We start from the raw sequence: 66,664 nt of genomic DNA, 5'->3' as shown, positions 1-66,664 counted from the left end.
ACTTATGTGAAAGTGATCGTGCTTCCTCACACTAAAGCGACAAATGCTTAAGGGATGCAAGGCAATTGTCAAATATAGACGTTAAATTCAGATGGTGGGTACGTAAAGTTTATTGTATGGATTATTTGAATATTGTTTTAGGCAACACACATGCGTGGAAACTGATTTTGTTTTAGAAATGGATCCTATGAACCCACATTGCCACAAAAGCTTAAATAGAACATAGGGGGTAAAATGCAATAAAATTGCTTTTATCTGGTAAAACCGTATGGATAGATAAAATCTGTCAGAACAGACATGCTGAGGTTGCAAAGATCTCCCTCATTGTTACTAGACAAAAATTTCAGATGACTTCTTATAGGAGTTATTGGTCCTTATTACGATGTATACAATTTTCGCGGTATTGGCTATTTCTTTTGAAAACTAGAATAGTTAAAGGAAAACCATAAAGGACATAAATAATCGTAAGGAAAACATTAACCTAAAAGTTGACGTAACTAGACTTGTGACCCTTTGGAAGATATTGGCCTTGAATGACGATTTTTTACGAATTTTTGTTGTTTCTTAATCTACTAGTATATATTTAGAGAGAATATGTAAATAGTACAAAATTATCAGCAGATAAAAATCTACTGGAAGGTCATAGTCAGTCGTGATTTTTACCCATTTCTATGTTGTTTTTTTGGTATTGTTGTGCTAACAAGTAGAAAACATAAAAACATAAGACACTATGAGAAGAAAATATTCTATTAATTATAGAAGTTGTTGTCCTTGTATGACAATTTTGTATAATTTCTATGTTGTTTTGAAACTTTAGAATATATGGAGAAAACATATTAGTGCATAGCAAATATGATCAGAAAGATTTGATTTGATTTGATTTTTGGTGTTTTAACGCCACTTTTAAGCACCGCTTTTAGGCTATTTCGTGGCGGCCAGTTTTTATTGGTGGAGGAAGCCGGAGTGCCCGGAGAAAACCACCGACCTTCGATAGGAAAACTGACAATCCTAGTCAATTAAGATTGGAGTCGAGTGCACCCGCACGAACGGGGTTCGAACTCACAACCTCATTGTTGACTGGCTAGTGATTACAGTAGTAACTACTTAGACCACTCGGCCACCGAGGCCCCTGATCAGAAAGGCAAACATATTATAGGTCAACGTTGTTGAAATCGTCAGTTGACTTCTTATCGGAATTATTGCCCTTGAATTACATTTTTATCCATTTTTTGTTGTTGTGAAAACTATAATAAACAGAGAGTATTCGTAAACAACAAAAATGATTAGCAAAATAAGATCGACAAATCAGCTGACGTGACAGGAATCATCAGTCGACTCCTTATAAGAGTAATTGCCCTCAAATGCTGATTGTTTACCTCTAACTGTCGGAAATAATTTTTTTGATTGAACGTTTTTTATCCATTAAAGCTTAAGTGAGCGATTCAGGCTAGTTTCTAGTTTAATCTTCTATTTGTAATTGTAGTGTGTACAGCAACAATGGAGTGTATGCATTTGCGAGGTATTTATTGTGATGAAAACAAAAGGCACTGTGTAGGCGGACAATGTTTTTGTAGAAGTGATTAGAAATGCGAAAGGAAATGAATACACACATATATAAATTATACATGTTAAACAGATTAATGTCATATGAAATTGGGGCATATCATTATAATAAACACATGTATCATATAACGTTATACTGACCGAAGATTTTCTAAGCTTTTACGTATTTCTTATTTCATTGCATACATGAAAAAGTCAACTATAGGTCCTTTAAACAACCCAAACCATGACCAATTGTTAAGTCAATAAACAAGCATTACAAGATTTCCAGAATGTTTTATTTCTATAGTTGCATATCTGCAAGAAGGTAGTGCGGTACATAGATTAAAACACGTACATTATGAATAACCGCACAAATATAAATATTGTATTCCGTTGTATATGCTCATCGACGAAGTCTAACAGTATCAATCGTTCATTTATAATGTTTATTTAAAGAATGCTATATATAATAAGCTTTCAAGTAGAATTAGTTTGATTAGATATTTTCACACGAGATGAATATGTTTACCCTTCTTTTCTGTTTGAAAAGAACTTTTAAACTCATAGAATTGGTTGATTGTTGTTTCCTAGCGTTAAGCGGCAAACATAGCGGGCATGTTCAGGACAGGAACACATTACATAATACATTAATAGTCTTTGACAATATTTTGGATTGGAATGAATAGCGGGTAATTGGAGAGTCACTCCAATAGTTGAGAATGTTACGTAGGACAGAAATCAAGCCTTCAAACAGGTAACAAGTGGACACTTCAAACAGTTGTTGAAGGAGTTCCTGAAGGTGCCGAGGGGCATGTTCTCTCCTTACACAATGACAAGTTTGAAGTCCCTATTCGGTATGTGTCGGTGTCATTGATAACCAGCAAAGGCAAATGATCGCCCAATTCAGCATCAATTTCACAGCAGACGAGAAATGCTTAGGTAGCTATAACCATATACCCCTGTTAACATTCGAAATAAGCTCAAAAGAGTGACCTCAGTTTTATCTAAAGGTTTTGCATGAAAAAGACTTTTATACTCAAAAGGATATAACGTTTCCGTAGAAAGCATTCTGTCGGTACCCGCAGAGTGTAAACTAACGCATAGCAAAATTTAATTTCAAAATCATGACGAAAAAACATTTAAAACAAAATATTCATTTTAGATAACCATTCCAGAGGGGCAATGTTAGCTATTTTTCTCACTTGGCATTCGAAATCTGTCTTCCATCATCTCGTGTTAACTTTTACAAAAGTCTTCTTCAATGAAACTTCTCAGGCATTTGGACCTCAATCATCCTTTGAATAATTATTTTAAAAATGACTCCGATGATCCAACCTGCCTTTCAACATTGCCAAGAATGGCTTAATTTATAAGATCACGCTTTTCGCTGACTCTCCCTTTTTTGTCTTTATCCATTTAATATGTACTTATTGAACCTTTAGTCTGGGAGAACATGATTTATTTAGTAGTAGTTATTGTCTTGTAACTAACTTTCAGTAGCTGCGAGATTCTTAGATAGGTACTTTTTGTCTTTTGTCTTCAGTTTTATTTTGGGTTTCTGTTGCTTCGTGCTGATGTGATGAGTCAAGCTATTTTGTACAGGTAGTTCTTATGTTTTACGGGTAGTTCTTATGTTTTACGGGTAGTTCTTATGTTTTACGGGTAGTTCTAATGTTTTACGGGAAGTTCTTATGTTTTACGGGTAGTTCTTATGTTTTACAGTTAGTTCTTATGTTTTACGGGTAGTTCTTATGTTTTACGGGTAGTTCTTATGTTTTACGGGTAGTTCTTATGTTTTACAGTTAGTTCTTATGTTTTACGGGTAGTTCTTATGTTTTACGGGTAGTTCTTATGTTTTACGAGTAGTTTTTATGTTTTACGGGTAGTTCTTAAGTTTTACGAGTAGTTCTTATGTTTTACATGCAGGTTGTTCTTATGTTTTACAGGTAGTTCTTATGTTTTACGGGTAGTTCTAATGTTTTACGGGTAGTTCTTATTTTTTACGGGTAGTTCTTATGTTTTACAGTTAGTTCTTATGTTTTACGGGTAGTTCTTATGTTTTACGGGTAGTTCTTATGTTTTACGAGTAGTTCTTATGTTTTACATGCAGGTTGTTCTTATGTTTTACAGGTAGTTCTTATGTTTTGCTGGTACACCATTGTCCCAAGTATTAATGGATCTTAATGGTGTATCAATGAAATAAGCTTTTCTAAAAGGCTCGAAGCATCGCCAAAGCATGCCTGGAGGAAGCTCGTAAGAATAAATATATGTTCCCTAAGTAGAGGGTTGAGCGCTCTCAAATATGTTTAACCCCGCCATATACATGTATCTTGTTATATCTGTTTTACGTCAATTGTTTAGTCATAAATCAGACCGTTGGATTTTGTTTGAATTGTTTTGCTTTTTTCATGTCGGGTCCTTTCATAGCTGATTGTATACGTTATGGGTTTGGCTCGTTGTTGAAGGTCGTTCGTTGACCTATAATTGTTTAAATTCTTGTCATTTTGGACTCCTTTGGGTAGTTGTTTCATTTGGAATCACACGCCATCTCCCCATTTTATATCATGTACGAAACATCAGTGTCAGCGATCATAGTTTGCCTATTCCATCTAACCTGTGGTGAATAAATGCCGATGTTTCTCGTTTGTTTGAAATGAATATTACGATATTGTCGTGATTGTTTTCATATGAAAAAAATATCGCAGTTCTATGAGTAAAGTATAGCATTGAATAGTTTTTCATATCAAACACATATCGCTATTCTATTAGAAAAATATCGCACTCATATAAGAAAATATAGCATTATCAATCTATCACGGCTTAAAATGCAATCTCACACATTTAAAGTGCATTCGACTGTCTTTGCTACATAATTATTTTAGTATTTGTACACCTCAAAATTATAGATTGTACAAATAGGTTTCATTTATTCTTATTTGTCTATTTTCTGGTATAAATTCAAAACACTAGGAATTTTATGTACACATTGCATACGAGTTTATACAGACGTTGTCCTGATAAATACACTGTATGTTTTTTTAATTTTAGTTCATTTATATGTTTTGGAGACTAGTATGATGTCCATTTTCAATGAACTAGTACACTTTTTTATTTAGGGGCCAGCTGAAGTCCGCCTCCGGGTGCGGGATTTTCTCGCTGTGTTTGTATAGAATTCGTTGTTTAGTACTGTCTTTAAGATCTAGTCGGCGTCAAGAGGAAAAACGAATTGGTCTACCGTTAAAAATTGGTGTTTGTAATTTGTTTTGCAAATTCTACTATGATATCACTATTGTCAAAAAACGCCGCAAAGCTTCCATTGAAAGGTATTGTGACATTTTAGCATTATTCAATAATAGGCTTATTCCGTAATACTTCCACAGTGATGAGATTCAGGGTATGCGCAGAATCAGGATTTATTTTTCAAGTACTTCATTATGATTTATAACAAACCTTTCTAAAATTGTCCGTTTATAAATTTTGAAATTATAAAGAAACTAAGGTTTCAACTCCCTCAGGCAAAGTTGACCTTAGATGGATTTGGCTATTTTTAGGTCCTTTTTGATCATATAGCTCTTCAGCTGTTTCGGTTCTTATGAATCTTTAGCTTTCAATTATTCGGCTTTGGGCGTCCCTGATGAAGTTAAATCCAGAAAAGCGATTCGGACGAATGAAATTTATAATAAGTTGTTTTCATTTTTTTTTCGTCAGGGGAGATAACGCTTTCGTTTATTTGTTATCCTGGAAAACCTTTGTACAATGTAGCAGTTGCAGATAATATTTTCCAGTAATATTATATATCATAGTCTTCAATATATTGTGACGTCACAGTGCATCTAATGACGTATTTACTTTTAAGTGATGCAGGAACCGTATGAAATTTACCTGCACTTTGAGATAGGGAAACTGTACATTAAAGTAAAACACTAAACTTTTTTTGGGGAAAGTACACATATAATCAGATATATATGATCATATTTACTTTGGTACAAAACGTTTTGAAATACAGCCTCCTTCTTTTTTTTTGGGGAGCTTAAGTGTCATAACAGTAACAGTGTTAGTAACAGCTTATCATCGTATTTTTATCGTTAAAATGGGAATTACGTATAGTTATATACAAAACAAGATTTTCCTGTATGTCTTTTTCACCTAGGGTTTTTTTTACAAATGCGTCTTACAAATGTAGGCAACATCCTAAACATGCATAATATATACGTTGTTCCTTCTTTACGTCTCTTATAAACATATAGTAACAGATATGAATACCAAGGTTGCAATATGCGTTCTTGTTTGTCTATTTGGTAAGTGAAAGTTTTATACACATTTTAATGATTTATTATTCATTTTAAGCAGAATAACATTATTCCTAATATCTTTCAAAATCTTTACGACATAATATTTTCATACATTGATAAATGCACCAAATCTTTGGAATTTCTAAGCATGAGTTTCGTAACTCGATTTTGTTTAAAAATACTAACCTGTTACGGCTTGAAATTATTTAGTCAAAGGTTCCTAGTCACTTTGAGGGTCACTATGATGACCTCGTTGGTTATAATAAAAAAACATATATCGGGACTATAAGCTGTAATCTGTTAAAATCTTAAGAACTGAAAAACATTGATTGATTGATTTTTGATGTTAAAACCCCGCTTTCATCACTATTTTCTATTTCGCGGCTGGCAGGTTTTATCGTTGGAGGAAATTGAGTGCCCGTGGAGAACCGCCGACTTCCGGCAGAAAAACCCTCGATATCAATCAACTATGATTGTAGTCGAACGCACCTGCCATTTTTGGGATTCGAACACACAACCATAATGTTGATAGGCTAGTGATACAGTAGATGAACTACTTAGACCCATCTTTCATCGAAATACATTGAGATATAATCTTAAACGAAATTAAAAACTCTTGCAGTAATTTGCTCTATACGTGATACCAATTTATTATCCGTTTCTGATTCTAATACATTCTTGATAGTTCTAAAGCGTACACCAAAACGGTGAGATTAAAAAAAATGTTTCTAACAATGGACATTCAACCAATGGAGTACTGTTCGGACTTGAAATGAAAACAGACATTCAACGATTCTTTTTACATAACGGTATTAATTTTAAAACGTTCTAATATTTGCATATAGTAATACGCAAAACGGTATTCATAATAAATGCGAGCTTTGTTCTGAACAAATTCAATTTCTGCTTAAATCACAGTTGTAACGTTAAAATTCAAGAATATTCTAGATTCTATGTTTCCTTCCAATCACTTTTATCAACGAAACTAGTGTACAAAGAATTGGAAGCTTATATCTGTACAAAATGTTAAGTTATGCTACTGCATAATATAAAGTAAACATAAACTTAACTTGTAGTATGTGTATTTTCAAAAAAATCATTTAATTTCAGTATCTACCATTTGTGAACCCTGTAGATACGTGCATAATTGTCGCAACACAAAATGTATAAACCGGACAGTGATTAATTGTATTACCAACTTGTGTACCTGTGTATATTTGACTACCACTAGTAAGTATTAAGAGATCGTATAACTTTCAACTGAAGCAAGAAATAGGGAAACACAGCCTTAAAAATAATAACTATCAAACAAATCGGAATTGCCAAATAACACGAGGGCGGAAGGGGGTGGGGGTGTTTTTTTCCTGTATAAAGGTATTCACAGACGTGCCACCGGTATTTGTCACTTTCTTTGGAATGTCAAATATATCAATGGGGTGCAATTTCACGGAGTTAGTATAACAATGGGTAGAAATTCATATCTCAAAGGTTCATAAATTTTCGTGTTTTGTAAAAACTGTGTACTGATATTTTTATCTAATAATATGAATGATCCCACGTGGTTAACGTCTAAAAAAGCTATAATGATAGCTGGGGAAATATATATAAGTGGGTATCTAAAAAAGTTCATCGGAAGGTACCAAGAACTTGTTGCTAAATATTCCGTATCAACTTCACAAATAATACACGATGGTCTTAAAAGTATAGATTTTGTGTACTGACGTTGTTTATCATCTTAATAACGTGTTATAGTATTCTTTTATTTATCTTTATTAATATTACTTTTACTGTTAAGTCTGTTTTTTTGAGATATCCATTTGGCGTAACTCTGTACTTATGTATATCGTCATACTTTGTACCACACAATTATTTTATTTTATTTATTAATATTACTTTTACTGTTAAGTCTGTTTTTTGTTATATCCAATTTACGTGACTCTGTATTTATGTATCCCCTCGTACTTTGAACGACAAAATTATTTTATGTCTACCTGTGCGAATTTCAAACGCGCGATTTTACGCCAGTACTTAAAACCTTCCATCCTTTATGGGTGGATTTTCCATAGATAAATAAAATCGTATAATATAAGCAAAATGAGGATGTTAAATTTGATGTATGCCTTTTTGTGCTTCTTCGTTACATTTGTTTGTTTTTATAGTGATTAAGATGAAAACATAATGTTGACTGCTGTACCCCTATTTTTGACATTTTTACCTATTGTGTCTGTTTGTTTTGTTCACGCATCGTTGTCAATATAATGGAATTTGATGCGACTGTCATACAAGTGAGAGGTTTAGCTAGCTATAAAACCAGGTTCAATCCACCATGTTCTACATAAGAAAATGCCTGTACCAAGTCAGGAATATGACAGTTGTTATCCATTCGTTTGATGTGTTTGAGCTTTTGATTTTGCCATTTGATTATGACTTATATCTAGAAATTGACTATGAGGGTCGGTTGAAAACAGAACTTTGCGACAAAATTGTGAATTTTCATTTTTAAACCAAGAGTTCCAAATGGTGAAGTTGAAATCATCACTTTTTAAATTTTACGGACGCCATCACGAGTTGGTTGACCGTTATGGAATATCCGTTTCACAGATGATATCGGATATGTTCCTTATGTCGTAACTATAATCCCGTTCCCTTTTCACGAATGTGACCTACCGAATTAGACTATTTACCCCAATTTGTGACATTTTTACCAATTGTTTTTGTTTGTATTGTTCACACATCGTTGTCAATATAATGGAATTTGATGCGACTGTCATACAAGTGAGAGGTTTAGCTAGCTTTAAAACCAGGTCTAATCCCCCATTTTGTAAATAAGAAAATGCCTATATCAAGTCAGGAATATGACAGTTGTTATCCATTCGTTTGATGTGTTTGTTTTTTTGATTTTGCCATTTGATTGGGGACTTTCCTTTTTGAATTTTCCTCGGAGTTCAGTATTTTTGTGATTTTACTTTTTTTGTGATTTTCCTACAAAATATATGAATGTGTAGGGTTTTTTGCATAAATCAATTTATGAATGGGGAGTGGTTTTCCAACCTCTAACGGACGTCTGTACCCAAATTTGCATGCTGAGACCCCCATCTCCCCCGTGCCAAATTATAATTAATCTATTAACTTAGTTTTTTCATAATCTCAATGCGTTTTTTTCGAAATTATTTTTAATGTAACAAAGCAATGATTCCAAATCATTATTAGTTTAAAGTCAACATCAATGCTACCATTTGAAATGGCGATTGTTCGAAATTTAGGTCCTCAATGTTTTTCTACTTCATACGTTATTTGGCCTTAAACTTTTCTTATTCGAGCGTAACTGACGAGTCCTTTGTAGACAAAACGTGACGGTCTAGCGCACACAGTTATAAGTCTAGTATTTTTTCTGAGTTTCACATCAAAATTGATAACTAAAGATTAAATATAAATAAGAAGATGTGGTATGAGTGCCAATGAGACAACTCTCCATCCACGTCACAATGTATAAAAAGTTAACAATTATAGGTCAAAGTACGGCCTTCAACACGGAGCCTTGGCTCACACCGAACAGCAAGCTATAAAGGGCCCAAAAATGCCTAGTGTAAAACCATTCAAACAGGAAAACCAACGGTCTAATCTATATAAAAAAAACGATAAACGAGAAACACTTATGAACCAAAGCCTTACTATTTCAAATACTTAATATAAGTTTTGGCTTGAGTACAATTTGACAGTGACGTCATTAAAGTCACAACATAACGATATGTTAGAAAAAAATAGAATAACAAAAATACCGAACTCCAAGGAAAATTCAAAACGGAAAGTCCCTTAACAAATGGCAAAATCAAAAGCTCAAACACAGCAAACGAATGGAAAACAAATGAATGTCAGAAATATTTCAGATTCTTTGAAATGAAAAAATGGTTCCCTTCCAAATCTCAATGTAACTACAAGATCAAGTCAAAATTGTGTACGAAAATGTGTTTTGCGAGTCTTGTGGTCTATGCTTTATCTCAGAATGTGTATTTTTTACTAATTAACAATCTTTTAATTGGAGTTACGTAAATACGGAAAAACTGTTTGTCAAAGTACATAAACTCAACATTTAGTACCGCACCTTAAAGAAAATGATTCACAACATTGAATTTTAGATATAATATGTTAAAATAATTGCTAGTCTTACTAAGGATTTGACAAGTATTTTATCCGATATAAATATAAAAGTGGATAGTTTTTAATTTATTGGTTTCTGTTACGTCCGTTTAATATCTACAGCGAAGAAGTCGGTAAGAGGGTCTGAATGGGGTTTACCGAATAAAAAATAAACAAATAGAGAAAAATTTGCAAATTAAAAGAAAGAATAGAGAATAATAGGCTGCAAAAGTATAAGAATAACTGAAAAAAAAGAATTAGGCAATACTGATTACAATTTTTACAGAACATCCAATAATCGTTATGATATATATATTTTTAAAGAGAAAGAAAACGTACCTACAATTTTAAGAAATACAGATATTATAGACGTCCCTTATAGATCCACTTGTAAGGACAAAGTCTAACCTGTAAACGTATATATCAGGGTATGGATGGGGTTAACAGAATAAAGAATAATGGGCAAAAAATATAAAGAGGCGAAAAAATGAACCAAAAAAAATAAAGAATAGAGAATTTTGTGCTAAAATATAAAGAATAGAGAATAATGGGCAAAAAATTATAAAAATAGAGAAAAAAGGCCTAAAAAATTAATGAATACAGAAATGAAGTGCATTCAAAGATGATTTGAAAAATCGCAGTTTTTTGTCGACATTTCACAAATAAAAGACAAAACAAAAACAACAATGAAGTACAGTCAAACGATTAAAACAAATATAACATTGTTCAACTTAGAGTAATATAAATAAATGTTGGTTTTAAAAAGAAAATGTTTCTTAGCCAGTGTTCACCATTTCACCCTAAGAAATCGTTTGATTATTTTAAATTTTCCGAAAAAAAAAAACATTTTGGGGGCTTGTTTACGAGTCGAACCATACAAATTCACACCTTTGATGAATACATATTGAAAGGGTAACAATAGTTTGAACTAGCCAGTCATATCATTGGATTTGCTCTAAAACCCTGTTTTAGGGGTTTGTTGTAATATCAACAGTTTTTAATTAGACCATTTCTGATCCCAAATAAATCCAGGACAGCATTCGGATGCAAAACATTTATAAAGTGTTACTTTTATCGTACAATAGCTATAGTAAGAAGTATTCGAAGTTCATATTGGAACTTAAAGTTTGTGTATGTGCACGCAGTACACACAAACAAGGTTTAGCTGCACCAATTGTTTTTTATTTATTAAAACTTTGTTTTATACATCATTTGATATATGCTGTACTGATCTTGTGATAAACACTGTATATCACTACGACATCGGTTCACAAACACGTTACAAATCTGGTGTTGATCATTATTTATTAAAACAGCAAATTAGAAAGAAATGTCAGGTTGAGGACACATGTGATCATTGTGTTGTCGTTTTTAAGATGAGTCATGAATATTATAGCAAGTTTTGTTACGTATTCAAATAATCGTATCTTGCGGCATATTGCATGTATATAAACTATCACAAAATCTTTGAACATTCTTGATACTGGTAAACGTATGGTTCTGTGGAGGTAAATGAATAAAAAAAACAGTGTCGTAATGCAGGTTTGTGCAGTATATTTTTGTGTTGTTTATTTAAATAAGAGTGTGTTTGTTGTGTAATAGGCTGACATGCAATTTTCCTCTTAATATTTTAATGTTTACCTTTCAAACAATTTAAAAACAAATGACATCAGAATTATTAAAATAATACATAGCACAATACGAATCGAAAACGAGAAGATAAACGAAGACCTAAGTAAGATAAAAAAAAAAAAAAGCGGAGGCACTCAGTTGCACTTCAGAAAAAAGGGAAAAATGGAAACAAACTGGTTTGAAAACTTAATCAGAAGTAACTATTACTTATATCCCGTCTCTTAAAACATGCATGATTTAACCCAGAGTACCGTTATATTCTTGTCTTTAATGGGCTATTGTCATTTTTTTCTTTGCAGCACAAACCAGTAGTTGGAATTGTAAGTACAGAGATATTTTGAGAACATGACGAACATTTATAAGTTTAAAAGAAATATTAATGCACCTTCTATATGATCCACAAATAGGAACTTCACTGTTCATAAGCCGAGCTCTCGGCATAAATTTAACAATGATTGGTCTTAATTTTTTAAACAAATCATTACAATCCTTTGCTTGTCAAATATCTCTTCTAAACATTTATTAGAGTCTAAAAAAGTTTTACTATATGTATAAATTAATTAATGCATATGTTGATAATTGAGTTACATAACTTTAACTTGTATCAATCTAAGGACATGCCAGTTGATTTTTATCGAGATGACCAAACATAGTTGTAGTTTCGATCGTTGTTGCGACAACATGTGGTTGAGAACAGAACAGGCATTTAAAAATTAACATAGTCTTTTCATCTTCTTTTTTGTAGCATGTACAGAAGACAGCGATTGCGAGTCAATGTGTCAATCATATCAAGCAATGTGTTATCATGGACGATGTACGTGTAGCAGTCATTAAAAATGCAAATTGAAAAGAATATGACTTCACCAGATTAATGTCACATGAGATAGTAATCAATAACATCTATTATAAAATGTAATATTCACCGAATACATTCCATGTACCTCTTTTATTTCTTATATCATTGTATAACATGAAAGAAAAGCAGCTTTGAGTTAGTTGCTTTTAAGACCTATAAATGACCTTTTGTTAAGCCTTCCTCTTGTTTAAGGCAATACGTATGAGTATAAAAATTTGCCCTGACTGTACTTCAAACTTTTTATTTTTATAGAATCATGAGAATGTAGTGAGGTATAAACTTATTTTATAGATAATCCAGTACAAGTTTTCTCATTTATTTTTTATGCAGACCTTAAAATGGAAACAGAAACAGTCGTATATTTACCCCCAAAAGCTACAGGACATGCATTTATATAATTAAGTGATAATCATTTATTGGCAAATATATACCTCCAACCGTTTCTTTTCATCTTCGTGGATGACATGGAATATGATAGTTGTTTTCCATTCGTTTGATGTGTTTGATCTTTGATTTTGCCATTTGTTAAGGGAATTTCCGTTCTAAATTTTCCTTGGAGTTTTTGTTATTTTACTTTTTTCTATGTAATCATACATCCTTGGTTTTCAAATGTTTGGGTTTGAGCTTTTCTGATGTAGGTAAATCCAGAAAATTGCTTAGGACGTAGGACATTTATAATGTGATATTTTCATTCTCATAAAATTGAGAATGGAAATGGGGAATGTGTCAAAGAGACAACAACCCGACAATAGAACAGACAACAGCAATGCATATTTAGGACAAGAACATATTGGAGAAAGCATTACATAATTAATTTTGTGTTGTTGATGTAATAGAAAGATGGCGAGAAATTCAGTAGGTCATTTTCAAAAAACGATACGATAGATATTTAGCCTGGAAACATGCAACCTAAGAACTCCCAAAGAGTTATTGTAAAGGTAAGTTACGATGAAGATAGCGTGTCACTCACAAAACCCAAAACATTTTTCGGGACGTGATAACCCAATCAATTTTAATTTATTTTGAATAACATTAATTTTGTTAAATCTAAATTAAAGATTTGCCAATGATCGAATGAAAACAGTAAGAAACACAATGCATGAACTCAAAATAAGTACATGCATTTTCCAAACCTGTTCCAAGGTGTTAGCGATAAGACCAGACATGTGCCGAATCCGGCATGTCCAGTAGATGCATGATGTTATCATTTTATGTGTGTTTTTCTTCAACATGGCGAAATAAATCTAAAAGGACAATGATCATGCAGATTAAACATTGCTTGGAACTGAAAAATATCAAGATGATGTAAAAAATATCGTTAGTAATGAGAATGTCAAGTTATAACAAAGATATGCAACTTGAAAGTACAAATGGCAGCTTCGAAATGAGAAATGTTTTCCACCTGCATGCCTTTCCACTGTTCGTAATATTGAACTGGCTTTTAGGAATTTTAGAAAAGTTCATTGAAGGAGTTCATGCTTTTACTTGAGTAAAAAAGAATGAAGTTATGTAAATAACATCATTAAATGAATTTAACATGCTTCCTCATACGGTAACAGTCTGCGTAAAGACATGTCACAATACCCGTACACGTTATTCTGATTCTGGACAAACAGTTTATTAACTAACTCCGAAATGCCTAGAGCATGACTGTTTTTTCGGAACCATCAAATACCATAAGATATGAGCTCAACAAGGAATGAAACCACAAACTAAAACACTCAAGGCAACAACAAACCCAGCCAGGTGGTAGATAACATGACGTTCATGGATATTGTCGTTTCAATGAACACTGTCAATACCTCAATATCCTTCATCAACTTAAACTGTTATAAAAAGAAGCGGGCAGAAGACACCAAGGGGTCAATTAAAACTCATAAGTTGAAGAATAACTGCTTTCGCAATGGCAAAAAACGAAAATAAAACTACGATAAGAAATATAAGTCCACAAAACACTATACAGAAATCCAAGGTTTATGCATCACGAACCCCACCAAAAACCAGGTGCACCGTTAGGGTCAATAGATCCTGCTACATATGTTGGCACCCGTCAATTTGCTCTTGGTAAGTACAATTTCGGGGATAAAACTCATATCAAATGATGTATTGTTCGTTTGTCGAATTGATTTTATTTTATTCGTAAAGTGTCAATGAGGTATGGCAGGCTTTTCGCAAATACAGTTAGTTTGCGAAGATATATACACTTGAGTTAAAGAGTCAAGCACAGTTACTCTTATATCTTTTCATTTTCAAAATTCTTACAAACTTATCCTCGCAAATCTAATTTATTTCATCAAACTTTACAAACATCTACATGCAAAAAACAAAATGTTTATTCTATCCAGAATTTGCCAAACCAAAACATTACATTTTTGTACGTACTAGTCAATGACATGTCCGCAGTGTTTACAGCATTGTGGAGAACCATTTACGGCAACACTTCCACTTGCATTACCATTGGACGATTCAGTAAACTGTGAAATGTTAACTTGGACGGTAGGGTGTTCTTCTTCGCTAGACTGGTTTTGTTCGGAATCGGTTTCACGTATGTCTTCTATATCACAGATGCCATTTGTTTGGTCGTTCAAGGTAGACAACTCAAGTATTTCTTCAATTTTTGAGTCTAGCGATCCGTACTTTTGACGATCACAAAGTGGTCTGTTTATCTTGTATGTGTCTAGACTTTGCTGTTTAGTACTGTCTTTAAGCTTAAGCCGTCGTCTAGGGGACAAACGGATTGGTCTTCCATTAAAATCAGTATTTGTAATTTGTTTTGCAAATTCCACAATAACGTCATTATTGTCAAACAACGCTGCAAAGCTTCCATTGATAAGTTTAGGTGACATGGGAACATTGCTCAATAAGAGGCTTATTCCGTAATCCTTCCGTTTCAATGGTGTGACACGGGGTACTCGCAGAATCGGGATTTCCTTTTCAAATACTTCGTCGTCAGGGGAAATAACGTCCTCGTCTGTTGATTCGTCATCGTGTAAAACCTTGGTAGCAGTCGCAGATATTATTTTCCAGTCACGTTCTATATCACAGTCTTCAGTATATTGTGACGTCACAGTAAATCGAATGACATATTTACCTCTGAGTGATGCAGGAACCATATGCACTTTTCCTGAACGATTAAGCCGTTTCAGTAAAATTTCGGTCAGTTCATTTTCACCCTAAAAATGAGAATAAATATGTATTGTTTATAACATATATGATAATTTATTCTTGCGTTTAGAGTTAAACCTTATTGAATTTATTATTTTTTTACTTATATCAATCAAGCCGCTGTTGAAGTTGAACAATTACAAAACTTCAAGGCGTAAATCCTATTTATAATTGTTTTCCAGTTACGGTTTAAATAGATTTAAAAATAGTCGTGTAGTGTTACGACGCACAAACAGACAGCTGTTTTCCGTTTTTCTTTGAATCGGTGGATTTTTTGGATTAGTACATTGTGGTGATTTAATAGAAGGGTTTACCATTGACTGTGAGTTCAAATTTTGCTGTTTTGAAATGAAAAGATTATTGACCAAGTTGTTTTAGTTGCCTGAATAGTTACAATTGCCTTCATTAGTTTACTTTATTTCTTTTATGATACAATTATCAAAACACTTCTAGCTATCATTTTAACATTTAAATCTTACAATTAAATTACCTTCAGTCGAAAAACAACCATTCCCAGTATTCTTTTGGCAGCGACTTCGAATCTACTATCATTTCGTACAAGTAGTTCAAATTTTGTTGCCAATCGTATGCCCTATCAAATATAACAGAAATATATTAATATTAAGCAGTAAACCTTCGCCTTTAAATGAGTGTTAGTTATGCTCAGTCTTTAAAGCTGTTTTTTTAAACTTGTTGGTGCAAATTTTATTTTGTGTTGTAGTTTTCTTTCGCCTCTTTCTGGCTTTATTTAAATGGTTTTGTTTTCTGTTTATATTTTAATGCCTCATGCTATTTGTCTGATTTGTTCCAAATATTTATATAATTGTGTGTGTGTTTGTGAGTACAAAATCCCTGTATCTTGTGTTTAGCATACTCGAAATTTTTAAGAACGAACATCCCACGAAAAAGAAACTTATTATTATTTTTTTAATGGTGTATAATTTTATTTAAAATTTACATTTGTTAGAGATACATAAAGTACCGGTACCTTATCCCGGCCTCGTGATCGTTAGTATATAGTATTTCAGTGATAAGGTTAGTACAGTTAGTACACAATAAGTACACAATATACAGTTTAGCTAATAAATAATATGCAACAGATTAAAAAGAAAGTAATATGATATATTATAAATTTAAGTTTAAGGATGTAAATCAATTTTTTCTGCAACCAAATTGTACAAGTTTTCACATTTTCCTTCTTTATTTGTCAATATTTTGTTATGTTGGAGAAGTTCATTTTTATAAAAATTTCAAACACATTAATTTGTTTTGTTTTCTGCTCGGATATATAATATAATTTATATATAGTAAAAAGTCTAATATTGTTAGAAAATCGTTAATATTGTAATAATTTGTATCGTTTATCTTGTATCCATAAAAAAGTAATGCATGTGATATTATATGATGTCCTATTTTAAGTTTATCTAGTATTAGTTTTATTTGATCCCAAAATAATTTCAGATATTTGCATGGCAAAAAGTAATGATCATAATCTTTAATGACATTACATATATTACATAAAGGAGTTTTAATCACTTTCCAAGAGAAAAGTAATTGTTTGGTTGGTAAAATGTAATGTAGAAATCCCCATCTTAACATTTTCAATTTATTATCTTGGATATAATTAAAAAGAAACTTATTAATGGAATTGTCATTCGCGATTAAACTCAATGAATTAATCATTTTGCGAAAATCTGATTAAAAGACCAGAAAAATGTAACGCACATTTTCAGCACTCTTTCACTTGTTATACCGTCTTACATACCATATATCATATTTTAATCATAAACAATTTGAAAACAAACATGGTATTAGGCCTTGCTTGTTGGGTTGTGCAACCTTTCATATAACGGATAAATATACTTGCTTTTCTAATATGCATCTGCAGACCTTCAACACCAAATGAACGTATTACAAACCATAGTTTCAGTGATCGGAACCTTTTACTCAGAGGGATTTGCCAATGCTGTGAATTATAATTAATGTACATATCAACCACTTTGTTGAAAAAAATATATCTCCAATTGTTTAACCTCTTCTACTGGTCATAATTACAGAAAACCATCGTATCAATTTTACTACGATTGGTGAGCGTTACTGGATTTACTATCACAAGGAAAAGCTCAAAACCAAAGCTGGAAAACCCTAATGTACGACTACAAGGGGGGGGGGGATATATTGAAGTTATATATCCTTTTATCATAATCTTATACTTGTGTATTCGGCAATTTGTAATATCTAATTAAGATGCTATATGTAGGTCCCATTTCATCATATATCTCCTTTAGTATCTATACATCAACGGCTTCCGAATGAATGATTTTGAGAGTTCCCAATTAAGGCCAATTCAGAAAAGCTCTTCGGACGCACAAAACTAATAAAGTAATTATTTACTTTCTAGTACTAAGTTGATGCACTGAAATCATAAGCCCAGCTGTCTTTGCTTTGTCACTGAGAATGCAGTATTAAAACCATGTAATTCAGAAATATTCTGAGGTGAATTTTGAATTTATTAAGAAACTAATGTTATGGTTTTGACATTTATTTTCGTGCCCTTATCGTTCATACAGTTTCTTAAGTTTATAACCATCTTTGGTTACATTTTTCTGAATTAGATATTCCCCGTGTGGTCAATTAATACAAGCGATTCGGGAGCACCACATTTCTAAAACAATGATTTATTTTTAAAAATTCATCTTGTAAGTGTACCCTATATTTGTTACTTTGTATTTCATACCCTTTATCACAATCCCTGTGCAGATTGTCCCTAGAATATCATGTTTCAGAATTAATAATCTTATATAATAAAAGTAATCAGTATATGCTAAAATTTGTATGGCATGCTGTGCCAGTCAACTATCGACATCAGTCCTCATTTCTTTAGCCCGCAAACCCATGTTAAGGCTTAATTCAGCAGTTGATACAAGGGTATGCAATGTGTTATTTGTCTATTTGTATCAATTTTACCTACTTTAGAGTAACTATAAATGACTACCAGTCACTTGATTCGATTTCTATGATTGCTTTGTTACATTGACCGCATCTAAAATTTTACTAATATATATACTGATTTAAATCTGGTGCATACAAAATTTTAATCGTTTTATATTATTACTATTACATTATTTCATATTTTTCTTCTTGGCGACATTAATGTATACATACCATGTAGTCAATTGCAGCACCTAGGAAAAACGTACATTCATTAATTAGACATGTTAAATTTCAAAACTCTAATTGAAAGGTACAATAGATACACTTCTCACAGTAACTATACCCAACCTGTATTTCCAACTATCGGTACGGCAGATACATAGGATCTGTGTTCCCGAATGCTACTAAAATAATCTTTTTTTGCTATCCTGTATAGCAGATGTTGTCTGTGTTTTAGATTGCAATTGGAATGCAATAGATTTTGCAATCGTGTAAAGCAGGTTTTATTTATTTTCCTCTACTGTACTGATAGCTGGTAATAGGCAGTGTTAACATTTAGACATAACATGAGAAAATTATCGAATGATGGTATGAGACCCAATACAACTAGTGCTTTAGTTATTATAGATATATCAGTTTATATTAAAATAACCATAGTTTTTTAATTTTCTTCCTATTCATCATATAATTTTAATTCATAATTGTTGCATTACAAAAACAATAACACAATCATGTCATAAACCGCTGCATGTCAGTTTGTATACTTATATTAAGGTCAAGATGACAAATGATAGCATTATCCTTTCTCAATGTTGTCGATCTACGGGAGATTTCTAAATAACAAAGTAGTGCGACCTCTCACGTGAAATATATCTTAATTCCTCTCATTATCCTGGATTCCATTTCAAGTTTCGGTCGATTAATGATCACTTTACCTATTTCCAGAGAAATATAGTAATATGATCGGGACAATGCAGTCAGCAGTCAAGTAGCCATATGAAAATAAAGTACTATTAAATTGTAAGCTCACAAATCTGTCAAGACAAGCAGCTTATGCATTCGGTCATTACTTGGACATACATGAGAACTGTGTCAAAAGAGAATACTCCGTCAATACTCACTTCATTTATTTATATTATCAAGGTTTGGTGTTGAAATACAATTCTATTTACTGCATACTGTAAACCAGCTGTATTTCGCTTTAAGCCCTTTCTATTTGACCTCACGGCGATAATTTTCGCGATGTTTTAATTTTATTGATGTAATTATAAAAGAAAAGATCGAAGTTTGTCATATTCGCGATATATTTTTAATCGCCATAAGCGCAAAAATTAATTGCTCGGGAAAATTTGTTGGTTTTACAGTATATTCTAATCTCAATATTACAAAAGGTAATTTAATTTGTTTATTAAAATATGGAAAAACTCATTTACCAAATATGAAAGAATTGTTAAGTTGTCTCTTCTGTATTGGAATTTCTATCTTGATAGTTTATTCTGCTGACTTAATTAGGTTTAGATATATTTAATATTTTGTTTGTGTAGCTGTCCAACATGGCAATGGCCATTAAATATATGACATGCCATAGATTTACCCATTATTCAGTGTTTTGAAATAAGTGGAAATCAAGGATAATCATAAACGTATTGCCATTTTCTCTTATCATCAATTGTCACATGGTCTTATATCAATTTCTCATAATAAGATTTCACTTTTCTCATTATGTCAAACAGAAGTGCTCTTTACCCGATTAATTATCTAAACATATTTTGTCAACAGTTTATATCTGATTTACGCGAAGTGATAAATCTCGAAACAAATTAACGATCCCACTCAATTCCCTATATTTATTGACCAATCAAATTAATTATATGTCGTGAGTGCAGATCATATTTAAATGGCGTTGCATGTGAGAAGCTGATAAGATGTCATTACTGATTAGAAATAATTTGTTCTTTAAACCACTCGATGAAATAAAGCTGATGGTGATTTGTGACGAGTCGAAATGTCAAACAAAGACAAAAGCTTATTTTTAATAGTTCCCATCTAAACGAAACAGCAATGAATTATATTGTGATATCAATTTCATCTTTTGTAAATAAATCAGACTATTCTTCGGTCGACAGGTGTGTGATACAGTCAGGTAAAACTTGCTAAATATAGTCTTCTTATACTTCTTATTTGCTATATATGTATATGATCATGATGATATTTGATACTAAATAAACCTATCTCATTGACGAACAAGGGTTTTGATGCTTATAATCATATCAAACCGTCATATATGATTTGAAAATAAAGATAGATATCTGAATTTCTTTCAGACAAAAATAAATTCCTGAATAAAACAAAAAGAAACAATAAAATAAAAATAGGTACAACTCATAAAATATACATACTTCTATGCAGACATACGTCAAATTGAATATATTGTTTATAGGTTATATAATAAACACATCCACATATGCAAACTAAATTTGTTTACAAAAAATGATGTGTTGCACTAATTCACTTGTCTTTTATGTTCCAAAATTTCATAATACATAACAAAATGTATCAATAATAAATTGAGACGTTTTTTAGCTTTTAAAAAATGTTTTCTAGACTGCTGTTAGTCAGTTTTGTCGTGTTTTTTTTCCAGATGTTTTGCCATAGCGTTGTCAGTTTTTCTTCGACTGATGAGTTTTGAACATCCTTATGGTATCTTCAGCCTCTTTTTATAGCGCTGCTAATTGCCTGACCGTCAAAGAGGCTGCCAGCCAATGTTCTGTATTAGCCATTTTTGGTTTTGTAGCATCAACAGTGTTATGTATTTTGGGTATTTTGGCATACATGGAAAAACCAAAAGATACCGAAGGGAAATTCAAACTCATAAGTCGAAAATAAATTGTCAACGGAATAGCAAAAAAAGAAATGGACAAAAAGACAAACAACAGAATACAAAACACAACATAGAAAACTAAAGACTGAGCAAAACGAACCCCACCAAAAACCGGGGTGATCGTATATGTTCCGGAATGGTAAGCAAATCATGATCCACATGTGGCATCCGTGGTGTTGCTCATGTAAGAACAAATCCGGTAAATGGAAATGGTTATTACAGAAAAACGTGTCGCAAACACTGAAATCGTACATCATACATATGTTTAATACAATATTGCTACTTCTAGCATCTTAATCATGAAACATAAACCAACTGAAACGATATACCAAATTGTCAATTAACGTATAAAAATAAAAAGTCTCAAACAAATACAGTAAACTGAAAACGTAACTGCTACATCTATATCTCATAAAAGAAAAAAATGAAATTAATTTAAAATTTATAGTTTCCTGCTGACATGACATTATGCTAACGTGTGCACATTAAGCGGAGGTGTTTAAAGACATTAAATCGACATTTTGCAAGAAGAAAATAAATATAAAATAAGCGAAAGTTTATACATAAATAATGATGTGCACTTTATGTTTTGAATGTATGCAACCGATTCCGATAGACACGAAATGTGTTTACTGAATAATCTTCAACGGGTACTATCGCAAACGAAAGAGAAGCAAAATGCATTAAACATTTAACCCAAACAGGCTTAATTAAAGCAGCAACATGTCTCATCAAAGATTCAACGCTTATAATTTGGTACGCCAACGCGTGTTTCGTCTACATTACTCAACAGTGGCTCTAATCTAAAACGTTGCAAAGCCAAATCAATTAGGACAAGTTGCTTTCTTAGTTTTAGTAAATTGATAATTTATTATCAGAATTTATGCAAAAAATAAATGACTCGTTTAAATCATGTAAAAATGAGAATGGAAACGAGGAATGTGTCAAAGAGACAACAACCCGACCAAAGAGCAGAAAACAGCCCAAGGCCACCAATGGGTCTTCAACACAGCGAGAAAATCCCGCACCCGGAGGAAGTACTTATGTATCTTAGTTTTAAACGGTAAATTAGCAGCGGCACTGCCCCAGCCAAAGTAATATGACAAATTATACTCTGGGATAAGTTTAAGAGACACATTTTCTTGGGTGCCGTTAGTAAATGGTTGTGATAAATTAATCAAAACATTCTTATTATATCTTTGTGAAAAAGGTAAATTAATTAGTGGTATTGTTAGGAAAGATGATATTTCAATCAAACAGACTGCCGTGATATATGTAATTTTACACCGTAGGTGTGGCATCAGTACGCATTGGACTACTATAAAACAGCCATTATCTTTGTAACATGAATATTAACATGAATAAACAATGTAAATTTACAATATAAGGACACAAGTTCGTTTCAGAAACTTACAGGTAATAATTAATCGAATAACCCTAATATCTGTCTATTAATCATCCCTAGAGATTGGCGTAGGAATTTAAGAAAAAAGAGAAGTTCTGGTATACTGCGAGAACTACAGTCCAATTCAGAACTGTCAGGTTTTCTTTGCGTATATGCCTTTATAAAAGTAATGAGGTAACATTTAAGCTTCTCAGGAAGCATATGCATATAGAGTTTGTTCTCCTTTTTTAACAATTTTTCTAGTTTTGCTCATTTTGTTAAATGATATAAGTTGAAGTCAAGATAGACGTTTTTAATAAAGTGTTTATTATAGTTGTTCTAATTGTTAATTATTTGTTTTATAATGATATTGGGTCTGGTATTCTGTCGATTAATTCAATGCATTAAAACAACTTTAGAATTGCCACCAAAAATTATAAAAAAATGACAGAGTAAAATGGAAAGCGTTATCGGAAATTTCTTGTAAACTAATACTACAAGGATGCAGAGTAATATAAACATACTTTGCTTGTTTCTGAATCCGAATTATCACTATATAATTTTATATTTTATATTGTATAAGATATTTAATTTTCAATTCATAATAAAATATTGCTTTCACTAACAATCAAACATTATCCCAGAGACTTTGATTTTGACAATATAAAACCACACAAAGCAGAGTGTATAGTTTATACATGACCGCAATCGAGAACTGGCTGTTGAGTATAGTATCACAATATCTTAATTCATACTATGACTGGTTCATCAAGAACTGTTTACTCTATCCGAAGCACCTGAGAGCATTCCAACTTTAGGCGCGGTTCATGTTGCTCTTTTTGTGTAGTGTTCTGTCTTTTCGTCGTTTTCTTTCTGTTCCTTGTGTTGTCTGTTTTTAGTCAACTAACGTTTTCCATATTGAATTACCCCCTTGATATCTCTTCCCACGGTTTACAAGAAACATGTTCACTTTGCTATAGATCCTACCCAATCCCCCGTTTTCTTTGGGTTCGTGGTTTCTCAGTCTAGTTTTCTGTTAATGTTTTGTGGAATGTTGTTGTTGTATTTCTTTTTGACTATGGTGATGGTTTTTGATCAGACTTATAGTTTTAGATTACAACCTGGATATCATCATCCTCTGTCTACAAGAGACATGTTTACTTTTATATAGATCCTCCCTCCTACATCACGAACTTGATACTATCATAGCTGTTGTAATGGTTCCCAGTCGGTAGAAAATATTACTGTATACGACTTTAATGAGCACACGACAGGCGATTCTTACATATCAAGTGATGTTTACCTGTGATGTTGACGAAACTGGTTTTATTAATCAACGTTTCGAGGAAATTTGATACTTAAAAAAAGGCGATGTGGTATGATTGCCAATGAGACACCTATTCACCAGAGACCAAAGGACGACTGCCTTTTCCTCCATGTTTTTATATACATATAGGCACTGGACATATTATTTGAAATGATTTTGTTATAACTCTAGCTCATAAAATTATTTAGAATTTAGTAATGCCATTTATTTGAGAAAAAAAAATTAACAAAAATACTCCAAGGCAAATTCAAAAAGGGGAAGTCCATAAATAAAGGCAATCGTAGTATACCGCTGTTCAATAGTCATATATCGATTTAACTGAAAAAAATCCGTGTCACAAACCGAAACTGAGGGAAACACATCAACTATAAGAGGAAACAAAACTGACAAAATTAAAGGCTGTCAATGCATAGTAAAAGTAGAAAACAACTGCCATTTTCCTGACTTGGTACAGGCATTTTTCGAAGAAAATGTTGGGTTAAACCTGATCTTATAGCTAACTAAACCTCCCACTTGTATGGCAGTTGTTTATAGTTTCGTCATATTGATAAAATTGGGTAATTAACGCAAATAGACATAATAGGCTAATGTGACATTTAAATGAAATGTTACTTACCAGTATTTTCGTGTTGTAAATATAAAGGATCAACGTTAAATGTCCTGTGTAATGCTCCACTATTTTTTACCCTTGAATAAAAAAAATGTGGTAGATTTAACTTCATCAGCTGAAAAGCTATATAGCGTCAGCGCGTTGCATGTATATTCGTGTGTTAATAGTATTATAGCGTAAAAAAGAACATTTTCGACCTTTCAATGTCTATTAATTTGTTTGTAACGGATGAAAGTTTTTTTTGCATAAAATGTTATACGTAATAAATGCCCTTGATTCATACATTGCACGACAAATGCTTATGCCCCACCTACGATAGTAGAAGGGCATTAAGTGCGTCCATTCGTCCGTCTGTTCCGCTTAGGGTTAAAGTTTTTGGTCAAGGTAGTTTTTGATGCAGTTGAATTCCAATCAACATGAAACTTAGTACACATGTTCCCTGTGATATGATCTTTCTAATTTTAATGCCAAATTAGAGTTTTGACCTCAATTTCACGGACCACTGAACATAGAAAATGATATTGAGAGTAGGGCATCCGTGTACTATGGACACATTTTTGTTAAATATAATACTACAACTATGATCACACTTATTGCAAATTACAGCTAGTTCAATAGAAACGATATGGGTTACACCAAGAGTGTCCCAAACACAATATTTGCAAGTCTGTTTTTATGCCCCACCTACGATAGTAGAGGAGCATTATGTTTTTTCGGTCTGTTCGTCCGTCTGTCCCGCTTCAGGTTAAAGTTTTTGGTCAAGGTAGTTTTTGATGAAGTTGAAATCCAATCAACTTGAAACTTAGTACACATGTCTCCTATCATATGATCTTTTTAATTTTAATGCCAAATTAGAGTTTTGACCCCAATTTTACGGTCCACTGAACATATAAAATGATAGTGCGAGTGGGGCATCCGTGTATTATGGACACATTCTTGTTTGAAGTAAAAAAGTAAAAACAGGATTGTTAAAATTACCTGCAATACTGTATATTTATTGATTTGGCTTTTATTGCATGAACGGAGGTATATGTAAATCTACTCAACTAGTTGTATCTAGACAATAAAGACATATTTTATGATACCTAGTGCGGACCGGAGCATGTAGGATGTGTCAATAATCATGTTCATTAATCTCTGAATAAATTTGAACGAGAGAAAAAATATTAGCAGAGGGAGATGATTGACATGTTGTAAGACGATGATGAAGTTGTATTTGTTACTTCAGATAAAAATCCAATTGACTACACCTTAATTTTTAATACAATAGTGGACAATTTTGCATAATCTCCAATTCATCATATATAAATGCACTTGTCCGTTGACATTTCATGTTAATGAAGGTCGCATGTTAACCTGAACGCATCTATCAAATCGAATTTTGAATGCATAATACAGCATATACAGTTAAGTCTGCTTCATAAATTCAATTACATCTAGAAATTGACAATGAGGTTTAAAAACAAAACTTTACGACAAAGGAGATGATTTTAGCTTCATAATTATAAAATTTCTTTTTTTATATAGCATGTTTTCAGCAGCGCCTGCATATGGAGTTTATATCTCCCATTTGATACGAAATTCCAGAGATTGCATGTTGTGTTTTGTATACTGTTGTTTGTCTTTTGATCGTTTTTCGTTTTTTGCCATGGCATTGTCAGTTTGTTTTCGACTTATGAGTTTGAATATCACTTTGTTACATGTACCGTTAGTCTCTCTTTTACACATCTTTAGTTGTTGTTGTGTTGTATGGTTTCTGACTCTTTGACAGATAGTTTTTATTCAAAATCTAGTCAACAATAAAGAAACCGGTTGGGAAAATATTGTGTTCATGCTCCTCTGCCTAATTCATATAAATATTTTTGGTTTTGTTCTTTTCGTACAAATCCCTTTTAAACATTCAATATCTGTATCAATTTTTACAACATACCACAATGCCGTACAATCAAAATGTACCATCATCCATTTTGAAGGGTTAAATGCAAACGAGTTGGCATATTCAACACCTTCCATATACTTCCGGAATTCTGGGCAGATAAATGCAGTTCCAGCATATGCTGCATCAATATGAAGCCACAGACCTTCTCTTTCACCTGCATTAAACATATTAAAATGACGCTAAAACTATTTTAGATGTTGCGTTCGGAACGCTTTTCTGGATTTTCATTCACCAGGACGCTCACAGAGACCAAATAATTGAAAGTCAAGGATGCATAACTACTTTAACACGTAAAGAGTCACTAGATCAATGGACCTAAAATAATAACCAAATCCATCTAAGATCAGCTTTGCCTGTGGGAGTTGAAACCTTACTTCTTTTATATAAATTTCATCAATGTGCCAATGGCGATAAATGCCACTCATCACTTTTACATATAAGAAACTCTTCGACGAGCGACGCTATAACATTATGCCCTTTATTATATAATGTTAACACATTGTGTCAAAAATTCAATTTGATTTACGTTTTTACATTCAATTTTACATCAGTTGTTCAAAGACACTATTTCAAAATTAATTGTATTCTACGTTTTATACAATCATTAATCCATTATCGCATATGTAATCATTTTTTAACATTGCCACAGTCGTGCTCATACATAAATACACACTACTAAGATAGTTTCAGTGATAGTTTTACATTTAAACATTTTCTTTTAGAATAGCCAAGATGCAATACAGTTTATGTATGTTAGATATCAACAATTCGTGCAAGATTGGGAATAATTCCTGTTATGAGATTCGTGTATATTTACAAAAAATGAAAAAATTAGGAATAAGTTCAGCAATGTCGCCAGATAACGCAAACTATTAAACATTATTCTGTTTTTCAAATGATATTATGCACATGCCAAATGCCAAATGACTTTTTTTCTGGATTTCAGTAGGAAGTACTAGTATTTAATTTCTTATCTGAAAACTATTATACTTACAAATTGGTCCTATTTCTTTCAAGTTGTCGAATGCGCATGCGCCTGTTGTTCCCAATGTGGCACAAACCTAAAAGCAGAAGATCAGGTTTTTATAATTGAATATTGGGCTCAACTAAATATTCATAAAAAGAAAGAATAATCAATGTTACCATTATAAACACTCAAAAGTAAAATTAAATATTATTCTAAATGTTTGACATCTTAATATGATCAGCAATCTTCTTGTACACAGACGACTACGGATACGATCAACAATTCTTTCCTTGTTTGTGACAAAGTTATCGCCAATTGTTTTACCCGCCATGTACAACATTATATATGCCACTAGTTGAGTATAAACTGCTATGCCTTTTAGATTATCGTTGCTTTCTTTCGGTTGAGGTGGTTCGTGTTGCCGAACTTTTATTTTTCAGTGTAGTTTTTTGTGTATTAATGTTGACCTCTAATCCTATAAGTTCTTGTCTTCTTCGGCTTATTTGTTTTTAATTACATGTACAAATTCTTTTCTATAACATGAATAACTACTGTTTTGTCTTCTGAAGCCTGATGTTCTTGTCGTTTTCTTAATTTCATAAAAGTTGTATAATGGAAAATGTTATTGTTGTTATATCATAGGAAAAAATCTTCATGGCGATTCAAATGAAGTCTGGACATTTTGACTACAGTAGTATAACATCTCCTCTCTTCTTCCAAATCGTACAAGTTTGTGGCGTGATTCGTGCTCTCAAACTTGAGGGGTATAACTCGCTTTTGGGATATTGGGTATAGGGAAAAAGTAAGACTGTGGGATATAGGGAGTACCATAGTGTGATCTGGGAAAAAGAAGAGACAACAAGTTAGAATAGGGAAAACTTAAAAATAAGCGGGATTATGGAAATGAGCACCCCCATGTCATCCCCCTCGATCTTTTTCATTTGCAATATTGCGAGTGCTTCGATTTTATCTTTCTGCCTGTGTTGGTGTTGGCTGTCCCTTGTAGACATACAATTTCAGTTTTCCCCTTGTACTTATAGAATAAACTAAAATTTAGATTTGACACTAATGATTCAAGTGAGTAATTTCAAAGTCAAGTATCAGGTATATTGAAATTATAACATACATAAAACGGTATCAGACCGTCCTCTCTGTCTTTGTCTATAACCTCTTGTATTGCGTCACCGCGCATGCTTAACTCGTCGTCACATTCAATGAATCTCATTTTCACAAGTGCAATCAATCCTGCTTTTTCCACTGATGAATGAGCCTGTAAAATTTGATAACATGTTTGTCAAACAAAAAACAATGTAGCAAACTGTTTTGAGAAAAATAGAAAATGAAAACAAAACATCAGGAAAAGATTTATGTTAAAATCATTTTTTTTATTGTATGATTACAGAATATTTTGCGTTAAAACTCTGTACTTTAGAAATAAATTAAGCCTTGGACCCAAATAAAAATGGAATTTATAAAATGTAGCTTTCGATCAAAATAAGCTCTGGTATAAAATGTGTGATGATTGAACTCTTTCGAACGTACTTTTCCTAATCTTTCAATCGCATTTAATAGAAAAAATACAATGTCTAAGGTTTTTTTTGGAATTCTTACAAGATCTTACAATGCAAATCTATGTAATCAAAAGAAAATGTCAAATCCCATATGTTCTCTATCATGTAAAGAATCTTTTGACATTAGTGGTATCAATTATCTATCTGTCATGTGACATTAATGGCGGGAATATCGGTAATGTCATCTATTTCTCATCAGGCCATTAATCAAACCTAATATTTCTATAGTAACCTTGAAAGCATCAAGCAAAAAGAAAAGTACAAATATGAAGGAATTTAATTACAATATGTGTCTAAAATTTAAATTTGATTTCAAAACCAATTTGATAAACATCTGGGTTAAATGTTCTATTTTCATCAGAGGTCGCGTCGTCTTTTGACTTTGGTTTAAACTGCACGAATCTTTCTTTAGATTTGTGCATCCAACTTCTTTTGACTAGTTTTATTACTTGATTCAATCGAATTGTTCATAGAACAAAGCATTGCATTTTTCATACCTGGTCTGAACAATAAGCAACAAGCCTCGAATTGACTTCCATGTCTTCTAGTCCTGAGTTTTTGAACTTCCGGAGTATTTCCGTTCTAGCAGCCAACAATGATATAAAGGTACAATCACTTGCTGTTACCTGTTATAAATTAATAGTAAATTTATTAAAGATGTTCAATCACAAAATTGTACACGATGGGTGCTACTTTTTGAGCAGGATCTGATTACATTGTACCCTTTCGGACCACCTGAGATCTCCCCCCAAGTTTTTTGGGGGGCTCGTGTTGATCGATCTGTAGTTTATATGTTGTATTTTGTGGACTTATTTGTCTTTTCGTCGTCTTTCTCTTTATTTTATTTTGTTGCCATGGCGTTGTTAGTTTATCTCAAATTTTGAATGTCACCTTGGTATCTTCCGACTTTAGTTTTATATTTCATTTACTCGTCCATCGTATTCCCCCTCTAACATTTTTCTAAGCAAATGCATTTTTACCTTTTTTGCTAAGCAACCCTTGTATTTCAAAATACGCTTAAAAAGCGTATATCTTCTATTCTCTTCTCAGAAACTATATATACCGATTTTTGTCATCATTTTACTTCTATTAGCATACAATTTGACTTTTACTTCTTTCCGTATATGTATAACTAAAAAAAACCTGCACATTGGAGCTCCCAACAGTGAATTGATGTGTCAAAAAAAAAAATGCTATCAGAAATGAGTTATGTTAAAAAAAAATGTTGAGAGAAACAAAACATTGGCACAAAGACAGCAAATTAGATGTAGTGATAAATCAACTAAACTAAACTACCTGTATAACTCCTCCACCCATTGTCTGTTTGTTACTATGTAAGAAGCCTGAAGGTAAACCAATCATTTTGCCAAGCCAATCCATGACTATTGTCTCCAACTCAGTACATGCTGGGCTTGAAGCCTAATGTAAAAACCAAAACGGATGGATTAATGAATTAATAAATCGCTGAGTAACGTCCGGTGGCAAACATTACACATATCCAGGATAAGACGTTACTGATATACTAAGATATCCTGCTTCTGTTATATCGACCTGCTGAGACGAATTTTACCTTCTAGCGCACAAATTGACACCGCCTACGAAAACATGCTACCTGTATATCTTTGTTTTCACTCTTAAATGCCGCCTGCTTCTTGGAAAAGCTTCAAGTACTAATTTTATGTAATTGGTGTGTTTGGATCGAGTCAGGGATCAAACCCACAACTACGCTACTTATATTAATCGTGGTCTTATCTTACAATAACTGTATTTGCTTGGAAAACACTTTAATGGTTCATTTTAAAAAAATTTGTGATAAAAGGAGAGCCAATTTAAGATAAATTTCCAAAACTTTTTTTATATGTAATGGTTATAATTATCATAACTAATTATGACATAATTCTCTTGTTCGTCAATTATTCTTTTGATATCGTAGCTAAATGAAATGATTGGTGATTCTTTCAAAGGTGTTAAGCATTGCCAATTAAACTATTTTATGTTCTTTTTGTGTTTCATTTTTTTTTTATTTTCAACATTCCTCCACTTCGTATTTATTTGGCCTTGGTACTGTTTTGTTTCAAGCGCCACTGATGAGTCTCATGTAGATGAAACGCGCGCCTGGCTTACTGAGTTATTTTCTAATCCTGGTTTCTTTGAAGAGTTTTTTGTATTTTTACCTCTTTTATGTTTCTGTAAAAATATTTTGCTATTAGCAATTTACAGTATGCTTAATTTTATTGTGATTTGCTCTTGTAACTAAAGCAATATCTTAATTATTTTTTTTTCTTTCATACAAATGATTTAATTTGAACAAACTTATTTTTATTAATAGACTAATTAATTAATTTTCCTTTTAAATTAATTTTAGTTGACAAATATATTGAACGAATTTGGCAGATTGAAGCAAAATTGCTTAAATTTGAATAAAATCAGAAACTAAATTTAACGATTTGCGTGCTAGCACGGTATAGCCAGTCAGTAGATTATATCTCTAAAAGAACTTGGAATAAAACTGCAGATTCCATCACATACTTCCACATGATACTTTTTATAGACGAGTTTATCCAAAGGCTTTAAGAGATGTTATCATACTTGCTATTTGCTTTTAATTTCTCGATTAAAGTGTTTGGGAAATTATCTTGACAGGAACTCTTAACACCTAATCTCGTGTAACTGTAGCGATAAAGTAAAATAAAAAAGCATTTTACACTTCTTGCATGTTATTTTATTTTTTTACCTTAATGAGGTTATTTTATATTTCACAGTAGAAAGCAAGATGACAAACTGTGTAGAATAAACATAAAAGGCGACCACACATAATGGACATGTTCTATATTCCATAAAAATGATTTGACACTTAAGTTCCATTGCCACATCGGTGAACTTAATTGCTTTGTATAAAGAACAGAGGTTTCACCAGCCATATAGGTAAATACTGGCACACTTAAGAAAATAAGCTAATGAATATTGTTGATCTATTATTTTCAAGTGCGATGTGGTATTCCTCGAAAAAATAGTACACTTAACAATTTGGGTATATCTTAAAATGGTGCACATAATTATATATTAAATGTATATGTTTGAAATGATGAAATGCAATAATAAATATTTGGACTTTACAAATAGAAAAAAAAAACAAATTGTATTTGCTGTTGTTTATGTGTAATGATAGGATACTTACCCAAGTAAAACCAAGACAGCCAATTGCATCCGCTAACATATCACCTAGCAACGACGGAAAGGAGTTCAAGGCCGGGAAATATGCATGCATGTATGGGCTCTGCCAGTGTGTTATCTGTAATACATAAAAAAAAATAACTAGTGACGACTATTCTTGCAGATTCTCAATATGCTAGAGTTGTATTCTACTTGACAACCAAATATTGATAAACGATGCTAGGAGTCGTACAATGCAGCTAATCCCTCTGGAGCACCTGATATCACCGCCGGTGTGTTTGATTGGGTTCGTGTTGATCAATCTGTAGTTTTCTATGTTGTGTTTTGTAAACTACTGTTTATCTTTTCATGATTTTATCAATCTCTATTGAGGGGCGTAAAGGGGGGGGGGGGGGGGGTATCTGCACGGAAGAACGCGAAATAAAACTGCCATTTCACGATGAACGAACAATTAAAAATTTCTTGCACGTTGATCTTTTTACCGATTTCACGAAACACGGTGAATAACGAACCTTTTTCACGGCTGCACGTGAAATAAAAATGGCAAAACACGTTGCACGAAAATAACCCTTTACCACCCTCTCTATTGCGGTTTAGTATTTTTGATTGTCCCTTTGATTTTTTCCGCCTCTTTTTCGCTTTGCAACTGTTTTAAACATCTCTGGTTTTTTTCCATATGTTACATGTATGCATTTAAAAAAAAACTGCCCAACAAATTCTATACTCCTAAGTATCTTTTTGAAAATTACATCTCTAAAGCACTTCTGTTAAAAAAGGGAATTTCTTTGAATTTGAAAACTGTATTCATTTCTGAAAAATGTTTTAATTAATTTTATATGACATATCTGAAAAGCCAAGAATTACTTTTTTCCGCTAAAAATTATATTTTTTGCAAATGATTGTTTAAAAAGGAACAGGCACACGGATACATATCTATCTTTATTTTGTTCATAAGTAAGTTAGTATATTATTATAGGGTCAAACACCAAGGGTAAACTTGGGTATAGAAATTTGGTCATCCCTTGATCTTCTTCCAACCGGCAATAAAACGGTTGCAAAAGTGGGAGTTCGTTTGGCTGTGATGAATGTATAAATCCATAACCGCGTCCGGTCAGGATGGGTGACATAAAATACTTGTAGAGAGTTCCACAATCTCTGCATGTTAAGAACTCTTGCAACAACTCTTTGAGGGATCTGCAGGTGGCCTGTTCCAATGTCAAAGTTCTGTCACCATCCATTATACCCTCATTTTCGAGAGGCAGTCAAAATTATCGCCTTTATTCCCAGTCGACCATATTACATGACCTACCTGTTGTATTTATTGTTAATTTGTTTTCGTTCTAATATGCATGAAATACTAGCAACTGGACGTAAAACAAACAACAGCCATTATCATAGTGACATGCGTATTACTGTATAACAAATAAGAATATTTTCAAATCAACTTATTAGCAATTTTTGAGTTTTTGTCATATAAATAGGTAAATAACTCAATTCATAATATTATTATATAATAATCATTTTTATTCAATATATGTAACTTCCTTAAATATTTATGATAAAATCCACGTTCTTTATATAGTTTTATTTACACTTAACCCGCATAAGGTTTACATTGACTATCGACTGCATGTAGTCAAAGCATGTTTTGAACAACATGTAAACATTGAATTTAATCGATGGGAACGTATTATAGTTTAGTTTAAGTGCTGAGTACCCTTACATCACACCAAGTTCGCTCAATGTGAACCCGGCCTAAGACCTCTATTAGATTTACATTCAGTCAGAAATTGAATTTCATCTTTAACCTCTCGGCACTGATTAAAGCTGATTTGTTGTATTATACATAATATCATAAGAAAATATGTCGATTGTGAAAACGCTTCAGCCGTGAACGACCTTTATTAAAGATCATAGAATCAAATTGATACTGAGACATCATTTCTTAGAATTAATAAATAAACATTGTATCTAAGCTTCCCAAATGTTACATTAATAGATAGAATAATTTTAATCAATCTATGATCAAAGCATACGTGTGATTAGGTATATAATTGTACTATACATTCCGCATATAAACAATATCTGTCACTGTAACAAAATTTTGATAGCGAATCTGTCGTGAGAGTTTTTAATAAAGAAAGTCTATAAAAAAGACCTTTGTTGTTAAAATTGTAAAAATACTAATAACACAAATTCCCTATTCAACGAAATATTCCGTGTTTAATATACTGGAAACGGAATGAATAATACTCTAAACAGGAAAGGCGTCAGCTTTGATACTCAGCTGCCTATTGTATCATAAAAAATCAAGTACTATTAATTTAAAGTACTAAAGTAAAGAAAATGTGGTATGATTGTCAATGATACAACTCTCCATTAGAGACCAAATGACGTAGCAACTATTGGTCACAGTACGGCCTTCAACAATCAACAAAAAAGTTCACCAGAAGTACTGTTAAATAAGCACGAGAAAACCAATAAGGATTCATTTTAAAGCTATCTCAAATATAAAAGTCGAAATACAAGGGTATATACATGATGCTTCAATCGGTCGTGTAGGACTGTTTGGAAACTAGAATGTAAGCTCTACAAACACGTAGCAGATTTGGGTCGTTTATTTTTTAGTTCTGTTTTCAAGTTGGTTTTAAGATTTAATCTAATGAAAACCTTTTAGGCTATGCGACAGGACCGTTCTTGCTAATTTAACGTTTCAGACTTAAAGAACATTATAAATCGTTGAATAGCTTTTTAGACTTTGACAAATAGTGATAACAGTTGAATGGGATCTCATGTAAAAGAACAGGAGTTCGGGACAGATAAAATAACGATTCCTATCCAAGACAAACATTTATGTATAGCATTATAACTTACTCCTGGCATGATAACACGTTCTACATCCCTAAATATATCGTCCCATTGCTCTCCGTCTTGTGGTGCTGTTTCCGGTACCAGAGTACGCATATAACCGGGTGAAACATTCGGAAACACTCTTCTTTGTCGTATATTTTGTAGGTAATTTGCTATATAGTCTACCATCTCTTTACCTAAAATAAGAAGACATATGTAATTACAAAATTAAAACAACAACATATAAAATTTCGTGCGTCCGAAACGCCTTTCTGGATTAACCTTCATCAGGAAAGCTCAAAGCCAAATATTTGAAAGCCAAGAATGTTTAAGAACCGAAACAGTTGAAGAGCTATACGAACAAAAAGTACCTAAAGAATAGCCAAATCCATCTAAGGTCAACATTGCCTAAGGGAGTTAGTTGAAACCTTAGTTTCTAAATGATTTCAAAATTTATGAACGGACAATTTTAGAAAGATTTGCTATAAATCATGTCAGTACCAAAGTACTGACTGCAATGTATTGTTCAATTCAAATATCAATATGCACATTCAAAAGGACACAGAATTTGATTGATATCATAATATCTATATTTGGTCTGTAAAATTAATTTATAGATTCTTAATCCTTAATACACACTCTATGTAGCACTTAAAATATAGCACCTTAAAATATTTTTGATAAAAAAAGAAGTATGCAAAAGATTTATATTACAGGTATAAGTAACTACAAATGTACATGGAACTGACCGTAAAGAATTTTAGGGGTAAAACAAAAAATTGAAATCATTTCGAAAACTTTACACCGACTTTGCTATTATCCCATCGGGCAATGATCAATTTTAAGTAACCAATAGTATAATAAGAAATGCGGGATTTTTTTTTAAGTTAACAAAAAGTATTATCCTGATTTTGAATTGCGTCTTCTTCTTTTTCTTCCTAAATATCTTGCTTCAATATTTTGAGTACACTAATTTTACCGGTGAAAATGAGCTACAACTAAAATGAATAGGCTAGGAAAATGATCCTAAAAAATCTGGTCGTTAATTGAAAGTTAAGAACTACACCTGTATTCATGTATGCACTTGTAAAGTTTGAAAATGGAACTAACTCTATAATCTACAGTACATTCCATGGTGAATATCAAGTCAATTTTCTGTCATGATCGGGCAGTTTTAGAAGAATTATCATCCATAATAATTTTATCAATTGTACGAAACAAACATTTTTTATGTAGTTTGTAAATTTTAAAATTAAATACGTGTAGCCTTTCTTTTCCGGGTGAATCATATTTTTCATATATTACATTATAGATGTATGGAAAGTTCAATTTCTTTATTTATTGTTTCTAAATTCAGACTTTTCCTTCCAGCAATACATTGTGTATGTTGACTTTTTACACTCCACTGCGTTATATCTAATGTAAAAGAAATCATTGAGGAAAGTTATTAAATTCAACTGATTTGAAAAGTTCGAGATTATTTACATACTAAAAGTACATTTTAACCAGTAAATCTGAAAATTAGAAACTGTGGTATGATTGTCATTGAAAAGACTATATTCATCCGAAGGACAAAAGGACAAGAATTTGAACCAGCACAGGTCACCGTGCCGTTTTCAACAATGAACCAATCAAAGTACATAATGTGCAGAACGTGAAACTTGTCTTTTATTCCTTACTAATTGAAACTATGTGTAAATTATCCGGTACAAAGGTTGCCAATTTATCATGACTTCTACATCTACCGAAGCAAACAGAGAAGACAAAACGTGACAGACAATAAATAAAAGACTGAAATAAACTACAATGCAGATGCAGAAAGAATGTCTTTTGGAATGATCAAGTAGCCGTAGGCACAATGCACGACAATAATGAATCTTTCCATTCGTTTGACATTAGTGCACTTATTCTCACCGGGATCAATTGGATTTATATTCCACCTGTCCCAAATAAGACGTTATCACTGCTCATAGTTGTTTACATAACACTATTTATTGTCCATCGGGGAATTTAGCGTCTGTTGAATTCATTTACAACCTGTATATACTCTGGGCGGATATTTCAAACAGTATAGTTAAAAATCCGGCTCAGCGTGATGGACTAGTATATTGCAAGGTTTATAAATTAAGATTCTCTCGTCCTGATATACAAGTAATATTTGCCACTGGACGTTAAACATCAAAATTGGCCATCCACCCACCCATCTAATAAGAGAGAAATTCAAATCTTCTATACTTCGATTCATTCAGCTGGCACACATACATGTCGCTATTTGAATATGAATATTGTAAACAGACATTAGTTGAGGCATAAGTCCAAATTTAAGCAGACTTGCATGAAAGTTAGAAAATTTATATCACATTAAATTAAAGCGATACAATGTACATGACGAAACCAATACAATCGGCATATAAAACAGATTTTGAATAGTAGACAAAACAAGAAAATAACAAGTATAGTCGGAAGAAACTGTATTACATTAAGCATAAAGAATTGTAGCGTAGTTTCCTATGTTCTGGTTTATACATATATTCCAAATTTCTTAAAAAAAAAATATATCGTTAAATCTGACGTATTTGTTTGATTTTGATCTGATTAATTATTTTGTAAAACAGTATGGTACTTCATTGTTTTCATTGTATTTCTGTAGCAATGGCGATTTGTTAATATTTCTAAGTAAGCAATTATAAGCAATTACCAAATTAGTGTTAATTTTATCAAATAATGATATCAGTGTTATGGTGCCAGACTATCTTTCAACTTTAAATGACAAATCGTGACGTAAATCGGTCGCGAGAAACTGTCAAGTTTGTTTCTTTATTGGGGAACCAATTCTAAATATAGAAACACAACTATAATTAAGAAAAGAAATGCGTGTATATTATGAAATAAGATAAGGCAAAATGAAAATTAATTTAAGATTCCAACCGTGTGACACAATTACGTGAGGAGGATCTCATTACAAATAAACTGATCGCTGCATGAGAAGTAATAAATTATACCACATTCATGAAAGTCTGGAGTTGGTTTAGAGAATATACAATAATTGACATTCTTTAAAAAATAAATAAATTAAGTAGAGAATTATGGACAAAAAGATCTAAGAAATAACGTACACAGAAATGAAGACCAGCCCCCTTAGCGCCCCCACCCCTTTTCCACTATTTTGTGTTAAGTGTATATCTATGATGATCTCTATCAAATTTATTTAGAACTGTGATTCTTTTAGACTCGTGACACTCTTAATGAAAAGCAGAACACTTTTGTTTAGAAAACTGCTTATTGTTAAAAGTCGTTGACCTTTAGACGTCTTTGGGTACAAGTGTTGTTACTTTACTGTCTCATTGAAGTATATCCCACATCTTCTATTATTCACAAAAAAGTCAAATAAGTCAGGATCACGAGTTGGTTGACAGTTATTGAATATCGGTTTCACAGATGACGACCGATATGTTCCTATTTTCGTAACTACAACCTCGTCCACTTCCCCCGAATGTGACCTACCGAATTAGACATATCACCGGGTTTGTACTTACATGAGCAACACGACAGGTGACACATATGGAGCAGGACCTGCTTACCCTTCCGAAGCACCTGAGATCACTCCCAGTTTTTGGTGGGGTTCGTGTTGCTCAGTCTTTGGTTTTCTATGTTGTTTTGTGTACTGTTGTTTGGCTGTTTTTTCTTTTTTAGCCATGGCGTTGTCATTTTTTATTTTCGACTTATGAATTTGAACGTACCTTTGGTATCCTTCGCCTCTCTTTCAACATATGAAAATCAGTGTCCTTTAACAACGGCATTTCAATGAGCAATTATGACCTGCTGACATATTATCGACAAACCTTGCTTTCTTCCCTTTTATAAAGAATCTACAAATCATGCAGTGTTATATTTGCCGGCATTGTTATTTAATTGTTTTATCTTGCAATTAATGATGTTATATAAAGATATAAAAGATATAAAGATCGAACTCGACAACACACGAACAGTAAATAAAACACTAAAATGACATGTGACGTACATTTATTAACAATACGTTCGCTATCCTAAGCCTCAGACATGGTCAGTCGATATCCTTCGTGATACAAAGAAATGCAATCACAAACATTCATTAATTTGATTATCAAAAACAATGAAAAATTAAACATGTCATTTGTGGAATGTTCATTGTCATTCTATTTCTATAACTAAGAATGAAGGAAATTTATCCTGACACGAATACACACACGTTATTTAACCGTCCCGCGGAGGAATCTACAGTTCGTGACAAATTGAAATTGCAAAATTAATGCTCAAACATTGTTTTTGTATATTAAACTGTGAATGACAGAGTTTGGAGATTAATAATCTGATAACAATTAATATAAATGTTGATGATAGATTACCAATCTGTATAACTCAAATAATCAAATTGTTATAGTATGCTCACTACGATCTTTAGAAACACCGAGCAAAGGTTTTGTGGGGACGGAGGATGCAATATTGAATCCTGTTAACTTTAAATTGGATACCAAAATTATATGTAATACGCTGGTTTCTTGATATGTGTTATGTATAAAAATAAGGGTAACTTGAATTATATGTCCAATAAATAAAAATAAGGCCGGGTTACTTGAATATATATTGATTTACTATATATATAACAAATGGTCACTTGAATTTTATATTCACTATATAAAATTAGGGTTACTTGAATTATATATTTACTATATAAAAATTAGGGTTACTTGAATTATATATTTTTATATATAAAGTTTAATTAAACCATGTGTTTACTATATAAAAATAAAGGTTACTTAAATTATATGTTTACTATATAAAAATAAGGGAACATGTGGTATGATTGCCAATGAGCAAACTATCCACCCGAGACCAATTGACGATAATGTAAGCAAATGTAGGTTATATAACGGCCACTGAATATAAGCTAAACACATACCGTATTGGCAGCTACATGTAGAAAAGGCGTCGGCGTGAAAAAATGTGAAACAATTTAAAGGAGAAAACCCGAAGATATATGCTAAAATATTAAACTAAAAACAAATATTACAGACAGCAACCAACGACTACCACCGACTAATGATTTGGGAAGGCACATAAAGAATGTTTATGCGATCTCAACCCCCCTTTTCCCTTGGCCTTGGAAAGTGGTGTAACGGGAAAACAATGACTGTATACGGATACTGATAACAAAATCTTGCTTTGTTGTGAAACTTCAATAACACGCAAAGGGTAACAGGTTGCTTCTTGTCATATTGCAATATTTGTATGATCAATATCCATGACATGTATATATAAAACTTGAATGACGTTAATAAATCACACTTTCTTATAACAATATTTTTTTTTCTGTAAGTAAGAGGAGGTATGCGGTAAACGTCACAAGACAGCAACCCAATTAAAAAAATAGATTTGGTAATTCTACTGGTGAATTATAGAAAATATTTCGACGTTAAAATTGATACATACATATTATATTTATGTATTTTTTTTCTTCCCAAAAATAGCAGTTCATGTTATCTTATTTTGTCTAATAGAATTCAATTTTTCAAAAACAGAATATATCGAACTGCGTCATTTGATGTCCGTGGGCGACCCAAGCTCGGATATTAGGAAAAGGGTTGTGATTTGCCCCAACACCACTACCACATAAAGAAATCCTACGCTACGACAACCACACCAGCAAATTAATATAGGTGGTCATATTTGCATCTAAGCACTAAGACGATTAAGTAAAAAAAAAGTAACTTTAATAACTGTGGATAAGTTCTTTGATGTATTAAGGTTAATCTCTTCTGAATTAAGGTGGTACCCAACACCTTGACTAATATTAATTTGGCTCGTTTAATTTTCATAAAATTTTGACAAAATGTTTACTTTGACCCTTTGACAAAAATATAAAAATTTCAAAAAATTTGAACCAACCACTTTATCAGAAAAATTTCATTGGTTATATAGCAGTTTAACAAACACTAATTTTGATCATTGAGAAGCTTAATATTTCCTTAACAATACAACGTGATTAAAACGTTTAGCTGATTTTTACAGAGTTATCTCCCTGTAGTGTTAGGTACCACCTTAATTTGACCAATGTCTTCAATATGTTTTCATGTATTACTTCCTCTTTACAATACTATTTAATAATAGTCGCAGTGTGTTTCCTCGTGAAGATTCTTATCATTTCTTCTTTAAATGTCCTTTATATACAAATTAACTTCATAATCTTAGGAATCGTCTCAACTGGTTACCAGATGACCTTGTATTGAATCTATTTATTTCAACATTATGTATTTAAAACCAAGCTGACAAATGAGTAATTTTTTTATTGTTTATTTATTTCTATTGAAAGAAATGAAAAAGTCAGAGAATTACGAATGCGGATTATTCCAGGTCAAAATATCCGAAAGCGGGAGATTCTATACCCCGTGCGGGAGCGGATCGACAAGCGGGAGGTTTCCGAAATTTCGTCCTTTGCGCGAGAGACTCCCGCTCAAAACGGGAGGGTTAGCAGGTATGCTATATCAGAAAGACCAAAAGTTCCCTTGTTTAATCATGTGAATAATCTCAATGTAGTTATCAACAAACAAGAGCACACATATGCACGTTTGTTTTCTCTTCTCGTTTCTCCATCTTGTTTGTTTATGTGTCTTTTAAACAACAAGGTTTTGATTTGATTGATTTGATAATGAATTGAAATATTTGTATGCTATTGAATATTGATTAATATTCTTTCTTAGGCGAAGACGATTAAAGTTCGACTCACTTATGTCTTTTTTGCGTTATTTTAAAATAAAAAAATGTTTAAAATAAACTACTACTGGACGTTCAGCAAGCAACTATGTCAAACATTTAAAATTCTATAGTTTGTAGGAAAATGTTTGTTTTTCGCTGTGTAATGCTTTTTAATTGTTTCTTACATTGCAATAATGGTGACAATATGCTATAACAGACATTTGGATAGATTAGAAAAAAATCCGTTCAATAACAACTTAATTAGGAAGATAAATTAACGATTTACTCACACAGGACTAAAAGAATGTCTTTTATTAATCACATAGATTGATAGGAAAGGGTTGGATCAATGATATTTAGCTGAGTTAGATGGCTTCCAGACACCTATCTCGTAAATTACTTTAGTCTCTTAAGAGGGTCATGTTTGCTATAGGCGCAGACATATGTTCCGATTTGGAAATTAATGGGTTACCTGTAACATATCGTCGAACCTTCAGGCAAATATTGTCTCTATAGGTACACACTACTTATAACAGATTTTAAAGATAATTAATCTAAAAATTTACATGACGAAAAACATCCAAAGTTGACCCAACAACATATGAATTAACGAACTCGCCTAGCGCATGAGTTAATGACAAGTGTTGTATTGGTCCACAGATTAAAATATTTTTCGATATTTAAGTGATTGAATTGTTCTTCTTTTCTTTACATCAACTTTTAATGAAAATAAAATAGTAAATGCAAGAGACTTAAATAAACCGGTAAGCTGTATTTGATTTATTACAATTTGGAGCTCTCATAACCTTATTTTGTATTAATAAAAGAAACCGGATAAGGTTTTCGGTAATTTGTGGTTTTCTGCTCTTTGGTCGGGTGTTGTCTCTTTGACACATTCCCCTTTTCTATTCTCAATTTTCTGAAACAAATGCCATTTTTCACAGATAACGTGATGTGAAATCTAAATCAGGAATTACATATATTAAAAGGCTTGGTGATACACAGGAACAAAACACAAAAAGAACACTATAAAAGTCACATAATGCATGTGGGTAACTTTTGTGGTTGATTTATACGTTGTAGGTTTTGCTCGTTTTGATGGCTGTACCTAGATATATAGTGTGCTTAATCCCACGTCTTTTGGACTTTGTTGGCTCATTGGCGATCCTACAATATCTTCTTGTTTTATAATGATTTTTAACCATAGTCAAATGTCTTTATGGGCAAGAATATCAAGCGAGCCGGCTAATGCGTGCTGATATTCGAGCTGATTATCGGCTATTTGTTTCAACAATTTGTTTTACGCGTTAATGATAGTTGTTCGATTGTATGAATAACTTCTCATGCATTTCATTGATAAATGACATAGATGAACATTTTGCTGTAATGTTACAATACGTAGAAAATGTCCATAAAGTTTTAATAACCATACAAATGACATTGAAATGCATATTTTGTGTTCTAAATAGCATGACATGTACAGGACAGTACACACAGTTGCATCACATAATTTTTTCATTCATCATACTGGCACGTTTACAATAGGTTCACATGAAGTAGAATATGTTATTTCTGCGTCTCAGTCACGTTTTCTAACTATAATGGAATTGTTTTGTCAGTTTATCATATTTCATTAATTGCATAATACACCCGGAAAGACATATCATAAAAATTAACAAAACAATGACGGAAAATACAATATTCCGAATATTTTATCGAATGTTTATAGTCAGAATGTAGTGCAGAATGAATTCAAATTACCGATAATTAATGTTCATTTCCCTTTAGTGTTTTATCACCCATTTACAAGAAAAATACAGTATTCAAACTTCAGGTCTTACATTTTTTTTCAAACATTGTTTTACCTAGAAACAATAGTGCATACATGTATTTGTCTTCATCAAATGTACGTTAACGTTAAGACAAGAGGATCCTTTTAAAAGCGACAATGCGGTATGGGGTTTGCTCATTGGTAAAGGCCGCACGGTGACCTACGATGTCACATTTGCAATCATACTACATCTTGTTATTCTTATAAAGATTAATTTTACATAAGTTAGAGGGCATACATTTATATACTTTGTTACTATGCAAGAACAAATCAAATTGTTCACATTACTTTTTAAGATAATAGCTGAACACTGCTTTAAGGTATACATGTAAACGTGTAAAAAATGGGATATTTTAGTTTGTTAAGGCAACATGAAATAAAGTTTCGATGGAAAATTATCATCCAAATTGTTTTTCTTTCTTCTTGGTTATAGCGAATGACTGTCCATCTTTGCATAACAGTTTTTAATCGCCCTATTTGTATGATCTTTATTTTATATAATTGATTCTCAGAAAAAAAATGAATTAAAAACGCAACAACAGAACCAATTGGATTTATACGACGGAAGCAGAAATGTTAAAAACAAAACAAAAACAGTAGACAAAGAAACAAATTTGAGTACCTACTCGAGTCATGGCGAATATGTTTGAGACAATCCCATTCGATAAGAAGGTAGCATAATTGTATTTCTTCTATACAACAATATAACATTGAATCAGGCTTTGAAATGACATTGTTAGACAATAGTTTTGTAAGGATTGAACCGTGTTCCAGTCGGCTCGTTGTCCAATAATGCTAATCTTATTTACAACAGAAATTATTTTACTATAAACAATACAAGTCCTTAAGAAAAGTACATTGTAAACATCATTGCTCTATTCGCTCAGCGTGAAAATTAGTTTACAAGGAAAAAATAATAAGGGAGGATTGTTGTAAAATTCAAATCAATGTATCTCATCGACGAAAAGCTTGTTGTTAAAAAAAATCTAAAGAGATAATCAAGGAAGTCGCCATAACATAATACGAAAGTGAATATATATATATATAGTAGTACATCCACACCCTAAACTATTCAGAATACAACAACTCAAGAATGTGGAAAATGTTGAATAACTTTAAAGTTAAGTTTTGAAGAAGAGATGATAACATAGATCTTTCTTGTACCTATAATCTTATATAAAAAGGATCAAAGGAAGGAATATATAAGGCTTTATTTGCAGGACCTTTTAATGGAGAAATCTCCTTAGATTGAAGTTGGTTTTTATTTGTTTTATTTCAATTTATTTGTATTGACATAGGACAGTCATACTTACAAAGACGAACAAGCAAACGACAGTTCGCAAAACATAACAATAAAACATAATAAGACAGCAAAATGAACCCGAAAAATAACCGGAAGTAAATCAAGTGCTCCGAAATGTCAAGCAATTTCTGCAACAGTAGTGACTCAATGATGATAATGATGATAATGATAGATTGTACAAACATACATATAACATAAAATTGCCAGCTGAATATGTTTATGACAACGTATCGAAACATCGGCATTGAAATGATTGGAACGTGGAAAATGAAAATATTGAAATGATCTGGTTACAAGGAAAGTTGGGTTAAAGCTGCCCACGAGAATTGAAACTCTGAGGCCACTGTCCGTTTTATATGCAATCAAATGAGTAATCATTGGTTTAAAAATAAGGAAATGTGGTATGATTGCCAATGAGACAACGTATCCACCAAAGTTCATAATAAAGTGGATGTAAGCAGTTATAGGCAAGTGTACGGCCTTCAACAATGAGAAAAACCCGTACATATAATTATTATAGGCTACAAATGTATATAAGGCTTCGGCATGAAAAATGTGAAACAATTCAATTGAGAAAACTAACGGCCTAATCTATAACAAATTAATCATTTACGAAAAACTAATATGACAGACATGGACTAACGACAACCACTGAACTACAGGCTCTTGACTTGGGACAGGCACATAAAGAATGTGGTTGTTGTCTGTTTAATGCTTGTAAACCTAATCGTCTATGTGATGATGATGGTGATGGATGGCTGCTTAACATCCAGCGGCAAATAAATATGACGAGAACATGTTAATGTAATATGAATATTTACCCTGCTTTGTTGAGCCGGATTTTTAACGTGCTAGTTCACAAGGTAACAGTCCACAGGAAGACATGTCACCTTACCCGGACACATTATTCTGACTCCGAGCCGACCAGTCTTTGCTCTTACTCCTTAATGCCGCGTGCTTAGCGGAGAAGCAGCAAATACCATTTTAAGAGTCTTTGGTTTGACCCGGCAGGGGTTCGAACCCATGACCTCCCGCACTCGAGGCGAACACGCTACCACGAGACCACCGAGGCGGTTAATCGTATATGTGACAAGAGAATCTTGGTGAATATGTTTCAAGGTATAATGATATTTGATAGTTTTATTATCACTTTTAAGTTTAAGAGAGTTATATCTAAAGATCTCCACGAAGAAAGACATATTTTCAAACTGTTCATAACTTTTATATAGCTTTAGGATTATACAATTCAACATTTTGATAAAATAAAATTTTCCGTACTAGATAAATTCATTTTATTCATGCTGACATTGTCGTCCTATTTGAATTTTGAACTAAATGAAACAATCAATAATATACATCCATGTGATAAATGATACACTTTCTTACGTACATGTCACGGCAACATATGCACGAAGTTCATTTAGTTAAATACAAACTGAACCAAATACCTGATTTATGTTTACTATCGTTTTTAAAAATGTCAACTAGTGTACACAATAATCCGTATCATAAAAACATGAACGACATATGTTTATTTTGAATTGAAAATAATAATTGAAAAGAGCGAAAAGTTAACCTTTACTTATAAAGGTCCTATATTCATCTTTAATTTCATCAAAATTCATAAATATGTTCATATTGTTAAAAAATGATAGTTGAAACTCTTTTTGAAATTGAACATATCTAGATGATGATGATGGAAGGCTGTTTTACGTCCAGTGGCAAATTAAATGCATATTCAGGACAAGAACATGTTAATGTAATGCGAATATTAACCCTGCTTTGTACTTGACCGACACCCGACACGTTGAGGCGAATTTGTAACGTGCTAGTTCAATAACACATCATGAGACACCAGGAGAAAAAAAGCTCAAAGCAAGAAAAACTAATATCAATAGACTAGCACCCGGAGAACACCCGTACAACATGCAAACCAGTTATAACATTAACGGTACTAGCTTTGCTGCACCAGATGCGTATTTCGACAATTTATAATAATCGTAATAGACAAATCACCAGTTGTTAATAAAATATTGTGAGGAATGGACGGAACGGTGTCAGCGTCGAACGGGTAAAAAAGTTGTAGTCATATATATTACGGATGTTCAATAAAGGTTCAATTATTTTAATAACTTGTCATACATAAATAGTATTGCAACCGAACCATCAGAAAGCAACAATTAGGTGATTCCTTTATCATCCAGAATTTATATATACACGTAGCAACTTTCAAAGACAAACGTTTTGAAGCAAAATACTTAAAAGTTAACAATGTTTAACAAAGAAAAAGATTTAGAAATATTTGCTTTTTATTTTTAATAACAGACAGGCTATTTATGGTAAAACACAAAATTCTATAATATTAAAGTATAAATAAGTCTGAATTGAATGTAAGGCATTAGTAAGATTATGTAAGGAAATATGTGGTACATAATTCAACGGTATCAAATTTTGCTTTATACTGAGAAAAGTTTTTTTTAAGTATACTAGTATTGGACATTTGCGGAAACTAGGTCTATACCTAGGATTACACTTAGACTTACGATTACAGTTGATGAAAAACAAGGGGTCCTCTCAAAATAAGAATAATAAACCCAATTGAGATACATAGTCAAATGAAATGATATTTTTTCTCATGTAAATAAGTCTTTTCGACGACACACAAATACAGAAACTTATAGTCACAACAGATGTGAATTGCCACAAAGGCCCCATAACTTTGTGTTTTTTTTAATTCGATCTCCGATGGCGTGTTCAACCTCTACTCTTTAGTGTGTAATATGTCTATTTAATTTTCTACACTTCCTCTGCATATTCTGGGGTTTGTCTTATGTAAGGAGTCAATACTGGATATCAGTTCGGATATGTTTTGTCGCCTAGCAAAAAACAGTTCAGTCGGAAAAGGTAATTCTTGTCCTATATTTCGCATCAACATATATTGCTGATGCCACAGAAATCCGCACTCAAAATAACATATCCTGTCTTCGTTCAATATTACAACTTGAGCGTGAATGCAGTGACAATGTCTGTGTCCTGGAGAATACTGCTCCTGTGGTTCCGTTATCGGCCACAAACTTTCCGTCTATAGGCTTTTATTAGCTCTACTGCAAACGGAAGTTTTGGCCACCCACCTTGTAAGTTCTGACAATCACCCAAAGAAGGCGGTTATATGTTTCTTGAAAAATGTATACATGTATGTGTTTCATCTTTGGTAGTCAAAACGTCAAACTATTTCAGAAATCATATGAAAAGACAGGTACGATCGTAACCATAACATAAAAGAAGAATTGTGTTTTCCGGGGAAAGCTTATGATCCCAACCGGTTATCTGTCTGAAGAGACCATTAACATCGGCTACAATTTAAAGTAACGTTTCAGGAGTTTGACCGGTAAAAGGAATATCGTTTGATTGCAAAACAAGTGAACACATTTCTCCAATTCCAAAAGTATACATCATTGCCTATAATATTTCCCTGATTGTAAAAGATTGGTTTGTCGGTGGTCAAGCTAGAACTACCAGGGTTATAATCAGATGACGAATGACATGTGTACCTTACATCTGGTGGAGTCTGCATCAGGGCAGGTAATGCTGACATGGTTAACCTGTGTTCTTCATCCATAACGGGGGAAAATAAAATAAATGCACGAAATACACTTATAATTTATTTATTTTTCTGTATTAATAGTTCTACTCGCTTTACAAAAGCGGGCGGTATATAGTAAATGGGAGTCGTACATCTTTTATACGAATCACTTTTGTGTCCGCAAATGCTCCCTAACCGACTTAAATAGTGCGTGATTTCTTTTAACAATAACGTTTAGATCTTGACGTTAATGATACATGTTGTAATTAAATATCACGTTGGCGATTTTTTCAAAATATCAGCTTATAATCTATTCTTAATGAAATATAAAAATATCTCATTTTAAATGATGTTTCATGTGTTTGATTAAGAATCGGATCCATTTAATATTCGTGTGCATTCAAATATCTTTACAAGCAAAGAGCGTTTAAGTCAAGAATGATGTAATATAGTTTTATTTGATAACATATATTAACTACTTTATTTCTAAAGAAATAAAAAAAAAGTCATCGTTTAAAAAACTTGTTTGACTTACATTCAATCTAAAATTCGGTTAACAGACATCCGTGTACTTTAATAGACAACCTGAGTGCTTTAAGAATATGGGGGGGGGGGGGTCCTATGCTTGGAAATTCTTGATTTAATTGAAAAATGTAATGCATGTACAACAATTATGTTTAATGCAACTTAAGTTAATTTTATTTTTTTTTTAAACAAGGAAACGATGCAAAGGGGCATTTAGAACCCATAAGTCAAAGAAAAAAGACTCCACCATGGTCAAAAGAAAAACGACGAAAATACAAAGTCCACAAAAACTCCACAAAGAAACATAGAGTTCATTATGACGATAGAAAAGAATCAACTGATTTTGACGAATCGTGGTATATGTTTTCCAATTATAACGGTAAAGTTTAAGTAATTGAGACCTCTGACAAATAAGGATAATTTGACAAACCACAATATAAATTGAATCAAGTTGTCGTTAATGATAGTCGAAAATTAACATTTTGTGCCTGACGGTAAAAGGCATTTCAACCATCTTGAAAGATTTCTAGGATCACTTATTAAAACGGGCCAGTATATGTAAAGACGAATATATATCTGCTTTATATTTTCATTGCATTGAAAGATAATTGTCGTTTTATTTTTCTAATTGATCTCGTTAGAAAAACATCATAGGAGTTAGTCTTTGTTTTGAACCGACGGTTTATATTTACACTTTGAAACGACCCAAGATTTAAATGCTACCTGTAAGTGTAATTGTAATCCTAATCGTAGGTGTATGACAGTTTCCGCAAATGTCTATTTAAATAGATAAGAATGCGTATATGAAAATGCCTTTTTAAGTATAGTATTCCAAAAGTACATAAAAGTTAATAAAATTATAAATTAGTAAATAATTAATAAGAAAAAAATAGATAAATAAATGAATATAAACTCTGAAAGTTTAAACATATAGCTTGACTAACCTCTTTCTCTATACTCTTCGAAGTCCATCTTCTCGAATTCACTTGATGCTTTGCTATAAGAAATCTGATGTGTCCCTAATTTCTTTATGTTTTCAAGAAATTCCGTCACTACAGAATGATATGTCCCATGAAGAAACACTCTATATATAAAGTATCAATGATTAGTTACAATCATCGCCTTTATGTGGGAGAGACTGATCAACCTCGATTTCATTCGATAGCAATAAACTATATTGATCTGTTACTAAAACGACAAAAGAAAAATAATTTAAGTTTTAGATGAAAAAGGAGGTTTATGTCTTGGTCATGAAGTATGATCTTATATTTCTTAACATTTTCTTATTTGATTAGTAAATTCATTGACAGGTTAGAGATGTCTTTCAAACTGAGCACTTTAAAATAGCGATACCTTTATAACTTATCTGTGGTACTTCAATTGTGATACTTGTTAAACGTTTTATGTTTTATGTATTGGTATGAAGAACAGGAGATGTGGGATAATTTTTGACGAGACCAGTTACGCATTTAGGGGAGGGAAGGGGTGTGTGGGTAGAGGGTACATGCCCCCATTGATCGGAAATATATCATGTTTTTGGTACTACATGGTAAAAATAATCTCTTCGTTACGCTCACCATTATTTTTACCAGTAAGGCCTTTACAAACCTTTTCTGCAACAGGATACTTCTCTAGAGACAGAAACCAATATATTTATGTTTAAAATTCTGATTGAAAGTTCTCCAATGAGAACATTCCTTTTACTTTCGTTTTCGAAATTAAAATACAAGTCGAATTGAAATCATGGCGACATTCTAGTATTATTCTTAGTATATGATTTTGTAACATTATATTGTTTTATACATAATTGTTCAATTGCGCATGAAAATCAAGCTTTAACTTTGTATTTAATATTTCTTTCATGTTTATTAGTCAATTTTTTTTTAAAAATATACGGCGTTATGATATTTTTACACTAAATCCTAAGAAAGTGGGATGTGTACTTTTATATACATATATTTGTTAATATTTTAGTTTAAGGTACATGAATTTTTATTAGTTGTTATTAGCTTTGAACTTGTTATCAGTAATTGCGAGTACTCTCAGATCTGTTGTGTTTTTGTTCGTTGTTTTGTGGTTTGTAAGGATGTGATGAGTTAACCAATTTTAAACTGATTTTTATAGTCTGTTCTTATATTATGCTGTTACACCACTGTCTCAGGTTATGGTAGGGTTGGTGCGCCAGCAAATATGTTTAACCCGCCACATTCTGTATGCGCCTGTCCCAAGTCACGAGTCTGTAACTGTGTGTTGCTGTATATCATATTTGTTTTTCGTTTATTTTTTTGTACATAAATCATGCCATTTTTTGTTTTCGTTTGAATTGCTTTACATTTATCATTTTGGGGTCTGTTATAGCTTGCTATGCGGTATGGGTTTTGCTCATTGTTGAAGGTCGTACGGTGACCTATATCTGCTAACTTTTACGTCATTTGGTCTCTGGTGGAGAGTTGGCTCATTGACAATCATACCACATCCTCTTTTTTTATCAATTTAAGTTTTTTATTGCATTTTTAATTGCTTTTTCTACGTTAGAAACCGATAAATTAACAAATTGGCATATTACTTTTGAAGACACTTAGAAATACTGTCTGTGAGTGAGCAAAGTATTAAATACATTTACGAGTGCCGAGGGTGTCATATACAATGCGGGGAAACATTTAGAAAAAAACTAACAATATATATATATATATATATATATCAAATACGTGTACGAGTGGTATCGAAAGTGTCAAGATGACATATTGAATTCGAAAGAAACTGAACAAAACATCTTATACATGTAATGTTGTCACATATAGTGTCAGAAATGACATACTCACTAAACAAGACACAGAGAGCATCAATGTTACCAGGATAATCTCTTCATTTTGACATATCACATTTGCATGGCACTTAAAAAACACAGTCACGATTAAAAAACGAAGAATATTTCTTTGGACACGAATGCCCCAGCTCAAGCTAAAAAAAAAAAAAAAAAAAAAAAAAAATTGGGACGGACGGACGGTCTAGGGTAACACTTAATTTCTCCGTCGGAAATGGCATGGTCATAATAAACTATTTCATACGATAGACACCAAGCTGAAGAACCAGTGACGTGCTCATACGCATAACATTGAGATAAACAACATATCTTATATTCTATTATAGACAAATATCAAAATCTTTTTCTATGAACAATTTAATACTACCAATATTATCATTTCATATTATACGCAACAATGCATGCGTATTTCTTTTTATATATAAAAGAGAATAATATTATATGATGCTGTATTTGACAACACCTGACGTAATTTTTGGTCCTGAAGGCCCTCCAGCTTTATTTTTTATTTGGCCTTTTAATTTATTTTCTTTCGAGCGTCACTGATGAGTCTTTTGTAGACGAAACGCCCCTCTGACGTACAAAATTATAAGCCTGATATCTTTGATGAGTTTTTTATACACAGAAAATGCATAGAATTTAATGTTTGTATAGACAATGATGTTATTCAGATGCCTGTAGTTCAGATATGTCACCGACTTATAGAAAATAAATACTTACAAAGGATTTCCTATATTGCTTTGTATGAAATGTACTAGGTTTTACAACGGTGTAAATAAGTCAATATGGAAAAAAAAACGGTCAAATAGTTGATACTAGTAGTATTTAAAAAATCCTTCTGTAACAGCATATTCATTGTTTTTGACACTTTGTGATGTAAATGCGCTTGATCAATTAAGGATAGATAAGCTTCAAATGATCGTCATCAAACAATCAGTTAAAAAAAAATAATAGAGAGATATTCGTTCGCACTAAAAATGTCTCATTTTGCACAACAACTCATTTGCGAAATTAATACATTTGCGCGACTACTTAAAATACCTAGTATCTTTTGCATCATATTACGATAGCGCCAATTCGACACAGCTCTGATTATCGGACACATTCTTTCAAGAAGCTCTTCATCAATATTGAACAACTCCATTCTTAGTATCTGTAGTGCTCGGGTGTCATTTTTGTTGCTTTCGTTTACAGACCATTCGAAGTATTTGGCGCTCTTACGTGTTTGAGTTTGCCTCATGAAGTTACGAAAAGAGTTCCAAATGAAAAACGTAGTGCACTGGAAGGTCATCCATATATACAGTCCGCCAAAAGTTAAGCACCATCTAAATATAACTGGCAATATTTTTTTAACTATTGCGAAAAAAATATTTATGTTTGGTATTTTGAATTGCCTCTATCATACACTAAGACAATTCATTGCGACAAAAAAAAATAAAATTCCGATAAACCCGTCAAGCAACTTTTATTAAAGGTCATCTGCACTTTTACAAATACACTGTTTCGATGCCTTTAAATCATCTTCCTACTTTCACGCGTACAGGTGAAATTTGACCTTTACCAAGTCACTGTAAAATATGGTAAGGCGTAAGTTATCTGTGACTGAACGTTGACAAGCAATTGACATGCCACATGGCGTTAGGAGCACTAGGAGCATAGGTGACCATTTCAATGTTAATCACACCGTCATTGTCAGATTTTTACAACGTCATGTTGACACAGGAACTGTAAATGATAGACCAAGGTCCGGAAGACCCCGTTTAACTACCTATTGTGATGACAGACTGCTTATTGGTCGTGCTAAAGCCAACCCATATACTCCTGTCCCACAGCCTAGACACCACTTGCCTCTCGGTGGTCGTGCTAGTGTTCGAACATTGGTCCGTCGACTTCATAGAGGGTACATAAGAGCACGTCGTGTTGTCAAGAGACTTTCCCTAACAGCCAGGCACCATATAATCAGGTTTCAAAAGGCTAATGACCATCGACGCTGGAACAGGAGAAGCTGGAAAAATGTTCAATGTTCAGATGAGATTCGGTTTCTGTAACGACCAATAGACGGTAGAATACGAGTTTGGCGGGGAAATAAAACAGCCTTTGACCAAAATAACATTTGCCCAACGACTGCATTCGATGCTGGTGGTGTTACAGCATTGGGTTGCTTCTCATACTGTTGTAAGCTGGGTATGCACATTTTGCAGAGTAACATGAACAGATAGACATACAGGGATTTGGTGCATATAAACATTGTAGTCCCTCATTTTGATAATCCCCCACTTTCGTCAATACCCTTGTACATGGACGACATCGCTAGACCACACAGGGTAAGGATTATTACCGAGTACAAAAAGCAAGAAGCCATTGACACTATCTTTTAGCCTTCCATGTCTCCAGACATGAACCCTATCGAACATGTATGGGATGCCATTGGCAGAAATCTCAATCGCGGGATCCACCTGTGCAAAATCTTGGCGATTTAAGAGGGCAATTGTTGATGAATGGAATAAATTTGCTTAACTAAAGTTCATAAGGTTTGTACAGAGTGTGAGACGCCGTGTTATGGAACTGTACCGGAAGAGAGGTGGTAACACATGCTATTGACTCAAATATTGACATAAAATTTGCCGAACACACTAAAGATTATTTGTAGAGACTTTTTAATGATATTGGGTGATTAATTGTTGTAAAAAAATTAAATCACAGTGAAACTTAAATTCCGTTTCTGATTTGTGTAATTTTCACTATTTCTATGAACGCGAAATTCAAATGCATAGAACCTGCACAAGTGACCAAACTTAGGTTTATGGTTTGTTTATGGTATATGTTAGAAAAAATGATACATGAATATTTTCTCTTTTTCGAGGATTAACTGATTCTTTGAAACGAAAAAAATTCGATGCAATAAAAATAGGTGGTGCTTAACTTTTGGCGGACTGTATATATACAACACCACTGTGGCTTATTTCTCCACTTCTCTTTGTGCAACGAGAGATCAGTTTATTCCATACATTACTGTGTTTAAAGTACCGTTATTTACAAAGGATTGAAATTGGTAGCATGTAAGTATAGAAACTATGATAAATACTTATACATGAATTCCATGAATTCCATATTCTGGCGCAATTGATACCTTTGAGAAATCTTATTTGGCGCAAATGATAAATCGTAAAAAATAGCTACATAAGAGGTTCAGTCTATATAGGCCATTTAAATACCGAACTAAAAATGACCTAGAGAGATAACTTATTTGTTTAAAACAACTATGGTGAGGAAGTGTAAACATCGGTTTTGTTAAAATGTACAATAACAAAAATATCGAACTCCAAGGAAAATTCAAAACGGAAAGTCCCTTATCAAAAGGCACATTCAAAAGCTCAAACACCTCAAACTACAGGAAAACAACTGTCATACATTATGTATTCCTGACTTGGTACAGACATTTCCTTGTGTAGAAAATGGTGGATTAAACCTGGTTCCATACCTAGCAAAACCTCTCACTTGTATGACAGTCGCATAAAATTCCATTATATTGACATCAATGTGTGAACAAAACAAACAGACATAGTAGGTAAAAATGTCAAAAATAGGGGTACAGCAGTCAACATTGTTTAATAATCTTAAACACAATAAAAAACAAACAAATATGTCAACAAAGAAAACAAAATTGCATATAGACAAAGCACATAAGTAAATTCACACATAATACAATTGTTCTGTATGTTTGATACTTAAAAATGAAGAAAAATCAATAAAAAAGTGTGATCTTTCTATATCAGAAAACCAGGTATCCCTCAACTCCCTCAAAATTGACCTTAGATGGATTTGGCTATTTTTTTCAGTTCTATTTGGTCACATAGCTCAACAACTGTTTCAGTTCTTATACATCATTGGCTTTTAAATAATCGACTTTGAGCGTTCCTGATAAAGGTAAATCCAGAAAAGCCCTTCGGATGCATCGAATTTATACATGTTGTTTTCACACATACCACTATCAAAGCCCACAGCATATACATGCCATACAGTAGTGATATCAAAATAGTTAAGTTTCTGTAAAGTCGACATTGACTAAGTTACAACAATAGGCAACATGATGTAAAATCTGTGTATTACTGTTGAATATAGTTCATAATGCGATAAAACGAGAGATAACGCGAATGCTTTATTTAACGTTATACCTGAACGAATGGGTTTTAATGGACGGAACAGAAAGCTGCATAATATCAAATAAAGATAGCTATCTTTTTCAGATAATTTCATAATTCCTGGATTTATATTATTTATGTCTTTTTTCTAGATGTTTTCGTAAAGATTTATCAATTTTACATATTAAGAAAAATTGTTTTATAAAAAGTAATCAAAACGCTCTAATGAGGGTCTGGATAGGGGAGAGGTCCTTCTTTTCTGTATTCTTTGATTTTTTAGGTCATTGTTCTCTATTCTTAATTTTTTTGCCCATTATTCTCTGTTCATTTTTTTGTATCTTTTTCACTATTATTTATTTTTTTTGCCCATTTTCTGAAGTATTGGCCCATTATTCTATATTCTTTAAACGCCATCCAGACCCTCTCTAATGGCTCGATACTTCCTTATGTCTTAACACTTGCGATTTTCAATACATATCTTAATAATTATGAATCATTTGTTTTTCTTTAACGATTTCAAGCCTCTGTATATCACAGCTTGTGTATAAGTCTAAATTTCCATCAAATGTAAAGGTGTAACACCATACGAAAAAGGGTTGAAAAAAATATTCCCTTGAATTTGACAGTTGTAGGAAATTAATCCTGCATTTCATTGCAGTAAAAAATTCATAAACATATATCTTGGGTGTTTCAAAGCACCTTTTTTTATTTGGTGTTTCTATAGAATATTTTGGAAACTTGAGGTTACATGATTACTAAAGCTTGTACACAGGGAAAAAAAAGGGTGAAAATTTGATTGGTTAACTTCCAGTGATGGTTATTTTCTTATATGCAATGAATTGTTATGTGAAATTTTGTCTGTAACACTGGACAGGATAAAACTTTACTCGTGCCAAGTATTTCTTTATTTTAAACAAAGATAAATTCTGCACATTTTTTTGAAAAGTGCAAATCTAAAAAAGACAAATAGGGGAAAACAATGGTGGTATTACACCTATTATGGGAAGTTGCACATGTACCTTTGACCTTGTAAGTACTCCTATTTGTTAAAATTTCATGCTATTTAAGTGAAATATTACAAAAAAGAAATATTCTTAGTGGATTGGGACTCAAAAACACATTTTAAGAGAAAATAGCCTTGAAATAGGACGCTACCATGAATATTAGTAGACAGAGCAAGCCATACTTAGTGTTTTTGGGAGCGTATTCTTACTTTTTCTCCTTATTCCTTATATTTTGTTATAATAAACAACTTTTTCCTTAGTAATACTTTAATAATTATACAGTTGTAAATAAATAAAATTATTTTTGAAGCAGTAATAACAAATTTTTCACTTAAAGGGAAGCTTTTTATGTCCCTCTCTGAAGCGCGGCGTAAATTTAAGTTTTACGCAAGGACTTATTGAAACCTCCATGGAGTCAGTAAACTTTTATATGGATAGTTCATTCAGCTTGAATACTTCAATTACTCATTCATTATCACATTTCTTGCATAAATGTGTGAAAGTTACCCCAAAATTTTGATTTATTGGCCTAAAAAGTTGAAATTTTGAGGAAATTAGAGGTATAAATGGACCAAAAGGGACCTTATAATCAAGACAAGGAGGTCCATTAGTGGTATTTATCATCATAGAGTAATCTTTTGTGTCATCTTCAAAAGTTTGTAGGCAGACGAGATAAATATTTGATCATTTATCGGTCCACACTATATTCTATCATGATGCGGCTTGATTTGGATTTTTCGGAGAAATTTTGCTCGAATCGCTGCAGATGTCGTCTTACATTATACTAGATTTTTCTCAAACTATTGAGCTGATTATGTCAAAACTTGGACAGTAATGCTTAAAATAACCAGTATTACAAGGGAAAAAAATATATTAGGTTTATTCAACAGAAAAGTCTTCTTTAGGTGTAATACCACCAAACAATAGTACGTCACATCCGGTTGCTTACGAAAAAGGGTCGATAAAAAATATTCCCTTGAATTTGACAGTTGTAGGAAATTAATCCTACATTTCATTGCAGTGAAATATTTCTGAGTCATAAACATATATCTTGGGTGTTTCAAAGCACCATTCTTTTTTCATTTGGTGTTACTATAGAATGTTTTGGAAACTTGAGGTTACATGGTTCCTAAAGCTTGTACACAGGATAAGAAGGGGTGAACATTTGTTTGATTAACTTCCATTGATAAATTCTGGACAATTGTTTGAAAAGTGCAAATTTAACAAAGACTAATAGGGGGAAAACAATGGTGGTATTACACCTAAAGTATTAAATCATTTTTCCAAACTTCTTTATTCCAGTGACATATATATGTCTCTGTCTATTCTTAATATTTATAAGTGTTGTCTATTTAATAATTTCTAATCAACATGATCATTGATATTTACAATAACACATTCGTCAATGACATATACCTGAGACGACTATAACACCTAGTAGTCTCAGCATATACGAGGAGTATGGCACGTGTCTATAAAAACCTGGGACCTGGTTTTCGAAAGTATTTTATGACTAAGACACGTCTTATGATGGTCTCCTATAGTCGTAAGATATGTTTTTTTTCGAAAATGTTCCAAATTATGATATATCATCACTTTTACCATAAACTTAGGACACCTAGCGACATGACTTATGATGGTCTTATGAATATCATAAAAGTTACGATTATCTTTTCTTTTCTGCTAGATTCTTCTTAGTACGACTAACGTAGCAGGTCCACTTTTTTCGAATCTTTTCCATAGCTCTATGGTGATCAATGTAATTTACTGCATTTATCTTTGCACATGCAGCCTCCTGTGCTCTCTTTTGGACACTGTTTACTGTTGTGTTGCTCAGTCTGCTAAATAGTAAAGATTTATTCTTTTCCACTTCGTCAATAAGTTTTTGATCTCTTGCGACGTCCTTGTTTTACTCATTATTATGCATAATAAGTATATATATATATATATATATATAAGACGTCTAGATATTAGTGAACGATCTTTCTTGCGAGGACGCTGGATCGTTACGAGTAACGATACATGTACACAATAAATAAATATAAACGCCTAAAAAGTGTACAAATCAACACCAATATTAAAAAAAAACAAACATTAAATGCAATTATCTATAAATATTTCGGATAACAGACATCCTTCATCAGTATAATTATGATGTAAAATGAATCATCTCAATACATTCTGATTTAACTATAACAATCTTGATATTTATACAATTAAAACAATTAAAACCGAACACAAAAACACTTGTACATGACGTAGGTTATATAGCTATTTACAACAGAGCCTGCATAGATATGTTTTAAATAAAAAATAGTTATGTGCGATATGAACAACATGAACAAGTACAATTGTAAAATTTCAAAGGTGACGAAAGTTATGATGTTACAACAAAGACTGCGTGGAAATACATTCCCAATGAACAGCAATAACCGATCTAAGCTGATTTATATTTCAAATTTGACAACGGTAAAGTAATTACAACAGAGGCTGCGTATTTAAACATCCCAAATAAATAGCAGTTTGATAATGATTAAAAAACATTTCATAATAAATTTTGACAAAGGTTAAGTAATTGAATGTGGCTGCGTACTTGTACATCCCAAATGAATAGAACCCTGCGATTTAAACTGGTATAATTCAAGAGTTTAAGATTTGACAAAGGTAAAGAAATAGCAACAGAGACTGTGTAGTAATATGTAATTTAACCCAAATGAAGAGCACTGTGCGAATTAGAACTACACCTTTTCATTTATCCTATTTGGTGCCAAAGTTTTTAATTTTCTTATCCACAATCTTTCCCGAATGAGTCTATCCTCCCTAGACCAAGCAGTGTTGTGGTCTATGATTGTAATGGTCAGTCGATTGAGATCTGCCTAAGTGTGGCCAGGGGATCTCAAATGTCGACTGAGAGGAAGGTCAGGCTTGCATTTATAGTCGCTACGATGGCCGTTCATTCGTTTGTGAAATGGCTGTTTTGACTCGCCAACATACTGTTTACCACATTTACACTGTAGAAGATACACAGCATTTGTAATCTTGCATTTAACATTGCAAAATATGGTGTATTCCGTACCAGTGGAGTGACTGTTAAAAGTCTGGGTATTCAGTATTTGTTTGCAAGTCAGACATCGTTTGTTTCCGCGTCCCTTGCAAGAGCTCACAGACGAAGAGCCTGTTCTAGAGGATAAATCAGCTCTCACCAGCAAGTCTTTAGGGCTTTTAGGCCTACGGAAAGCCAGTATAGATGGCTCGGGAAAGATTTTGAATAGTTAAGGATGTTTTTCGATTTCTTTCAAATTTTCGCGGATTAGGTGTGATAACTTGTCAAATTTGGGATGGTAAGTCAGCACAAACGGCACTCTCTTGTTGACCTTTTTGTCTTTATACTGTAAAAGTTCATCTTGGCTGATTTTGTTAGGACAAGAGAAACCTTTATCAATGTCTGTTCTTTTGTAGCCCCAATTTTTTAGGTGACCGCGAAGTTCTTGTAGTCGCCTTTTTTGCAATATTGTTGGTGGAGCAAATCCGTTTTATTCGTATGGCCTGGCTGTAGGGAATGCTCTTGGTGCAATGTTTAGGATGGCAACTCAAAGGAGAAAGATATTAATGTTTGTCTGTGGGCTTGCAATACAGATCTGTAAATATGATTCCATCCTTCACTTGCGTAGCAGTGTCACGAAATGTGATCTTAGAGTCCGAGATTTCATAAGTGAATATTATTGAAGGATGAGCATCGTTGGCATGTTGAATGAACAAATTAAGTTGTTGTTCAGTATTATCCCACTTCATGTCAATATCGTCGACGAATCGGAACCCAGAGAGAGGTTGATAAAGAGAAGAATTGAGAATTCACTGTTCTAATTTCCGCATGAAAATATTTCTCCAAGTTAATGGAACAGCAATGGGAACAAAGATGGCCCCGTATTATGCCAATATTTTTAATTTCACTTAACTACATCCTTAATACATAGACGTTTTACATGTTCCACTTCTAACGTTTCATAGTTTGGAGGTCCTTCTTTTTCAAAATCTTGGATCCGCATTTGCTGGAAAATCGCAATATCTCATCGTTACCAGTGCAATTATATTCTTTTTACGGTCAAATATCGACAAATATACCAATGTTCTCGTTGTAAACAGTTTGATCAAATTCCTGATTTACGTTAAGTGCAAATATTTCATTCAGTCGATACAAATTGGAATTTTGTTTACACTTACATGAACCTAGCTTTACCTATTTTTACTGAACATTAACTGTTGTTAACATGTAAAACACGGTATGTCAAGTTTGAATCTGTAATATTTATATAAAATATGTTTGTAAGTTGATATATCTATTAACTAATTAGACTTTTCCTATGCAAACATACAAAGCTTAACAATTTCATCAGATTAGTATGCAAATGCTTAGTGGCACTGTTTTAACCCTGATTTTGCATTTGATCCCGTATTTTATTTCTAATGCAACTGAAGGAGGTACATATGTAACGTAAACGATAAAAAAAAAGTCACTGATGTAAGCCTCGGTCACTCCTTACCGGATAGCGCGAACGGACGCCGAACGGATAATTTTTTTCAATCCGTTCATGTTCGTTGGACTTCCGTTCTTATCCGTTCGACGTCCGTCCATATCCGTTTCATGTCCGTTCAGCGTCCGTTGTATCCGTCGACGTTCGTTATGTCCGGTGGAAAATTTTGAGGATGTTCAAAACTTCGGACGTCCAACGGATGAAATATCCTTTGAACATCCGTTAGGCGTCCGTTTTTTACGGTACTCGTCCGTTCCATTTCCGTTTTGTATCCGTTACTTGTTCGTTATGCATCCGTTGGAGGTCAGGTAGACTAATTCACCAACGGACATATACCGGACGTTTAACGGATAAAACGGATGTGAAACAGACATGAAAGGACGGATAACGGATAAAACGGATGCGAACCGAATGTAAAACGGATAAATGCCAATTGAAAATTTCGCGTCAGAAATGCCAATTATTGGTATGTCAGATTTTCTTGAGTGTCATGAATGTTTATTATTCATGATGGATCTTGGAGTAAGAACACGTCTTCGCTATCAAGCAGCTCTTATTCAAGCCAGACTCAACTTAAATGTAGCAAATATAAACCTTCTAGCTGTCGAAAGGAGAAAAAGGAGAAGACAAAGGAGATGGTGGACAAGATAATGGCTTAGTCCTGAAAGACGACGCAGTTTTGGTCTATATAACCAACTCTTGACCGAACTTAGGCGGGAGGATCGGCAGTCCTTTGTACACTTTCTTCGAATGCCCCCAGAGATGTTCGACGAAATATTGTAGCGGGTCGGCCCTCGCATAGCAAAGCAGAACACGTTTTACAGAAATCCGCTAGAACCAAGATCAATTTAGCACTTACACTTAGACACCTTGCTTCTGGAACAAAATATCGTAGCATGCAGTACGGATGGAAAGTTCCGCATAACACCATATCCGTTTTCATACCAGAGGTACATAATATAAACAAATTCAGAATATCAACTTAAAATCTAAAAGAATGAATTACTGCATTGCTTCTACCTTGATTTTTTTTTCGAATCAGTGTAGCGCTATATTTGCACACATATCATGCAAGCAAAACGTAATACAAAAATATCAACTAAACCAGTTCACTAAGGTGTCCCTCGTTTTAAAAAAAAATGGATAAATTGTTCTATTTGTTTGGTACGTGCGACCTTGAAACTTGTCCTACTGACCCCACTTTCGCAGAAGCAAATATTATAAATGTCATGATCTGTAACTCATCATACTAGACTGAACATGTTATATATACTAGATAACATGTTCATCTGATGCGCTCATGTCGTCGCTAGGGACAACAGTGCGCAAACCTTTTTTACAAGTCGGGTTCCATTAGTTGTTCGCATGAATATTATTTCAGGTGTGCCAAGCAATCATCGACGAGTATGTGGATGAAGTCATGTCCTTCTCAAGCACAGTGGATGACTGGAAGCGGATCGCAGAAGGATTTATAGAGAAGTGGAACGTCCCTCATGCATTTGGGCCTTAGATGGTAAACATGTGGCATGTACATGTCCGCCTGGCTCTGGGTCCACCTACTTCAACTACAAGAAGTTCTTCTCCATAGTACTTCTTGCCCTGGTAGACTCGGACTACAAATTCATCTGGACAGACATAGGAGGCCGTGGTGCTGCATCTGATGCACAGCTATGGAATGCGTCAGATCTGAAATCTGCAATCGAGGACGGAGACCTTGACCTTCCAGACGCCGAACCATTACCACATGATACTGAAGATTTACCGTACTTTTATATTGGTAAGTGGACTACTTTGAAAATGATAGCGGAAAATGAAACTACAAATTGAAATTAAACAAGAGTAGTACTTAAGGTACCCCGCCTTACAACCAGAATTGGATGAAAAATTATATATGTCACAAATTTTGCATGACCTTGACCTTTGACCTACTGACCCGAAAATCAATAGGTTTTATCAGTATACCCAATAACAATCATCTGTGTAAGTTTCGTGAAACCCGTCATGTCGTTCTCAAGTTATACCCTGAAAACCAATTTAAGACGGACGAACAGACGGACAGACGGAGAGCCAAATTCCATTTCCCCCGTTTTCGCAAAAGGCAGGGGACAATAAACAACAACAGCATTTCCTAACAACTACGCAAAATAAATATTTTCACATAAGGGTATGGCAAAGTACTTTCCGCTTTTGAGAGTGTCAGAAGTACGAACATACGTTTGCTTTGAGTGTGTGGTTTCTGGATTCTTGATCTGATCTTTATTGAAACCAATCGCCTGTTTTAACTTTAGTAGGAAACTTTGTGAAACCCAAGAGCATCTATTCTATTATTTTTATAACATTCAAAACAGCATCGAAGATATAAAAAGATGCTTTATCTGTGCATAGATATAACGCATAACTTTGATGCCCAAACCATAAAATCAAGATCTTGATAAAACGCAAATAAATATTGAAAATTTTAAAGTGTTTTCGGGACAATTTAGTATTTGAAAAGGTCGGATGTCCAAAGCCTGTAATTTCAGTAAAAATCAGCGGAGTGGAACCAAACGTAAACTTGATCTGAAACTCATCATGATAGTAGACTCGCATACTAAAAATCAGCTAAATATGTGAAGGCGTTTAGAAAAAAGTCCGTATAACTGTCATTTTTACTAATTTTCAAAGACTAAACCCTGTAAATTTCAGCAAAAATCAATGGAGCGGAACCGAACGTAAACTCTATCTGTAACTCATCATAGACGACTCACATACTAAAAATAAGTTCAAGATGTGAAGGCGTTTAGAAAAAAGTCCGTATAACTTCTATATTGTTATGAAGTTTTTAAAGTCCAAAGCCCATTCTATCAATAAAAATCAACGGAGCGGAAGCAAACGTAAATTCGATATGTAACTCATCATAGTAGACTAACATACAAAAATCAACTAAATATGTGAGGTGTTTAGACAAATTGTCCGTATAATTGTTATTTTCCCAAAATTTTCAAAGCCCATACGTGAAGGCGTTTAGAAAACATGTCTGTTCAACTGCTGTTTTCATGAAATTTTCAAAGTCCTAAGCCCCCGTAATTTCAGCAAAAATAAGCGAAGCGGAACTTGATCTGTAACTCATCATACTAGATTCACATACAAAAAATCAGTTCAATATGTGAAGGCGTTTAGAAAAAAATGTCTGTATAACTGCTTTTTTCATGAAATTTTCATTTTAGAATCAAAAGTCCGTAATTTCGGCTAAAATCAGCGGAGTGGAACCAAACGGAAACTCGATCTGTAACTCATTAGAGTAGACTTACATACCAATAATCAGTTCAATATGTGAATGCGTTTAGAAAAAAGTCCGTATAACTGTTCGTTGCGGAATGAAGGAATGACGGATAAGGGTAAAACTATATGACCCCGACAATTTTTCAAAAAAACTTATTTGAAATAGACAAACTTTTATCTTAAATATTGTAATTACTATTAATAATTTGCTTATTCTTTGCTTATTCGTTGCTTATTCTTTGCTCATTTTGTAGATATATATATATACATTTTCATGAATTTACTTGTGCCTCGGTATTATAGTTATAGTTATCATTTGAATACAACAGGCACACTTTGAACTAGTGTTTTGTTTACACCTTCATTTATCAACAATCGCCATTTAATTTATTAAAAAAAGTTAATTTTATAGTTTATATTTTATACATATTTGGAATGGAAATGGGGAATGTGTCAAAGAGACAACAACCCGACCAAAGAGCAGAAAACAGCAGAAGGCCACCCATGGGTCTATAATACAGCAAGAAAATCCCGCACCCGGAGGCGTGCTCCTGCAGGCCCCCCAAACAAAAATATGTACTAGTTCAGTGATAATGGACGTCATACTAAACTCCGATACATACAAAAGAAACTATAATTTAAAATCATACAAGACTAACAAAGGCCAGAGGCTCCTGACTTGGGACAGGCGCAAAAATGCGGCTGGGTTAAACATGTTTTTTTTGAGATCTCAACCCTCCCCCTATACCTCTAGCCAATGTAGAAAAAACAAATACACAGCAATACGCACAGTAAAACTCAGTTTTAAAGAAGCCCGAGTCCGATTTCAGAATAGGTAAGAAAAGAAACTAAACAAAATGACAATGATACATAAATTATCAAAGGACTACTAGCAGTTACTGACATGCCAGCTCCTGACCTCAATTAAACTGATTGAAAGATTATGTCTTCATCATATGAATATCCCGTTAAGGGTTTAGTATCATACCATCATAAAATATATAAAGAAGAACATAACCCGTATCATGCCAACAACTTGTTTTAGAATAAATATGTTTATTTCCTAGCAAAGACCCTATAAGTGAATCAATATTAAAGCCAAAATATGCCATCTTTAATGACCTGAACAACAGTATCGTAACTATATCCCTTCTTAATAAGTCTGTTTAAAGGTTTTGTTAGCTTTAGAGGTTACATACTGCAGGATTGTATCACTTGAATACAGTACATATACATGTCCATCCTAGTGCAAATTATATTTATATTTTATTGTTATAGTATGAAGGTTATATTTACAAGTAAAACAAGTAATCATTTGCACACTGTACAATATAAATCACTCCTGTTATATACATGAAACAAAATATTTCTTTTGATGAACACATTAAAGACTTTTATACGCATAGTATCAACATACAATAAACATTTTAATAAATTTATGGTTACTTTGAAAATAAAAAAAGCTAGTAGACTTTGATATATATATATAATGAAGAAGGAATAGTCAACATGGGACCAGGAGACTGTATTATTCATGTAAGTCCCAGGTGCGACAAATTGTCATTAAATGAATAAATAAATAAACTGTACAAAAAAAAACTTCACTTTGTAAAGGCATAGAATAGACTGAGTCATGCTATTGTTTTAGAAAAAAAAATTGTAA

General features: G+C 32.9%; 1 protein-coding gene across 1 annotated transcript; it reads right to left on the bottom strand.

Annotated features, from left to right (window-relative positions):
• Nucleotides 1–14,738: 14,738 nt before the first annotated feature.
• On the bottom strand, nt 14,739–50,296 carry LOC127721838 (histidine decarboxylase-like). Its single transcript, XM_052228649.1, has 13 exons — nt 50,183–50,296; nt 35,289–35,461; nt 32,419–32,532; nt 30,537–30,659; nt 29,738–29,866; nt 28,796–28,939; nt 27,697–27,763; nt 26,694–26,856; nt 24,770–24,840; nt 18,793–18,812; nt 17,495–17,593; nt 16,118–16,219; nt 14,739–15,635 (listed from the first exon to the last, which is right to left on the bottom strand). The coding sequence occupies exons 1-13, from the start codon at nt 50,208–50,210 to the stop codon at nt 14,844–14,846; spliced, it is 2,025 nt and encodes a 674-aa protein (XP_052084609.1). The 5' UTR covers nt 50,211–50,296; the 3' UTR covers nt 14,739–14,843.
• Between the last annotated feature and the right edge of the window lie 16,368 nt (nt 50,297–66,664).

This window comes from Mytilus californianus, unplaced genomic scaffold, assembly GCF_021869535.1.
Source record: "Mytilus californianus isolate M0D057914Y unplaced genomic scaffold, xbMytCali1.0.p SCAF_12, whole genome shotgun sequence".
NCBI lineage: Eukaryota > Metazoa > Mollusca > Bivalvia > Mytilida > Mytilidae > Mytilus > Mytilus californianus.
Note: the sequence above shows the minus strand (reverse complement) of the source record. Positions and strands in the feature narration are given on the sequence as shown.

What these genes read in the sequence shown, in the direction of transcription:
- LOC127721838 (XM_052228649.1), bottom strand. Translation starts at nt 50,210, where the DNA reads ATGGACTTCGAAGAGTATAGAGAAAGAG. An exon ending in ACGGTCTGATACCGTTTTAT is followed by an intron (nt 27,764 to 28,795) that starts GTATGTTATAAT and finishes TTCTGCTTTTAG; the next exon opens with GTTTGTGCCACATTGGGAAC. An exon ending in GAAAGAAATAGGACCAATTT is followed by an intron (nt 26,857 to 27,696) that starts GTAAGTATAATA and finishes TGTTTAATGCAG; the next exon opens with GTGAAAGAGAAGGTCTGTGG.